Genomic DNA, 72089 nt, shown 5'->3' with positions numbered 1-72089 from the left:
GCCGCTAAATGTGGGACGTTTTTGTAGTGATATTTAGCAAACATAGGAATGAGGTTTAACATTAAAAGGGAACATTGTTAGATTTTTTTTAATTATTATTATACTATTATAACTTATTTTGAGTATTTTTGTTTTTCTCATATAATTTTTAAAATGTAATGTTTTATTAACTTTTGAGTATGTTGCTATGTATTTCTTTTTATCTGTATGAGGATTTGTGAATAGTAATTTAATCACTAGTAATTGAAGCACATGTATATATACTGTTGGTTCAGTTCTGTTTAAACGTAATGGAAAACATGAAAACATACCTGTCACCGCAGACAGTGCAGTGGAGAATCCAGTGAGAGAAGACGACATGGAGTTCGACATCTTTGTCAAGGTGATCTGGTTCCTCCTTAGGGTGCTGACTGATGATGGTGACTAAGAAAAACCGAAAGGGTATCGGCCGTAGGAGAAGGAGGTCGAACGTAATGATGTTATGCTTATGGGGTATCTCTAATTGTGTAACTGTCTAACCCCTTAACCTCCACATAAGTCTCCTTATATAAGCACCCAGGAGAAAACCTAATTAGTTAATAAGGATAATATGGTCCATCAACAATTACCAACTAATTATTTAATAGGTTGTTATATATTTTGATCTATATAATGTAAATAATTATAATGGCTATAGATTAAATATTAATACATAATATATTTAATCTTACATTCTCCCACTTAGCCGAGTAATCATTTACTATGAGTTAGATAAGCCTGATCAGGAGTTAGCACTCATTTTAGCCTTAAACAAGTACTATAGCAGAGAAATACAGCCGTTGAATCATTATGCGACTCAGGACCCCCATTAATCATACTATAGCCTTAATTTAAAACCTAATCGTTATGATCAAAATACGCATAAGCCCTTTGTTTGATTTGTAACTTTATTTGTCTATATGCCATTATACCGGTTGAACATATTCTAAGAGACATACAAAATCAAACTGAGGAAATTTCATTAACATAAAACATAAGCTAGTACAATATGCTCAAATAAGGTCTTTACTAACTCTCATATTCCGAACATGTTCTTCATAAACCTTAGGAGGGAGACCTTTAGTCATCGGATCCGCAAGCATATCTTTAGTACTAATATACTCGATACAAAGATTATTTTCCTCAACTCGTTCACGTACGAACAGATATTTTGTATCGAGATATAAACCAGCTCCAGTCGAACTGTTACTGTTCGAGAAACTAACGGCAGTTGAATTATCATAGTAAAGCTTCAATGGTCTAGAAATGGAATTAACGATTTTGAGTCCAGTGATCAGATTTCTAAGCAACATTCCATGACAGGTTGGGTTATAAACAGCAATGTACTCTGCCATCATTGTGGAAGTTGTGGTCAACTGTTGTTTATGACTCTTCCATGAGATAGGGCCGCCTGCTAACATAAAGATATAGCCCGAAGTGGATTTCTTGTCATCTTTGCATTTGGCAAAGTCAGAATCAGAATAGCCCACCACTTCTAAATGATCACTTCTTCTATAAGTCAGTTTATAGTCTTTCGTCCCTTGCAGATATCGAAGTACCTTCTTAGCTGCTCTCCAGTGATCTAGGCCAGGATTAGTCTGATAACGGCCTAGCATTCTAGCAATATAAGCGATATCTGGGCGAGTACAGACTTGATCATACATCAAGCTCCCGACTACTGACGCATAAGGTATCTGGCTCATTTACTCATTCTCAACCTCTGTGTCGGACACTGGAATGAACCGAAAACATCTCCCTTAACTACTGGAGCGACGGAGGGTTTGCACTGTTGCATGTTGTAACGTGTGAGGACACGATCTATGTAAGCCCTTTGGGACAATCCTAAGATCCCTTTGTTTCTATCTCGGTGGATTTCGATGCCAATGACGTAAGAAGCATCTCCGAGATCCTTCATGTCGAAGTTATGCGAGAGTAACCGCTTCGATTCATGCAACATGTCTAAACTATTACTTGCCAATAGAATATCATCTACGTAAAGGACAAGTATAGTAAAGTTACTCCCACTCATCTTGAGGTAGGTGCATTGATCCACTTGATTCTTCATAAAACCTTGCTTCTTCATGACTTCATTAAACTTAAGGTACCACTGACGTGATGCTTGTTTTAACCCATAAATGGATTTCTTCAACTTACCGACTAGATGCTCCTGACCTTCAGGTTTAAAGCCTTCAGGTTGTTTCATGTAAACATCTTCGTCCAAGTCTCCGTTAAGGAAAGCGGTTTTAACGTCCATCTGATGCAGCTCTAAATCGAAATGGGCTACTAGGGCCATGACGATCCTTAAAGAATCTTTACGAGAGATAGGTGAAAACGTCTCTTGATAATCAATTCCCTCTTTTTGAGTGTAGCCCTTTGCAACCAATCTCGCTTTGTAGCGTTCAACGTTCCCATTCGGATCCAGTTTGGTTTTGAACACCCATTTGCATCCTACGGGTTTGACTCCGTTGGGTAATTCTACCAAATCCCAAACGTCATTTTTCTTCATGGAATCAAGCTCATCAATCATTGCTTTATTCCATTCAGAAGACTGATCACTGCTAATGGCTTCATTGTAAGAGATAGGATCATTGAGCTTTCCGGGATCCATTTCAGTCAGGTAGGTAACATAATCATCCCAATTAGTAGGCCTTCTTTGCCTAGATGACCTCCTGAGTGGATTATCGGGTTCAGCGTTGTCTTGGTTATGAGCGTTTGATGTGCCTTCGTCATGAGGTATAATGGGTTCTGATTGTAGAAGTGAATTTGGAGTTGGTGCAGTAGCTTCAGGTGCAGTAGTTGCATTGGGTACAAGAGGAGTAATCGGAGTAATGGTAAGCGATGAATCTCCCCCCCCCCCGCGTCTTGTACTTCTTGCAATTCTTCGTAAGGGTTGGTACTGCTCCCACTGACCTTGAAATCCTCCAGGAACGCGACACGCTTGGTTTCAACAATACGGGTGACATGGGAAGGACAATAGAAACGATAACCCTTAGAATGATCAGGATACCCGATAAAGAAACAGGTAACTGTTTTAGGGTCAAGTTTCCTTAGGAAAGGATTGTAAAGTTTTGCTTCAGCAATGCAGCCCCATACTTTCATATATTTAAGACTCGGTTTCCTTCCTGTCCAAAGTTCATAAGGAGTTTTAGGGACAGACTTAGAAGGAACTCTATTGAGTATATGAACAGCTGCTTTTAACGCTTCAGTCCAGAGGAATAATGGTAAATTAGTGTTGGCTAACATACTGCGCACCATTTTCATAAGGGTACAGTTTCTTCTTTCAGCGACACCGTTCTGCTGAGGTGTACCAGGCATGGTGTATTGGTTCACAATCCCCTGGTCTTTACAAAACTCATAAAATGGACCAGGAGCTTGACCCACATCAGTATGTCTTCCATAATATTCACCGCCTCTATCTGATCTCACAACTTTAATCTGACGATCTAATTGCTTTTCAACTTCAGCCTTATAATCTTTAAAAGTTGTTAGAGATTCAGATTTCTCCTTAATAAGATACAAGTACATGTAACGAGAATAATCATCAATGAAAGTGATAAATGAAGTATGTCCTGTTATGCCAGCGATTTGATAGGGACCACTAATGTCAGTGTGAATGAGTTCTAATAAATTAGAGCTCCTAGTGGCACCTTTCTTATTCGCTAATGTCATTTTACCTTTAAGACATTTGACACATGTTCCAAAATCAGAGAAATCGAGAGGAGGTAAGACTTCATCCTTTACTAGACGATTTAATCGTTATTTTGAAATGTGGCCTAAACGCTGATGCCACAACATGGATGAAGTCTCTAAGTCTCGTTTCTCTTCCATCTTTGTGAGTGATTTACTAATGTTACATGACAACAAATATTTGGAAAAGCCATCATCTAGTTCTAATCTATAGAGACCACCATCCAGAACACCAGTACCATAAAGAACAGAACCATAGAGGATAGAGAGTTTGCGATGACCATGGGAAACAATAAAACCGTCTATGTCTAACTTTGGTCCTGATACAAGGTTCTGAGTTACCTCAGGAACATATAAGGTATCATAAAGTTTAATACATAAACCAGTTTTCATAACTAATTGTAATGTTCCAATGGCCTTCACTTCTAATTCTCGATCATCCCCAACCTTAAGCGTTCTTTGGTTTCTTTCTAGCTTCTGGATTGAAAGGAATCCCTGAGTTGAATTGGTAACATGAACCATAGAACCAGAATCAAACCACCAAGAATTAGCAGGAACACTTAAATTATAGGACTCAAGTATCATAAAATAATCGTTACCTTTCTTAGCCAGCCACTCCTTAAACTCAGGGCATTCCTTTTGCATGTGTCCTGTCTTTTTACAGAACTTGCAGCGGATACTGCCTAAGAAGTTCTTAGAGCTGGAAGGTGCACTTGTATTAGGATTAGGCCTTTGGACTTTTGAAGCATCCTTCCTCTGATGATTGTTCTTCCTTTTCTTAGAGTTGGAGGTGGTGAAGTTGGCAACATCGGTAGTGCGATCCATCCTCATACGCTCTTCCTCCTGTACGCACATGGCGACCAGCTCACTCATCGTCCATTTTTCCTTCCGAGTGTTGTAATTGATCTTAAATGCTTCAAAAGACGAAGGAAGCGAAGTGATGATAAAATGAACGAGGAAACCATACACTGATTTCCATTTCCAGCCCCTTCAGCTTATTGGCCATGTCATTCATCATGATGTGCTCACGAATGCCGCTCCTCCCATCATACTTAGTTGTCACCAGCTTGAGGATAAGGGTACTAGCGTGTGCTTTAGACGTCCCTTTGAACTGCGCCTCCACATGTTCCAAGTAGGTTTTAGCATCTTCAGAATCAGGAATAGCTCCCCGGATTGCATTGCTTATGGACTGCTTCATAAACATGAGAGACATGCGGTTACACCTAGTCCACTTTTATAACAGCCCTCGGTAAAACAGACATCCTCATAATATTTCCGACGCCCTAATATATCTTTAAATATATCAACTTGTCTTTATATGCACCCCGTATGTGAAAAACCGAGCCCAAAATAGAGTATATTATATAAAATAAATAAAAACAATAAATTTTAAGCTGAGGCGGGCCGCATAGGGCCTCACCTCAAGCTTAAGCGGGCCGCGCGAGGAGATAACCAGACTTAGCCAAATCCATTAGTTTAGGCGGGCCGCGTACATAATCGTTTAAGTCCATGCGGGCCGCGCGCGTCCTGATTTGTGGCATGATACGGAGCCGACACGTGTCAGCACCGTGTCCAGTCTAGTGGTGAGCGGGCCAAGCTACGCCGTTGACCCACTGTGACGCGGGCCGCATAGACCCGGCCCAAACTTCACGCGGGCCGCGTGGGGACTCGAATTCAGCACTATAAATAGAAGGCAACGGCCTTCAGTCCATTTCGTTCATTTTCTTTCTGTCTCTCTACACTTTTAAATAGTGGGCATTATACCCGAGTTCAATATCCCCTAAAATAGCGAGGTTCTGCTACGATGTAAGTATTATAACCCCTGGAGACGTATTAGATACGCTGCCCGATTGATCTAGGGTTCCGTAACGGCTGTCGTGGTTCTGCCCGACGTAGTCGTTGGAATGCCGTCTCGGGGAGGGTATTACTAATGTTAAAATGGGTTATTATACTAACACACGTGCATTTGTGTAAATTATAGATATTCACCAGGAAATCATAAAGGAAAACCCTAAAATAGCAATGTGAGTGATCCTTCTTTTTATATACTCATTTTTGTGAGTTGATCCACCTTTTGTAAACCTTTTGTTTACTGTTTTTACAAAACCTCACTTAACTAAATACATACGAACCAGTTATTGAGTATTTGTAAAGAATACAATTATAGTGGGTATGTTGGGGTTTTGTATACAAAATTGGTTACTGGCGTGGTAACACCCATATGTTGAGTATGACCGTACCACTGATGTTAATTGTGATGTCTTGGATATAAATGTAATTGCGGATGTGCCCTCAATACTGCAAATTGGTTTTTACTTAAACTTGATTAAATTGGGATTCACTCACCAGTATTTCCCACTGACAAAATGTTTTTAAAACGCGTTTCAGGTAACAAAATGTGAAAGCCAAATAGAAGCCAGCTGGACAGCACTGAAGGCTTGGAAAAGTGGCAATAAAGTTACCTAATAATAAAATGGATGTTTTTATTAAATAAATAGGATTTATTCCTATGAAACGTGTGTATTGAAAACTTGGGTTTTTACCCATATGTTTAATATTATAAACATGGTGGTTTACTCTGATTAAATATTTCCTAACTACGATCCTGATGAAAATTTCCGCTGCCAAATTGGATAAATAAACGTGATACCACCGAAACTGGCTCACGGCCGCCCGTTCCCGGGAGATAGGGATCGGGGGCTGTGACAGAAGGTGGTATCAGAGTTATGCCACTGATTCAGCCACAGAAGCGTTCTGCTGACATCAAAATTTAAAGTGTTAGGAAATAAATTATGGAAATACGTGTATAATTGTATTTCTTGCTATGTGTTATCTGACTATTTGTTAGTTTACAGTATGAGTGACCAAGGACCTTCTGACGCCTATCGTCAACTGTCTGGTTCGCCTAGGAGCGAAGGCACCTCCTCTTCTCAGCCTGCCCTATCAGGGTATTCTGCTGACACAAAAGAAGGGATCTTTGTGTTTAAGGCTCAGTCTGAAGAGCCATTTCCTCAGAAAAAGAGGGGATGGTTCAGTAGGGGGGCGCACGAGCGTAGGAAAAGAATGAAAAAGTTGCAGGAACAGCGAGTGTTAGCCGCAGCAAAAAGAGAAACTGATGCTTATAATCAGAATATGCTCAATAGGGGTATCGCTAATATCCATATTTTAGCAACCACTGCTGCTGACCCAAACCTGGAACAAATGCTAGCACCACAACCACAAAATCCTGACCAACCCATGGAAGTAGAAGACCAGATAGAAATGCCTAATTTCAACCCGGAGGAAATACCTAGGGTACCTGCACCGGATCCTCTAGACCCAAACAATTACGACCCCTGGTGGGACGATGTTAGGGACTACGTGCAACAAAACCCAATACAGGAAAATGTGCCAATACCCAACTTAGGAGCTTATCCAGGGTTAGATCCTCAAGATCCCTACAACATTAGTGATGCATACGTTAGGGAAATTTTAGAGAATCCATACCCGTACCAGGCCCCTATGCCTCCATATCAGGAACCCATACCTCAGTTTCCAAACCCAGTCCTAGAACCTGCACCCCCAATGAGTGCAGAAAATGTCCAGGAACTTAGGACTTTTAGGGAGGAAATTTTAGAAAGCAGTGATCGAATGCGACAGGTGGGAGAGCGTCTCGTCTGGAAGTATGACGAGCGCAATATGGATTTTTGGATGAATCCATATCAGTGAACGTGATGACAGTACGGTAGTAGTAATAATAATAAAATAATATATGTGTGTATGTGTTAGAAAAAAAAAACTACGGATGCATACTATTAGTATTGTAGCTTTACATTTCAGTCGGTACTGTAATTTTTATTTCTGTACTGGTGTGTATTGATGCATACTATATAAAAAGAGTAAAAGTCGCAATGCTCGACGTTTTTGGTTAAACGTGTGTGTCATGTGATTTGCTATATATAAATATTATTTGTGATATTAATATTTGGTAAATGTCTAAAATTCAGATGGCCGACGCAGGAAATCAAGAAAATCTGAATAACGATAACCAGAGTAACATTAACGTGGTTAATGAGAATTCGGACAATAATAACAACGGAAACCAAATGGATAATAGTGCCGTTCAGCATATAGTGGCACAAGGAATTATAGATGCAATGCCATTTATTATTCAAACAGTTCAGGAAGCGAATAATAAAAGTAAGCATAGCAGTAAACGACCAAGTGAACCGGAACACAGCGTGAACAATGGACCCATACTTCAAGCACCCGTTCCCAAAAGAAGAAGAACCATGCCACATGGTTGTTCTTACAAGGAATTCTGGTCCTGCAAACCAATAGAATTCTCGGGCAATGAAGGACCCATTGCAGCTTTACGCTGGATAGAGAAAACTGAGGCAGTTCTGAAAATAAGCAAGTGTGTTGAAGAAGATAAAATAATGTTTGCTTCAAATCTATTTAAAAATGCAGCCTTAGAATGGTGGAACACTATCCTCCAGTCAAGAGGAAGTGATAGAATTTATAACATGGAATGGGAGGAATTTAAGAATATGGTAGAAAGGAAATTCTGCCCTCCCAATGAAAAGGAACAGATAGCAAATAAGTTCCTAAATCTAAGAATGACCGGAGTAGACAGTAAGGGTTACACTACCACATTCTTTGAATATGATAGGATAGTACCTACCCTTGCATCACCTGAACCGGTATTAATCTCCCGATATATCTGGGGATTAATTGGAGAGATTAGACATGTAGTCAAGGCAGCTAGACCCCAAACCATAGAGGAAGCTGTAGAACTAGCCAATACCTTGACAGATGAGTTAATCCGTACTAGAGAAGAAGACCAGAGGAGAAACCTAACCCAAAGGCTTACTCAAGAATTCCGTTCTGGGAATTCCAATCGTAGGAATGTAGGTTCTACCTCTGCACCCTACTGCAAAGCATGCAGAAAGAAGCATTCTGGAAAATGCTCTACTTACTGTAATTTTTGCAAGGCCCCAGGACACAAGGAAGAGAATTGCAAGAAGAAATCCAGTAATGGAATGTGCTTCAATTGTGGAGAAAAAGGTCACATTAGGACAAACTGTCCGAAATTAGCTCCAGCTGCAACCAACAAAAATCCTAAAAATGCTAGAGCATTCGTGCTAACTGCAGACGAAGCCAAGATGATCCCAGATGTCATTGCTGGTACGTTTTTAGTTAATGATATTTTTGCTAAAGTATTATTTGACTCTGGTGCCAACCAAAGTTTTATTAATACTTCATTTTGCAAACTCCTAAATCAATCATTAACTAAACTACCACAAGAATGTCTAGTAGAAACAGCAAATGGAGAAACCGTTAGAATTCCTGAAATCTTGCAGGGAGCGAGAATAGAAATTTTTAATCAAAAATTTACTGCAAACCTTTACCCAATGAATCTGGTAGGATTTGATGTCGTATTAGGAATGGATTGGTTAATAGCCAACAAAGCAAATATCTTATGTGATCAAAAGTCAATTCAGATAAAATCACCAAGAGGTGAAAAGATCACAATTAAAGGAGATAAACCCTTTAGATCCACTAAATTCATCTCTGTGATGAAAACTGCAAGTTGTATAAGAAAAGGATCTATAGTGTATTTGATTTCAATAATCACTAACACTAAAGGAAAAGAAGTAAAAGATATCCCAGTAGTATCCCAATTTTCAGATGTCTTTCCAGAAGAATTGCCAGGACTACCGCCAGACAGGGAAGTTGAATTCAAAATTCATCTATTACCAGGAACAACACCAATTGTTAAAGCACCTTACCGTTTGGCACCCGCAGAAATGCAAGAACTAAAGAAACAACTAGACGAGTTGTTAGAGAAGGGATTCATACAGCCAAGCTCATCGCCATGGGGAGCATCGATTTTATTTGTTAAAAAGAAGGACGGATCAATGCGTATGTGCATTGACTACCGGGAATTGAACAAAGTCACGATTAAGAATCGGTACCCATTACCGAGGATCGATGATTTGTTTGATCAACTTCAAGGAGCTCGATTTTTCTCTAAAATCGATTTAAGATCAGGATATCATCAATTAAAGGTACAGGAAGAGGATATTCCTAAAACCGCATTCAGAACAAGGTATGGTCATTATGAATTTACTGTCATGCCATTTGGTTTAACCAATGCCCCAGCCGCATTTATGGACATGATGAACCGAATATGTAAGCCATATTTGGATAAATTCATAATTGTCTTCATAGATGATATTCTAATTTACTCTAAAAGTAAGGAAGAGCATGCAAAGCACTTGCATTTACTTTTAAGTTTATTAAGAAAAGAAAAGCTTTATGCTAAGTTTTCAAAGTGCGAGTTTTGGTTAGAACAGGTACAATTTCTCGGACATTTAGTCAACCATGAAGGAATTCATGTAGATCCAACAAAAATCGAGGCAATTACCAAATGGAAAACCCCAGAGTCACCAACTGAAGTTAGAAGTTTCTTAGGATTGGCAGGTTATTATAGAAGATTTATTCGAGATTTTTCTAGAATAGCCATTCCTTTAACTAAGTTAACCTGTAAATCTGTTAAGTTTGAATGGGGACCAAAACAAGAAGAAGCCTTTAGAATTCTTAAGCAAAGATTAACCCATACACCAATACTAGCATTACCAGAAGGAACTGAAGACTTTGTAGTCTTTTGTGATGCTTCAAAATTAGGTTATGGATGCGTATTAATGCAACGTCAAAAGGTTATAGCTTATGCATCTAGACACCTTAAGAGTCATGAAGGAAATTATTCGACCCATGATTTGGAATTAGGAGCCATAATTTTTGCCCTTAAGATTTGGAGACATTATCTTTATGGTAGTAAGTTTACCATATTCACTGATCATAAGAGTTTAAGATATGTCTTCGGGCAAAAAGAGTTGAATATGAGACAGAGACGCTGGATGGAATTACTTAGTGATTATGATTGTGATATCCAGTATCATGCAGGAAAAGCAAATGTGGTGGCTGATGCTTTAAGTCGAAAATATCACGAAAAGCCAAAAAGGGTACGTTCTCTTAAATTAAATCTACAAGTAGATTTGAACAATCAAATTAGAAAAGCACAAAAATCAGTAATCAAGGAGGATACTGAAAAGTTAAAAGGAATGATTAAGGAATTAGAACAAGGAACAGATGGAATTTGGAGGTTCCATAAAAAGAGAATGTGGATACCTAAATTAGGAAATTTACGTCACCGTATATTAGAAGAAGCCCATAAGTCTAAATATACGATGCATCCAGGAAGTGATAAAATGTACCAGGATTTAAGGAAAAATTTCTGCTGGATAGGAATGAAAAAGGATGTAGCAACTTATGTTTCTAAATGTTTAACTTGCTCACAAGTTAAAGCTGAACATCAGAAACCCTCAGGATTGTTACAACAATTAGAAATACCAGTTTGGAAATGGGAATTGATAACAATGGATTTTGTTACCAAATTGCCTAAAACAAGAAATGGTAATGATACAATCTGGGTGATTGTAGATAGATTAACCAAGTCAGCTCATTTCTTACCAATGAAGGAAACCTTTAGTATGGAAAAATTAGCCAAATTGTATGTAAATAAAATTGTTTCATTACATGGCATTCCTTTATCAATTGTTTCTGATAGGGATAGCCGTTTTACCTCTCATTTTTGGTCAAGTTTCCAAAAAGCAATGGGAACCAGGTTAAATCTAAGCACAGCTTATCATCCTCAAACAGACGGACAAAGTGAAAGGACAATTCAGACAATGGAGGACATGCTTAGAGCTTGTGTAATTGATTTTGGAGGTAATTGGGACGAACACTTACCTTTAATAGAATTTTCTTATAATAACAGTTATCACACAAGTATCAATGCTGCACCATTCGAAGCACTTTATGGACGAAAGTGCAGAACCCCAGTCTGTTGGGCAGAAATTGGGGAAAAACAATTATCTGGACCTGAGATAGTACAAGAAACAACTGATAAAATTATTCAAGTCAAGGAACGACTGAAAACAGCACGTGATCGCCAAAAGAGCTATGCTGATAACAGACGCAAACCATTAGAATTTCAAGTGGGAGATAAAGTGTTATTGAAAGTCTCTCCCTGGAAAGGAGTGGTAAGATTCATCAAAAGAGGAAAGCTTAGTCCCAGATATATTGGACCTTTCAAAATTCTTAAACGAATAGGACCTGTAGCCTATCAGCTACAACTGCCAGAAGAAATGGCAGGAATACATGATGTATTTCATGTATCCAATCTTAAAAAGTGTTTAGCTGATGAATCACTCGTAGTACCTCTTAAGGATATAGAGGTTAATGAGCGACTCAAGTTTGTGGAGAAGCCTCTCCAAATTGAAGATAGGAAAATTAAGAATCTCAAGCACAAAAGACTAGTTCTAGTCAAAGTAAGGTGGAACTCCAAAAGAGGACCTGAATACACGTGGGAACTAGAATCAGAAATGCAAAAGAAATATCCACACTTGTTCCAGTAGATCTCGAGGACGAGCTCTAAAACAAGGTGGGGAGGATATAACAGCCCTCGGTAAAACAGACATCCTCATAATATTTCCGACGCCCTAATATATCTTTAAATATATCAACTTGTCTTTATATGCACCCCGTATGTGAAAAACCGAGCCCAAAATAGAGTATATTATATAAAATAAATAAAAACAATAAATTTTAAGCTGAGGCGGGCCGCATAGGGCCTCACCTCAAGCTTAAGCGGGCCGCGCGAGGAGATAACCAGACTTAGCCAAATCCATTAGTTTAGGCGGGCCGTGTACATAATCGTTTAAGTCCATGCGGGCCGCGCGCGTCCTGATTTGTGGCATGATACGGAGCCGACACGTGTCAGCACCGTGTCCAGTCTAGTGGTGAGCGGGCCAAGCTACGCCGTTGACCCACTGTGACGCGGGCCGCGTAGACCCGGCCCAAACTTCACGCGGGCCGCGTGGGGACTCGAATTCAGCACTATAAATAGAAGGCAACGGCCTTCAGTCCATTTCGTTCATTTTCTTTCTGTCTCTCTACACTTTTAAATAGTGGGCATTATACCCGAGTTCAATATCCCCTAAAATAGCGAGGTTCTGCTACGATGTAAGTATTATAACCCCTGGAGACGTATTAGATACGCTGCCCGATTGATCTAGGGTTCCGTAACGGCTGTCGTGGTTCTGCCCGACGTAGTCGTTGGAATGCCGTCTCGGGGAGGGTATTACTAATGTTAAAATAGGTTATTATACTAACACACGTGCATTTGTGTAAATTATAGATATTCACCAGGAAATCATAAAGGAAAACCCTAAAATAGCAATGTGAGTGATCCTTCTTTTTATATACTCATTTTTGTGAGTTGATCCACCTTTTGTAAACCTTTTGTTTACTGTTTTTACAAAACCTCACTTAACTAAATACATACGAACCAGTTATTGAGTATTTGTAAAGAATACAATTATAGTGGGTATGTTGGGGTTTTGTATACAAAATTGGTTACTGGCGTGGTAACACCCATATGTTGAGTATGACCGTACCACTGATGTTAATTGTGATGTCTTGGATACAAATGTAATTGCAGATGTGCCCTCAATACTGCAAATTGGTTTTTACTTAAACTTGATTAAATTGGGATTCACTCACCAGTATTTCCCACTGACAAAATGTTTTTAAAACGCGTTTCAGGTAACAAAATGTGAAAGCCAAATAGAAGCCAGCTGGACAGCACTGAAGGCTTGGAAAAGTGGCAATAAAGTTACCTAATAATAAAATGGATGTTTTTATTAAATAAATAGGATTTATTCCTATGAAACGTGTGTATTGAAAACTTGGGTTTTTACCCATATGTTTAATATTATAAACATGGTGGTTTACTCTGATTAAATATTTCCTAACTACGATCCTGATGAAAATTTCCGCTGCCAAATTGGATAAATAAACGTGATACCACCGAAACTGGCTCACGGCCGCCCGTTCCCGGGAGATAGGGATCGGGGGCTGTGACAACTTTTCATGAGTTAACTGCTCAGCAGCAGTACTTTGAGTGGTAAGGTCCGCTGGCTTATTCTCTCTTAGAGCATAATCAAAATCCAGCAATCCAAGTGTAAGCATGAGAGCATCCTTCCATGCAGCATAGTTATCACCGGTCAAAGGTGGAATCCCGCAAGTTGGCGCTGATAGTGGAAATGAGATGAGCAAATTATGATACTAAGGAAGAAGTCCTAATGTGATCTAAGGGCACGTTAAACTAAGGCAGGCATAAATAATGACCATTTTACGTTATGAAGCTGTGATATTGTCTATTACTAACATCAAAATAATAGACTTAGTTAAAATTCTACTTAAACGAAGACAAAACAGCTTTGGCCAGAAGTGTAATCATTTAAGCATATGTGCAAAGTGGTTGTAACAAATCAGCTTTGGCCAGAAATTGAGATAATCACTTTAGTTATGCACTTGTTAAGTATGCCATCTATGAAGGAATTAAATCAGCTTTGGCCAGAAATTAAGACATTCATGTTTATGATGCACACTTAACATAGCTTTCGTAATACTTGAATGATTAGTAGATGTATCAAATCAGCTTTGCCCAGAAGTGATACATCAGAAGCTCATTCAAGTTAAGCCATCTTGGTTTTGCAAAACATTATCTGATTCTGATTAATTAACTAAATAATTACAAAACCAATCATTTAATAGCAAACCACCCGTTAGCGCGGATCGAACTGAGTAATGAGATCTCGAGTCAGTTATGAGGTCTCGAGTCGCAACCTTGTTGTCACGAGTCGGAACCATGGTCTCGACTACTATATCTTATGAGATCTCGAGTCATGATGAGGTCTCGTGTCGCAACCACGGTCTCGAGTCGCAACCTTATGGTCTTGAGTTATGACGTTATGGTCTCGAGTCGAGACCTTATGTCTCGAGTCGAGACCTTATGTCTCGAGTCGAGACCTTTGTCTCGAGTTGTAGACTTTTGAGCCCTTATGATTTCGAGTCGAGACCCTATGGTCTCAAGTCGAGATCTGTTGGTCTCGAGTTGTGAAGGTTTAAAGACCTGATGATTTCGAGTCGAGACCTTATGGTCTCGAGTCGAGACTAATGGTCTCGAGTCGTAATCTGATGATCTCGAAGCTTCCTGTTAACAGCTGTGAATGTGAAAAGATAACTGAAAATTCGAATTCTAAGGGATTTTGTGACAGTGTTTCCTGTTTTAAGATGATCTAATTTTATCAAAATATTTCGAAAATTATAGTTGTTTATCTAATAACAGTTTTCGAATAAACTTAAAAGATAAAATTGGATCAAACATGGAAAAAACACTCATTAATCTTAAAACATTCCAAAACATAATAGAATTTTCGAATTTTCCCAAGAACATGAGGAACCCTAAAAACATAAAACATAAATTCTGGAACCCGAAACCTAAATATTAATAGTTTTTCTAAACAGATTTCGGTTAAAACATAACCCAGTTGAATTTGAGTGAACATATAATTAACCTTTTTCCGAAAACAGTGATCTCGAGTGGACATGACCGACTCGAAACCGGCTGTGATATAAATGAGGCTTTCAAAATTCCGTTTTCCAAGTTTCAATCCCAGAATTATGGATACGAAAACAGAACTGACTAATCAACATATGCTTTGATACCACATGTTGGTTCAGTTCTGTTTAAACGTAATGGAAAACATGAAAACATACTTGTCACCGCAGATAGTGCAGTGGAGAATCCAGTGAGAGAAGACGACATGGAGTTCGACATCTTTGTCAAGGTGATCTGGTTCCTCCTTAGGGTGCTGACTGATGATGGTGACTAAGAAAAACCGAAAGGGTATCTGCCGTAGGAGAAGGAGGTCGAATGTAATGATGTTATGCTTATGGGGTATCTCTAATTGTGTAACTGTCTAACCCCTTAACCTCCACATAAGTCTTCTTATATAAGCACCCAGGAGGAAACCTAATTAGTTAATAAGGGTAATATGGTCCATCAACAATTACCAACTAATTATTTAATAGGTTTTTATATATTTTGATCTATATAATATAAATGATTATAATGGCTATAGATTAAATATTAATACATAATATATTTAATCTTACATATACATGTTATTAAAACAACTCATGATTTATTATTATTATTTTTAATTAAGTTTACGATGTTGACTACTTTTGTTATTCTATAAATTCAATATAAGATGTGTTACAAAATTCTGTGAATTATTCACAAAGATGGTTTTAAATATATCTATAAGAAATAAAGATGATAATATATAAAATTAATTTTAATTAATTCATCCATAGAAAAATGATATGAAAGTAATATGGCAACCTAATTTGATTCTCGTTTTGGAATGTTATGATCATCTTGGATTTTGTAGTTGTTGTAAACTTCCATGTCGTCATGTATATGCATTTGGGTGTGCGCACAATGGTTCAAATCAACTAAGTTCTCAAGTTTGCCAACCATTAAACGATAAATATAAAAGAAAATAGGAGCCAATATAATTAAATATTTACACAAATACGTAGCGTTTCTCCATAGTTTTGCATTATAAATAGAGCTCTCGACTTGCACGATTGATGTACTCACATTTTTCATCTCACAAAATGACACAAAACAGCCATGCATCATGGTGGTGGCAATGGGAAGTAATGGGCAGCAACAAAGATGAACTTACTATGTTGGCACTACCGGTGATCACAATCACAGTAGTGCTTTTGGGTGTTTTATGGAACAAGTTGACACTATCGACCTCCTCACGATCGCCACCGTTACCACCGGGTCCTCGTTCATTACCTGTTGTCGGGTACCTTCCATTTCTTGGCCGTGATCTTCACATCAAGCTCACCAACATGGCTCACACCTACGGACCCATCTACAAGTTATATTTGGGAAGCAAGCTTCACGTGGTTATAAACACCCCGGAGCTAGCAAAGGTTGTGGTTCATGACCAAGATGAGACTTTTGCTAACCGAGATATAACAGTTGCGGCCTCAGTTATATCCTACGGAGGCCAAGATGTGGCGTTTTCAGAGAACAATGCAAACTGGCGTAAACTTCGTAAGATCTTTGTCCATGAGATCTTAAGTAACAAGAATCTTAAAGCATGTAGTTCTTTCCGAACGGATGAGGTTAGAAAAACAGTCAACAATGTTTTTAGTAAGATTGGGACCAACGTTAACATTAGTGACATTGCTTTCTTGACTGAAGCCAATGTCGTAAGAAGAATGGTTTGGGATGACACATCGTATAAAGGCGAAAAGGGTGCCCATCTTGGAGCTGAGTTACAAATGGTGGTGTCCAATATCATCAAAATGTTTGGACATCCAAATTTGTCGGATTTCTTCCCTACTCTTGCTCGATTTGATCTACACGGTGTTAAGAAGGACATGAAGAAGCAACTTGCGAAGTTGGAACGAATTTTCGCAAGCATCATCGAAGATCGAATCAAATCTAACTCCAATATGTCACATGATGGAGTTGGAGAAGAAGAAAAGAAAGACTTTTTACAGATCATATTAGATCTTAAGGACCAACAAGATCTTAACATCACCCAAGTAAAATCACTTCTCTTGGTAAGATTTAAGATGAAGTATGTTTAAAGGTGTATATTTGCCTTTGTTTCTATGTTTTAAATAAATCCATAGTTTAGTTCGGTTGCTAGGACAATGGTGGTTAACCTTAATTTGTTGTATCAGGACTTTATGATTGCAGGAACTGAAGCGCCGACTACACTCATAGAATGGGCGATGACAAATATCATGCGAAATCATAAAGTAATGAAAAGGGTTCAAGAAGAATTGGCAGATATTGTTGGACTAAACAATATGGTCGAAGAATCACATCTCCCAAAACTACAATACTTAGAGGCAACGATTAAGGAAACATTTCGGTTGCATCCTCTAGGTCCTATCCTACTCCCATGGGTGCCAAGCAAGGACTCTATGGTAGGTGGATATACAATTCCAAAGGGTTGTGTCATCTTTTTGAATGTTCTATCAATCCATCGGAATCCTAAATACTGGGACAAACCCATGGAGTTTAATCCTGATAGGTTCTTGGCGAATGAAGGCACAAACGAATGGGATTATCATGGAAACAATTTGAAGTTCTTCCCATTTGGATCAGGAAGAAGAATGTGTCCAGGTGTTCCATTGGCCGAGAAAATGCAAATGTTTATATTGGCTTCTCTCTTGCACTCATTTGACTGGAGTTTGCCAAATGGTGAGGAGCATGACATTACTGAAAGTTTTGGTATTTCCTTAAAGAAAAGAAAACCACTCATTGCTATCCCATATCAAGATTGTCTAATGCAAACCAATATATGTAATATTTTAAGACATGCGCATATGGTTAACATTCTCTTAGGAAACATTGGAGACTGTGTGTTTCAATTCTAGTAGTTTCTATGTGTGGTTTACATTGTATAATTATATAGTATTGTGTTTTTAAGAATAATTATTGAAACTACTTATGTTTTTTAGTTTCACATTACTAGGTTACTTTTGTCGTTTATGTGCAATATGAAAAGTGAATTCGGGACCCCGGGTTCACAATGGTGTTACATCTTAGTTAATAGCTGGTTATAAATGTAACTTGGGTCTAACGCCATGTTCTTGACACTAATATTAAAGTGTAATTGGGTCTCCAACCCTTGATTACCAATGAAACCATAATATATGTGCTGTGGTGTAAAAGCTTGTGACTGATAAATTATGGAAAATCTAGGATTGGGGAGCCAGATCAAGCTCAAGGACAGGGAAATTATACTTCTTCTTTGTTTCTCTTTTTCTTTGTTGCTACATTATAATTTTATAGCATTTACGGTTCTATATCATCTAATTATCTATCATACCTAATAAAAAACATACTTAGGGGACACATGGCACTCATCTAGGGCCTCCATTTTGGTTTTTCCTGCCTAAATCACAATCCTCTTTGGTGTTCAGGTTTGAAGGACCCGTTTTGTAAAATGGGTCAAAAAAATGGTGGAACTATATTATAACCCGATAGAACACACAATCATTCGCGTCCTAGGGTTTCTGTTTCTTCCATCACACACCTCCTTCTTATCCATTCCTAAATCTCATCCCTAAATGATAATCAATATTAAGGTATGTTTAAGTTTTCTATGGATTAATCATGTTTATACTTGATTCTTTATTCTTGATTACATCTCTTTTTTTGCATTCATTCGATCTTATCATATCGTATCAATACAATATCTATCTGATTGTTATGATTGTTATTATAGTTAAGATTCACACTTTAATGTTTTTATTGTTTCATTAGATCAGTATGTTATATTGTTGTACTTGTCTGGATATTTCTAACTCTTTGTTTCAACACTTGCAGGCTGAGTTGAATGCGCGTGTTGAGAGCAGGGATATGGATTTGGCCGCGAAGGACGTGGAGATTGTGGAGCTGAAGCGTCGATTGTTTGAGGCTCATGAGAAGAGCGAATCGTTGGAAATAGATCTGGAGGCCGAAAGGGTGAAGGCTGAGACCGCCGAAGAAGCGAAGAATGTGACAACTCGAAATTTAGAACCTTTCGTTGTGTCTCGATGTAACATGCTTGAACATTATGTGATTAGTTGACATGTTTGGTGCAATGATATATGTGAACATTTTATGTGAATTACATGTTATATTATGTGTATGCGAGTATGTATATGAACCGAAACAACAAGGACCCGACTCGAGACCATGTGGTCTCTAGTGAACAGTAATCGGTTGGGCCACTTGGGCCGTAAACCCCCTTTAACCGATTCCTAAGCCCTTTAGGGTGCATTGTGAAACAAGTATATATATTATGCTTGTAACCATCCTTGCCATTTTCTTGGGCAACCAACACACCCACACTCTCACTCCTTCCCTCTCACTAAAACCCTTAAGACACAAACACTTCATCATTCTCGGATCTTTGGACGTTTGGAGCGGCTCACACTCAATCGGTTAGAAGCCACACACACCCCTCACCAACCGGTTAGTATTTATGGCGTTTAGATTGATGTTTGTTGTTGTTAGATGATAAAAGGGATGATAGGATGTTTATTGTGTTTGAATGTTAGTGTTTGCACAATGTTCTTAATGTATATGATGTTCTAATATGTATAATGTTGATAATCGATTAATATGTCTTGATTTCGGATATATATATTGTATGATGGGTTATGGCATCTTGTGTCTAAATGTGATTCAAACCACTTATGATGATGAACATGAAACCGGGTTGCACTTGTTATGTAATCGGATTTGTATAAAAACCGAGTTTGTGTGTTGTGCTAAGTGTTTTGATGCTTGTTCATAATTTGGTAGAATGAGGGTTGTTTATGCTTTGAATAAATGAAGAACTTAATGTTTGTGTTATGAATATATGATGAACATGACTTGAATATATGAAGAACTTGTTGAATATGATATGAATGTGGTTTGAATGTTTGAAATCTGAATTGTTTGATCCGTTTTTGGTAATGGTTAGACAACAAAACATGTTTTAGTGGATAGTACCATATAATGTTGCATGACATTTGAATTCTATTGGATAGTACTACTGTGCAGAATCAGCAACTGTTGGGGAGTCGAGAACCCCTGGTTGCGACTCGAAACCTCAGGTTACGACATCGGTTGCGAGTCAAGAACGCCTGGTTGCGACTCGCAACCACAGCATGATGAACCGAGACCACAGGTTGCGAGTCCTGTTGCGACTTGAGATCATAACATGACCAGCCGAGACCGTGGTTGCGACATAGGTTGCGACTCGCAACCACCAATGACCAGCATAGACGGCACAACTCGAAACCATGATTGCGAGTCCGGTTGCGACTCGAAACCACACTTAGCGGGCTTGCCTGGTTATGGGCCTACGTTATTGGACCGGGCTTATGGACTTCTGTGTTAACTGTTTAATGCGTGTTTTGGACTTAAGTGATTGGGCTGAACATATGGGCTATACTTATACGTGCTACTGTTAACTGATTATGTTGTGCACTGTGGTTGAAACTACTATGATAGAACTGTATGCTAGGATCGTTACTTGTACGTGCACTGCTTGGTTTGAATCTGATTATAAATGGTATCTATGTTAGGACGTAATTGACCACTTGCGACTTGATTGACCCTTCTGTGTTACTACCGAGCAAACCAAGGTGAGTTCACACCCTCTACAAAGCATGGGATTCCCTGGGTTGGGAACGGGGTTAAGGAACGTGGATTCCTCGTCCTCCTTGGGTAGGACGGCAGTGGTTCAGGAATGTGATTCCTCGTCCGGACGGACGGATAACTCGTACTAGACTAAAACTCTATCACGAAGTCCCTCCTTTTTGTATCGACTTAATCGCCGGGCCAATGGCGAGCGGGTCATTAGTTAAATAGCGCTATTTAGGTCTGACAAACCTCACACCGTGCCGCAGAGGACGGGCGTGAACTAATGGATCTGGGGCACGTCAATGATGATAGACATTGATGGTTTTCAGGGCACATAAACATGACTACAGTCAGCAGTCGATATGGTAACGAGTCTAGTGTACGCATGGGGTAGCCCCCACGGCCGAAATGCCTGATAACTAACATGGGGTAGCCCCCACGGCTGGAATGCCAGAGTAACTGGGAATGAACAAGTCACGTTTTTAAACTATGGGGTAATTCCCCACGGCAGGATGCCAGTTAAAGGAAACTGTTTTCGAAATAACTAAAACGAACACCCAACTGTGAACTCACTCAACTAGTTGTTGACTCGTTACTACATGCTTTGCAGGACCATAGGTACTCAGTTGGAGCTTGCATGGAGGAGAGTCGTTGTGGGACACGGATTGCTGCGTGCCATGTTCTATTTGAAAACATTTGAACTTATGTTATAACTTTAAACTTATGCTTCCGCTTGCAACTTAAACTTTGTTTGTTTGAAACACCAATCGTATTGGTTAAACTTTTATAACTGTTTATATGCTTGTTCAGTATGATTGGTGGCTGGATCCTGGTCAGTCACGCCTCCAAGCGGTAGTACTCCGCGGGTGGATTTTGGGGGTGTGACAGATTGGTATCAGAGCCATTGGTTATAGTGAACTTGGTTTTAATAAAGGAGAAACGTTTTTGTTAAAACCAGACTATAACCGGTTTAGTGCTCAACGGTCCACAACGACACTTCACTCCACATGCAAGGCTCGACATTCTAGGTGATATGGTATGTGTATATTGCCTACTTGTTAGTTACATAGTACATTGCCCATGGTATGCTTGATTAGTGTAACTACTATTGCTAGAACACGTGCATGTTTACTCTATCCAGCTATCGTACTTCCGCGAACCTCTCTCACTCGTATTACTCTTATTATGAAGAATCATGTCTGGACGCGTTAACATGACACAAGCCCAGTTAACGGCTTTGATCAACGAACGAGTTGCCGCAGCGCTTGCAGCTGCAAACGCAGGAGGTATATCCTGCAGTCCGAATTTGTTCTAGGATCATTTGGATCCTACTCTCGTGAACCAACCTTTGTGTTAAACTCTGTCTTTCTTTCCACCCACCTTAGGTTATCATGCTCAGGCACCGGTGTGCACATTTAAGACCTTTATGGACTGTCGACCCACTACTTTTAGCGGAACTGAAGGAGCAGTAGGTCTCCTACACTGGTTTGAGAAACTAGAATCTGTGTTCGAAATGTGTGAATGCCCTGAAGCGCGCAGGGTAAAGTATGCTACTGGTACTCTCGAGGGTTTGGCCCTCACGTGGTGGAATGCTCAAGTGCAAATGCTGGGGTTGGTTGCTGCCAACACCACCCCATGGGAAACTTTCAAGGAAATGGTTAAGGAGGAATACTGCAGTCGCGATGACATCCATAAGCTGGAAGATGAGTTCTACAACCTCAAGATGACGGGGTCAGAGATTGAGGCGTATACTAAGAGATCGCATGAGCTTGCCTTGTTGTGTCCTACTATGGTGGACCCTTCGTATAAGCGAATTGAACTTTATCTCAAGGGCTTGGTGCCAGAGATCCAAAGCCATGTGACTTCAGGAAACTTGACTACTATCCAGCAGGTTGTTCAGTTGGCTCACCGTCTCACTGACCAAGCGGTGGAGCAGAACAAGTTACCAAAGCGCATAGGTGCTGCAACTACCTCTGGTACTTCTAGTGAGAATAAACGGAAATGGGATGGAACTTCAAGCAAGGGTTCAACTTCTGTGCAATCTCAGTCTCAGCAGAGAAAGACTGACGACTACAAGAGCCCCAGTCAGCAATCGTCTGGTGGGCAAAGTCATGGTGGGTACAAGGGGAATCACCCCAAATGCAATCGCTGCAACCTACACCACAGTGGGCCATGCACCAGGGGCAACTGTCATCGGTGCAACAAGCCTGGTCATGTTGCAAAGGATTGCAGGAGCGCATATCCCGCCAATCAGAATCGTCAGCAACCTCAGCAGAATCAGCGACAACAACAGGGTAACAACAAAGGATGCTTTCAGTGTGGAGCTGAAGGCCACTTCAAGAAAGATTGTCCCCAACTGAATAAGAACAACAACAACAACAATCAGGGGAATGGTAACAATGGGAACAACAACAACAACAATGGTGCCAGGGGGCGAGTGTTCGTGATTGGCCAAGGTGAAGCAAGGAATGATCCCAACGTGGTGACGGGTAAGTTCCTTCTCGACGACTTTTATGTTACAGTCTTATTTGATTCGGGTGCCGATACTAGCTATGTGTCACTAGAAGTTAGTAAGATGCTTAAACGTATTCCAACACCCCTGAGCGACAAGCACACTGTAGAGCTAGCTAATGGTAAGAGTTTGGAGGCCTCGCACGTAGTCAAAGGTTGCCAACTTATTCTCGCTAACCAGACCTTCTCTATTGACCTTATTCCTATCGTCTTGGGTAGTTTCGACGTTGTCATTGGGATGGATTGGTTATCCCAACACCGAGCAGAGATTCTTTGCAACGAGAAGATCGTTCGTATTCCTGGTTTAGGTAGTGAACCTCTCATGATTCGTGGCGACAAGAAAAGTGCTGTTGAGAACATCATCTCTCTCCTTAAGGCCCAGAAGTGCTTACGAAAGGGCCACACTGCGATTTTGGCTCTAGTTACTGATACCACAGAGAAAGAAAAGAAGCTAGAAGATTTTCCAGTTGTACGTGACTATCCTGAGGTATTCCCTGAGGAATTACCTGGTCTTCCGCCCCATCGCCAAGTCGAGTTTCAGATTGAACTAGCTCCAGGAGCTGCGCCTATAGCTCGCGCACCTTATCGTTTGGCTCCATCAGAGTTGGAAGAACTCTCCACGCAACTACAAGAACTCTTGGATAAGGGTTTCATTCGTCCTAGCTCATCGCCTTGGGGAGCTCCAGTACTATTTGTGAAGAAGAAGGACGGTACCTTCAGAATGTGTATCGACTATCGTGAACTCAACAAGGTGACTGTGAAGAACCGTTATCCTCTACCGCGCATTGACGACTTGTTCGACCAGTTGCAGGGGTCGAGCTACTATTCGAAGATCGATCTGAGATCGGGATATCACCAGCTGAGAGTTCGAGAAGAGGATGTCTCTAAGACAGCCTTTAGAACTCGATATGGGCACTATGAGTTTTTGGTCATGCCGTTTGGGCTGACAAACGCACCCGCAGTTTTCATGGACTTGATGAATCGAGTGTGCAAGCCCTACCTGGACAAGTTCGTTATAGTCTTCATCGACGACATCCTGATCTATTCTAAGAGTAAAGTGGAGCAAGAATAGCATCTACGGCTTATTTTGGAACTCCTTCGAACAGAACAACTTTACGCAAAGTTCTCTAAATGCGACTTCTGGCTTCGTGAAGTCCATTTCCTAGGGCATGTGGTAAACAAGGATGGGATTCACGTTGATCCATCCAAAGTGGACTCTATAAAGAACTGGCCTGTACCTCGTACACCAAAGGAAATTCGCCAATTCTTGGGATTGGCAGGTTACTACAGGAGATTCATTAAGGATTTTTCTAAGATCGCGCAGCCTCTCACCTTACTAACGCAGAAAGGCGTTGTCTATCATTGGGGAAATGCGCAAGAGTTAGCTTTTCAGCATCTAAAGGATAGACTTTGTAGTGCACCTATCCTTTCACTGCCAGAGGGCACAGAAGATTTTGTGGTTTACTGTGATGCATCAATTCAAGGTCTTGGTTGTGTATTGATGCAACGAGATAAAGTCATAGCCTACGCCTCACGACAACTCAAAGTTCACGAGAAGAACTACACTACGCATGATTTAGAGCTGGGAGCTGTTGTTTTCGCACTTAAGTTATGGCGGCATTACCTATACGGAACCAAGTGCGCCATCTACACCGACCACAGGAGCCTAGAACACATATTCAAGCAGAAGGAACTGAATATGCGGCAACGACGATGGGTCGAGCTGCTAAATGACTATGAGTGCTCCATCAGGTATCACCCGGGCAAGACCGATGTTGTGGCTGACGCCCTCAGTCGAAAGGACACTGCGCCTAAGCGCGTAAGAGCTTTACAACTCACGATCCATTCTAGTCTACCTTCGCAAATACGAGCTGCTCAGATAGAAGCACTGAAACCAGAAAACGTAAGGGCCGAAGCCCTACGCGGGTCAAGGCAACGCTTAGAACAGAAGGAAGACGGTGCTTACTACGTAACAGGACGCATTTGGGTCCCACTCTATGGCGACTTACGAGAACTTGTAATGGATGAAGCACACAAATCTCGCTACTCGGTACACCCTGGTTCGGATAAGATGTACCACGATATTAAAACTACGTATTGGTGGCCTAGCATGAAGGCCCACATAGCAACCTACGTCAGCAAGTGTTTGACTTGTGCGCGAGTCAAGACGGAATATCAGAAACCCTCAGGCCTACTCCAACAACCAGAGATACCACAATGGAAATGGGAGCAAATTTCCATGGATTTCGTTACTGGCCTACCTAGATCACAACGCGGAAACGATACTATTTGGGTGATTGTGGATCGACTCACGAAATCCGCACACTTTTTGGCAATTAAGGAGACGGATAAATTCTCCACTTTAGCGGAAATATACCTCAAGGAAGTTGTTTCGAGGCACGGGGTGCCCACCTCTATCATCTCTGATCGAGATGCACGTTTTACTTCGGAACTGTGGCAGGCAATGCACAAGTCTTTTGGCTCACGTCTAGATATGAGCACAGCGTATCACCCACAGACGGACGGGCAGTCCGAGCGCACTATTCAAACCATAGAAGACATGCTACGTGCATGTGTAATCGACTTTGGCAACAGCTGGGAAAGGCATCTGCCACTCGTGGAATTCTCGTATAATAACAGCTACCACACTAGCATTAAAGCTGCTCCGTTTGAGGCATTGTACGGACGTAAATGCCGGTCACCTCTCTGTTGGGCAGAGGTGGGGGATAGTCAAATCACTGGTCCAGAACATGTGGTAGACACTACTGAGCGGATTGCTCAAATACGACAGCGCATGGCGGCCGCTCGAGACCGTCAGAAGGCCTACGCCGATAAGGGCAGGAAACCACTTGAGCTCCAGGTTGGGGAGCGGGTATTACTCAAAGTTTCACCCTGGAAGGGTGTGGTTCGTTTTGGTAAACGAGGCAAACTCAAACCACGATACGTTGGACCTTTCGAAATCATTGAGAAAATAGGCAAGGTGGCCTACAGACTGAACTTACCAGCAGAACTCGGTGCAGTTCACAACGTTTTCCATGTGTCGAATCTGAAGAAGTGTCTGTCAGATGAGACCCACGTAGTTCCTCTGAAGGAACTCACGATCGACGAACAGTTGAAATTCGTCGAGGAACCAGTCGAAATCACGGACCGGGATGTTAAGGTCCTCAAGAGCACTAGAATACCTCTCGTTCGAGTTCGTTGGAACTCACGTCGCGGCCCAGAGTTCACCTGGAAGCGCGAAGATCGGATGAAACAAAAGTATCCCCAACTGTTTGCAAACGGTGCGACCACTACTGAGGCTGAAGCTACGGAATTTCGGGACGAAATTCCAGATCAACGGGGGGTGGATGTGACACCCCAGGATAACCGGGAAAACCATACAACTTGACTAGCTTCCTCAGTGAGTGCCATCAAATTTCGGGACGAAATTTCTTTCAACTTGGGGATGATGTGACAACTCGAAATTTAGAACCTTTCGTTGTGTCTCGATGTAACATGCTTGAACATTATGTGATTAGTTGACATGTTTGGTGCAATGATATATGTGAACATTTTATGTGAATTACATGTTATATTATGTGTATGCGAGTATGTATATGAACCGAAACAACAAGGACCCGACTCGAGACCATGTGGTCTCGAGTGAACAGTAATCGGTTGGGCCACTTGGGCCGTAAACCCCCTTTAACCGATTCCTAAGCCCTTTAGGGTGCATTGTGAAACAAGTATATATATTATGCTTGTAACCATCCTTGCCATTTTCTTGGGCAACCAACACACCCACACTCTCACTCCTTCCCTCTCACTAAAACCCTTAAGACACAAACACTTCATCATTCTCGGATCTTTGGACGTTTGGAGCGGCTCACACTCAATCGGTTAGAAGCCACACACACCCCTCACCAACCGGTTAGTATTTATGGCGTTTAGATTGATGTTTGTTGTTGTTAGATGATAAAAGGGATGATAGGATGTTTATTGTGTTTGAATGTTAGTGTTTGCACAATGTTCTTAATGTATATGATGTTCTAATATGTATAATGTTGATAATCGATTAATATGTCTTGATTTCGGATATATATATTGTATGATGGGTTATGGCATCTTGTGTCTAAATGTGATTCAAACCACTTATGATGATGAACATGAAACCGGGTTGCACTTGTTATGTAATCGGATTTGTATAAAAACCGAGTTTGTGTGTTGTGCTAAGTGTTTTGATGCTTGTTCATAATTTGGTAGAATAAGGGTTGTTTATGCTTTGAATAAATGAAGAACTTAATGTTTGTGTTATGAATATATGATGAACATGACTTGAATATATGAAGAACTTGTTGAATATGATATGAATGTGGTTTGAATGTTTGAAATCTGAATTGTTTGATCCGTTTTTGGTAATGGTTAGACAACAAAACATGTTTTAGTGGATAGTACCATATAATGTTGCATGACATTTGAATTCTATTGGATAGTACTACTGTGCAGAATCAGCAACTGTTGGGGAGTCGAGAACCCCTGGTTGCGACTCGAAACCTCAGGTTACGACATCGGTTGCGAGTCAAGAACGCCTGGTTGCGACTCGCAACCACAGCATGATGAACCGAGACCACAGGTTGCGAGTCCTGTTGCGACTCGAGATCATAACATGACCAGCCGAGACCGTGGTTGCGACATAGGTTGCGACTCGCAACCACCAATGACCAGCATAGACGGCACAACTCGAAACCATGATTGCGAGTCCGGTTGCGACTCGAAACCACACTTAGCGGGCTTGCCTGGTTATGGGCCTACGTTATTGGACCGGGCTTATGGACTTCTGTGTTAACTGTTTAATGCGTGTTTTGGACTTAAGTGATTGGGCTGAACATATGGGCTATACCTATACGTGCTACTGTTAACTGATTATGTTGTGCACTGTGGTTGAAACTACTATGATAGAACTGTATGCTAGGATCGTTACTTGTACGTGCACTGCTTGGTTTGAATCTGATTATAAATGGTATCTATGTTAGGACGTAATTGACCACTTGCGACTTGATTGACCCTTCTGTGTTACTACCGAGCAAACCAAGGTGAGTTCACACCCTCTACAAAGCATGGGATTCCCTGGGTTGGGAACGGGGTTAAGGAACGTGGATTCCTCGTCCTCCTTGGGTAGGACGGCAGTGGTTCAGGAATGTGATTCCTCGTCCGGACGGACGGATAACTCGTACTAGACTAAAACTCTATCACGAAGTCCCTCCTTTTTGTATCGACTTAATCGCCGGGCCAATGGCGAGCGGGTCATTAGTTAGATAACGCTATTTAGGTCTGACAAACCTCACACCGTGCCGCAGAGGACGGGCGTGAACTAATGGATCTGGGGCACGTCAATGATGATAGACATTGATGGTTTTCAGGGCACATAAACATGACTACAGTCAGCAGTCGATATGGTAACGAGTCTAGTGTACGCATGGGGTAGCCCCCACGGCCGAAATGCCTGATAACTAACATGGGGTAGCCCCCACGGCTGGAATGCCAGAGTAACTGGGAATGAACAAGTCACGTTTTTAAACTATGGGGTAATTCCCCACGGCAGGATGCCAGTTAAAGGAAACTGTTTTCGAAATAACTAAAACGAACACCCAACTGTGAACTCACTCAACTAGTTGTTGACTCGTTACTACATGCTTTGCAGGACCATAGGTACTCAGTTGGAGCTTGCATGGAGGAGAGTCGTTGTGGGACACGGATTGCTGCGTGCCATGTTCTATTTGAAAACATTTGAACTTATGTTATAACTTTAAACTTATGCTTCCGCTTGCAACTTAAACTTTGTTTGTTTGAAACACCAATCGTATTGGTTAAACTTTTATAACTGTTTATATGCTTGTTCAGTATGATTGGTGGCTGGATCCTGGTCAGTCACGCCTCCAAGCGGTAGTACTCCGCGGGTGGATTTTGGGGGTGTGACAAAGAAGAAAGCCGAAGAGGCGCGCGATATCAGCACTTCTGCCCTGAATGTGGCTCAGAATAATTACGCTGAGACCCAAACAATTGTTGACACGCTCGTTTCAGAGTCCGAGTAGATGCACAGTATTGGAGTAGCTACGGTGAGTTTCTCCTCTTTTGCCTTAGGTTTTGTTTATTGTTATTTTGTTTTCGTGATTTCCCTCTTTTTGTATAGATTGCCAACTCCATACTGAATGGTACTGAGTTGGATGAGGCTGTTGCCGCACTGATAGATGCCTCGCGTGCCGTTGGGCATCGTGGTGGCTACCTGGAGTGTGCTCAGCATGTGGAAGAAGCGTTTGGCCAACAGTTTGATACTCATCACTGCTCGGTGACTGATCAGGCTGACTCCATGCTTTCTCAAGCCGAAGAGGTTTACAACCATCTTTCATTACCTATTATGGAGTTGGTTACTGATGCGTTGAAGCATGATGACTGGAGTGCGCGACTGAAGTCCATCCTCGATCCTCCAAAGACTGTGGAGTTAACAGATAAAGAGGAGGCAGCTGGCGGTGATGGTGACGGTGGTAATGAAGCTGGCGGTGATGGTGGTGGTAATGAATAGACAGTACTTATAGGCGTTTGCCTTGTAACGGTTTTCCTTTTTATCCTATGTAAACGTTGCGTGGTTGCGCTTTAATGGAATCCCAGATTACTTTTTATTGTCAGGTTACAATTATTGAATTGTTGTTAGAAACTTTGGTTAAATTAGCTCGAATAAATGTAAGTATGGCTCGTGTATGAGTGTTATTGCCCGGTCTCACGCTATGTTCGCAGAGGACCTTGGAGGCTTAACTCAAGAGCTCGTAATTTACTGAAGTGTTTTCGTGCTAATCAAAAGTTTAACATGCATTTGTAACGTAGAAGACATAGGATGATAATCATAAAACACAACTAACATTTGTATTAAGTAGCTGGAAACAGGCGCAAGGCCATCATACATAATCGAAAAAGAAAAGAAAGGGTGCATGGCCAACATAGATAATTAAAAGGCGCGTGGCCAACATAGATAAGTAAAAAGGCGTGTGGCTAACATAACTAATTGAAAAGGCGCGTGGCCAGGGGTAATCACCTGTAACACTTGCGCACTTGTTGCGCGTTCCATGTGCGCGGGATGATATGGCCATCTAAAGTGCGCAGTTTGTAAGCCTCTTTTCCTAGCACTTCATGAACCAAGTATGGGCCTTCCCATTTTGGTGCTAGTTTTCCAGGGCGCTCGGCATTAGAGGCTTCGTTGTCCCTGGACACATATTCTCCTAGGGTATACGTACAGATGCGCACCCTTGCATTGTAGTATCGTTCTAGCTGGGTCTTGTACTTGGCCTCTTTGATTCGTACGATTTCGTGCCTCTTTTCGAGTAGGTCCAAGTCTAAACGGCACTCCGCCTCGTTATCAATCTTGTTGACTACTGATAAGCGCGGCGAGGGGAGGCCTATTTCTGCTGGGATAACCGCCTCCGAGCCGTATACCAGGCTAAAAGGGGTTTCTCCATTGCTTGTTTTTGGCATGGTTCGATGAGCCCACAAAATGCTAGGGAGCTCATCTACCCATCCTCTTCTTTTGGTGCCCAGGCGGGCCTTTATCCCTTCAAGAATGCTTTTGTTGACACTTTCTACTTGGTCGTTGCCTTGAGGGTGCGCAACGGAAGAGAAAGTGTGCTCAATGTTTAGCTCCTTCATCCATTTCTGAAGATCTTTGGATGCAAAATTGGTGCCATTATCAGTCACGATCTTGAGTGGGAGGCCAAATCTGCAAATGATGTGCTCCCATATGAATTTCCGCACCATCATTGCGGAGGTTGAAGCAAGGGCCTTTGCCTCCACCCACTTGGTGAAGTAATCAACAGCAACAATTATAAACTTCACTGTGCCGGGAGCTTCAGGGAATGGTCCTACCATGTCAATCCCCCACTGTTGGAAGGGCCAAGCTATTGATACAGGAATCAGATCATGTTTTGGACGCAGGGTTTTCGGCGCATGCCTCTGACAGGAATCACATTTGCACAACTCCTTCAAAGCGTCGACGTGCATCCCTGGCCAGTAGTAGCCTGCGTTCATTATCTTCGCCACGACTATACGTGGTCCCGCGTAAATACCGCAGATGCCTTCATATATTTCCCTGATCAAATAACTTGCGTCTTGGGGATCTACGCATCGTAGTAGTTGTAACACCACGTAAAAACATGTCCAATTATGTATAGACACGTGTCCTAAACTCTAAATATACGAAAGATTGAGTTTGAAGGACTAAAGTTGACAAATGGTGAAGTTATGTATGTAAGGGACTAAAAGTGTCAACATGCCAAAACCTGAGCCTCTGAATGACAATACACGGATAATATATTCTTAATCAAGTGATTGATGGAATATAACGAGCCGTTTATAAATATAATCGGGAGATTATAAAGGTACAGGGATTAAACATGTCAACATGTTAATTCTACCTCTGAGTGACCTTTTAATATTCCTAAAGCTTTGCAAAATATAAGAATGCACCCTCATACATATCTGATGATGAATCCATAAAAATATGGCTGATTTGGGATAATACATTCAATTTTCATGAGATAAGTTCTCACATGCCAAAGCCGACAATACTTCATTATGGCCATTTCTAAATAAGCCAAGGAAGACATAAATGCATGGCATCATATTCTAGCAAAGCAGACCTGATTATGTGGACTATTCCTACTGAAATTATCTGAAAATTTGGGTTAAAGAAATGCATGGTCAAGTGTATGAAAGTCCTAAAATTTTTGTCCTCTGATCATCGGTTACGAACCGTATGGCCCTAGGCTTACGGTCCGCAAGGAGGTAACTGGGCGATGCAATTCAGGTTCGGTTACGGACCGCATTCATTCAGATTTACGGTCCGTAAGAGTTGAATACGGACCGCAAGGGTTTCAGCTTACGGTCCGTAAGCTTGTCGCTGGGCAGAATTTCTGGACAGATGTATGTTTCAGCTGTGTAACCGCCTTATTCTCATTCTATTCGAAACAAGGGACTATTAGACGGTTTTTATAAACTACTAGGACACCTGGGGTGATCCTAAGAGGTCCCATGACAGCTGCTAATGATCCAAGAGATTGGGATGTACTATATAAGGAGCATTAGTGTTGAGTTCTCAAAACTCACATTTGCAACATCACTCAAAAACCAACTTCTGGAGTTTGCATCAGTAGGAGAAGATTACCAAGTATAGAAAAGACAGCTTGGACCTTTAGTAAGCCTCTAATTACTTGCTTAGTCATTTTAATTAGCTTAATTACCTAAAAGTCAAACTTGTCGTAAATTAGATTTGACTTTCGTATTAATCACATATGGACAAGCCACTGATCAAATTGAAAGTGGTTATGGAACCATATTAAGATAGGTGATTAACCCCTAAAAGGGCACCTCCTAATTATCTCGTTTGACTAGTCAATTGTCGGGTCAAAGTAGTTTGACTTGACAAAAAGTCAAACTGGACAGATTGTTTGAAAATGATTAAAACTAATAAAACAGAAGTTCTAAATTATATTTTAACATTCTAATGACTTGGTAATTAATACTAGAACATGTTTTATCAGTCCTAACCCGACAATTAATAGTCTAAGGTCAGTTTATAACCGAAAGTCACAAAAGCTTGACTTTTGCTTTGACTTTCAGTTCTGACACCCGTTTAAGCTTGATTCTCCCATGTAAGCTTCCATTAAGACCACATTACTTAGTAGTATAACCCTCTGGAGTTATATTGCATGGTGCCTAGTGGTTTGAATTATATGCACTTGATCGTAATTATGCTTAAAAATGCCATAAACGCCCTTTTGACATACAACTGAGATTTTTAGCAATGTGAATGGACAAACACCTTTGCTACTGATATTTAGACTTGTCCCGAAAATTTGGCATTAGTTTGACGTCTAGATTAGGAGTTATGTTCAATAGCGTAATTTGAAAGCTTTTTATCAATTTAATGGCGTAAATAGCATAAAGCCTATCTAAACCCAACTTTTGATACCAAACTTTTTACCTACTGATGTAAAATAATATTTTCGGATTTTTTGAAGATTTTTATTTATTTTTAGGCTGAGCATAACATAGGGTTATAGCTTGATTTCGGTAAATGTCGGTTTTACCCTTTTCATGCATAAAATGAGTTTTACATACATTTTAATGCCAAACCTTTTGCTACTGATTCTATATGATAAATAAAGTATTTTGAACTTTATAAACTGATCAAAAACTCAGATTTCCTATTTTAACCCGAATATCCCTTAAAACCGACTTTTAAGCGTTTTTAGCACTTAGTATGGGTCAAAACTATTTTTGGCATATAAAACTTATTACCTACTGATGTTTTAAGTTAATTCATATAATTAAGCAGTAAGCCAAAGTTTTTAAATTCAGAAGTCTATTTTGACCTATAAAGCTTATGTGAAATTACCAGAATGCCCCTACGGTGCATAGTTTGGTTATATAAGATAAATTTCACATATATAAAATACCCTACTGTTATAACTTATAAAAATACTTATTTTTATTAATTAGATCAGACCTGAAACTCAGTTTAACATTTAAACTCTTTTATGAGAATTAAAATTACCAAAATGCCCTTATGGGACTTAATATGGTTTAAATTACTTTTTGGGCATATATATTAACATCTTACTGATGTGTTAACATATTTTGAGCATGATAATGATTATGACTTGTATATAATTTATTTGGTTACCTGTTACGCGTTTTATGCGTTCGGATCGGTTTACGTGACTAGTTTACGTGAAATTGCCGAAACGCGCTTAACCTTATCATTAAATTCTCATTTTCCAGAATGTGTTTAGTTTACCCATATTAAACAAGTATCCAAGCTTGTCGGGTCTAAACCACATTCTATTCCGGTCTCCGCTTAATCTAGCTTTTAGAACCGCAAGGTTTCCTTCTAGCTAGCCGGTCTAAGTCCTTGACTGAATTAAAGACCCATTAGCATCCTAATAGGTTAATAAACCTTCTATACAGATTAAATAGCTTCTGGTAGAAGGTGCCTTCAAAAAGCTTTAGGATTATACTGCTAGCATCAGGTAAATACTTTTAACTTATTTTCCCTTATACGGGCTTGGGATATGGTATTATAATAATACCACTTGGTCGGGTATGAAATCATTTAATCGGATTGTGATTAATAAATTGCATAACCCGTTTTAATCTGTTTTGTTTGATAACATGAACATTGGGGGTTAATCTGACCGTGTCCTGGATTTCCTCGGCTCATTTCATTTGAAAATGGCCATAACCTATGCATGGGGTGTAGGCATACACCCGACAGATGCAAATGCTAAAATATAAACCCACATGTTGGGGATAACTCCTTTGTGGGTTCTATAAGTGGTGAGTCGGTTAATCACGACCGGCTTCCAACCGGCCCCAATTGTATGACAAACATATAAATTGGTATACAAGATTATCTTTAAATAATTGTCCCAAGTTATAAATGATTTGTGCCATGTGCACTTAAATCAATTTTCATAAATGTTTTCAAAAGAGTCAGTTAATTGTATTTACCAGTGTAAACTGACGTATTTTCTTAAAGACTGAATTGACAGGTACCTCTCGTAATAGGCTGGAGCTATAGGGTGTCTTAAGAGGATCTTGCAAATCCATAGATACCTGAAGTCTGTTATTGTGTTTCTTTGTACTTTTCATGATCCGCCTGTGGATCTTATTACATTCCATCTGTATATTCATAAACTTGAACACTCAGACATTATGGTTTGTAATAGTTTATTCACCAAGCCTTCCGTTGTCCTATATTATTGTGTATATTGACAATGATGATATCAACTACGTCACGATACTCCCCGCCGGGCCCACCGGTAATATGTGGAAATATCGGGGTGTGACAGGTTGGTATCAGAGCCAACTTTGAGTGAATTAAACACTATCCTTTTGTGTTTAATCTCAATGACATAATAAGCACATTCCTTAGACTCTCGAGTCTAGGAAAATGACCTAGGATTTATTCTTAACTTTCCGATGCTATTTATATTTTATTTTTACTTGTTTTGACAGGAGAAATCAGCTACAATGCCTCCAAGAGTTAGGGGAAAGGGAAAGGGTCCCATGGGAGGGGGACCATCAGCAGGACCTTCACACCGACGCACTCCATCTGCGTCATTTTCCAGTTCTGACTCTCACAATCTGTGGGGTCACTCTTACGAGCCAGCGAGACATTCTATCAAGTTAAGCTCCTCACCTTCATTCCATCCATCATTCGGGCCGCCTGTCCCAGACGAGCCCCAGCATTCGCACCATTCTCAACACTCCCATCACTCCCATGAATTTCACCAGTCTTACCATTCGTTGCACTCTCATTCCTTCCATTATTCGGAATCTACCTATTCGTCGGCACAGTTTAATCCGAATGATTATGTTAACGACTTCTTGGGCTACAACCCTTTAGGCCCTGAGGACCACTTTTCTCAGGAAATGGAGATGGACGACGACCCAGACCCGGAGATGCAGACCGGAACACCGGGCCACCTAATTAGCATTTCAAGCGGTTCCCCATTTCAGGGATCACCGTACCGTGGGCCCGATTCATTTCAAGAGAAGATGGCCACTTATGATTGGTACTTTACTCCTTCGTACCATAACTCTCTAGCTCAACCTCCTTTGATTGAGCCCCAGCTTCAAGCAGTTTCACCTCCACCACTTCCTGTGGAGGAGCCGCCTCAACAGCTGCCTCAGCCACCTCCCGAGCCTCCGAGGCGAAGGAGGAACGCACGTATATCCGTGCGAGGAGGACCTCATTTTAGTTCTCCTTAAGGTTCAAGTTCTTACCCACCTATTCCCGAGGACCCCCAAATGGGTGGACCCTCGAATGCGGTGCCAGAGAATGATCCTCCGCCAACTTCTCATGCACTACCACAACCGCCTATGGGTTTCGACAACCCGATCCCGACTTACCCAGGTTCTTCTGGGTACAATCCTTTTGAAAACCCAACGGGTTACCCATCGGATTATGGAACTCATGATCTGTACCTTACAGCTGCAGAATACCATCATCTTTACCCATCTTTTTACCCTCCAGTTTATACAACTGGATACCCGGTGCAGGGTTATCAATACCCGCCTTACCAGCAACCTCCTCCTCCCCAGCAGCAGCAGCAAACTCAGGAGATACTGGAAAAGTTAGATTGGGTTGAGCATGAGGCGAACAAAACCAAGAAGCAACATAGTAGCTTTATGAAGGGCCTTGCAAGCCTTCTTAAAGGAAAGAAGAAGTAGGAAATTGTTTAATTTTCTTGTATTGTCTTTTAATCAAGTCGCTGCGAGGACATTATTTTATTTTCAGAATCAAAGTCCCTGCGTGGACTTATTTCCTATTTTTGTAGCCCCTGCGTGGGCATTGTTATGTTTCAAGTCCCGTTTAGGGTGTCTCTGTATTAGTTTCATGGTTTAATGAAGTTTATCTTTGGTCTTTAAGTATGTATTTTATTACATTATATTATAACATTTCAATTTTAAATTGATCTGCCAATGAAATTCTTAGAGGTATAACCTAGCCAAAATATTAACTGGCTATGATGGTACAACCTTTTTAAGACAGTAAATCCTTGTTAACATCTAAAAATATGTTAACATTCCTGGCTGTGCGGTACAAGAAACCACACAAGCTCCCAAAAATGTACTTGGATTTTTCCAAGTCTCTTATGTATAGCTTGAATGATCAATGCGAATCATAGCTAATAAACATCAATATGATGTGTACACCAAAACATCCATTAGAGATGTATGCTTATAAGCAAAGGTGTGATAATGACAATGATGGTTTTATTTTATAAACTTCTTGTCAAAAAGGCGATGAACTTCGTTCGACCCTTAAAAGATCAATGATCCAAGAGATCGTTGGTTATGTTTTAATTGTCCTAATGATAAGGCCTTTTGGTGCCATCTAAATGTCCTTCGAGACGAGCCTAATGTTAAATAAAATGTCTTTTACGACATTGACAGTTGTGAATTTTAATTCCCCTGTCTAATAAATATAAAGAATATTATATTCTATTGATTATTTAATTATTACTTAAAATGGTCTAAATGGTTTAATAATACCATGACCATCTGATCATCAATGTGATGAATCAATATATAATTTAAATATCATCATTGTTTGATATAGTATTCAAAAATGGCTGGTTCGGATGAAGCAAACAGTCATCCTACAGAAGGCAACAACACTAGGATTAATATCACTGGTGCCAAACTGCAAGCAATGATCACCGCGGCAGTTACTCAAGCGGTAGATGCTAAATTTAAAGAGCCAAGTATTGTTCGATCTCAAACCCATTCGAGATCCCATTCTCAACCTCATACTCATAAGAAAAGTGAGTCTCAGCACTCATCCAATCAGGGTAGTGAGCCCAAGAGGCAGATTGTCCTCGAGCCGACTCCTAGGTACACCAAGGGTTGTACCTATAAGTACTTTGTCTCCTGTAAGCCGAGGGATTTTACAGGAGAAAAGGGAGCAATTGATTGTATGAAATGGTTGGACGAAATGGAGACAGTAATAGACATCAGCGGATGTGCTAAGGAGGATATAGTGAAGTTTGTATCACAATCCTTCAAGGGCGATGCCCTCACTTGGTGGAAAGCATTGGTGCAAGCCACTAGGAAGGTTCCTTTGTACAATCTTTCATGGAACAAATTTGTTGATTTGGTTAAGGACACCTATTGCCCTCAGCACGAAGTCAAGCGAATAGAGACTGATTTCCTCACCTTAGTGATGAAGGATTTGGATTGTAGATCCTATGTGACTAGCTTTAATTCAATGTCAAGGCTTATGCCATATTTAGTCACTCCTGAGCCCAAACGCATTGCATGTTTCATCGGTGGTTTGGCCCCTGAAGTAAAAGGGAATGTTAAGGCCTCTAAGCCAACCACTTATAGATCTGCTGTGGATCTATCTTTGTCCCTCACTCTAGATGTCGTGAGGAGTAGGGCGAAAAAGGTTACCGATGAAGGGAAAAGGAAAAAAGAGGAAGACAAGTCTCCTCAATCGAACAAAAAGGGCAAAGGGAACTCTGGTTCCAAAAAGGGGCAGTCGAATGATAGGCCCAGGTGCAAGACATGTCATAAAAGACACTTTGGAAAGTGCAACCAAGACCCACAGGCCAAACCATGTGGGATTTGTAAAAAGAAAGGGCACAAGTCAGTTGAGTGCCGAAATATCAAAGATGCAACTTGGTATGGTTGCAATGAAAAAGGGCACATCAAAATCAATTGCCCCAAGAATGCAAAGAAGCCCGAGGAGGCAAAGAAAAACAATGCAAGAGTGTTCCAGATGAACGCGAGGGAAGCGGTGAACGACGTGAACGTCATAACAGGCACCTTCCTCATCAATAATAACTATGCTAGAGTCTTATTTGATTCTGGTGCTGATAAGTCTTTTGTAGATTATAAGTTCTGTAAGTTATTGAATTTGCCTATTAAGACTCTAGACTTAAATATGAGGTAGAGCTTGCCGATGGTACCTTAGAAACAGCTTCTAATCTTCTTGATGGATGTTCTATATCCATTAAGAATTATTCTATCTCGCTATCCCTCTTGCCAATGAAATTGGCTGGGTTTGATATAGTTTTAGGCATGGATTGGTTGTCGCATAACCAAGCCCAAATCGCCTGTGATAAAAAGCTAGTTATTATCAAAACCCCTTCTGGCAAATCAGTCACTATTCAGGGAGATACACAATACGGATTGCCCAGCAATGTGTCTATTCTCAAGGTATCACAGCGTTTGAAGAGTGGATGTGTCATTTACATGGCACAAGTGACTGTGAATGATCCTAAGCCTAAGATCGAAGATATTCCAATTATCTCTGAATATCCTGATGTTTTTCCTGATGAATTACCTGGATTACCTCCTGAGAGGCAAGTAGAGTTCAGGATAGACATTCTACCAGGATCTACACCTATTGTACGAGTTCCTTATCGTCTAGCGCCTATGGAAATGAAGGAGCTCAGAACTCAATTAGATGACTTACTGGAAAAAGGTTTTATTCAGCCCAGCTCTTCGCCCTGGGGAGCTCCAATACTATTTGTGAAAAAGAAAGACGGGTCAATGTGCTTATGCATTGACTACCATGAATTGAATAAGGTAACGATCAAGAATTGTTATCCTTTACCCAGGATCGATGATTTATTTGATCAGCTCCAAGGAGCAAGCTATTTCTCAAAGATTGATTTGAGATCTGGGTATCATCAACTTAAAGTAAGAACTGAAGATGTGCCTAAGACAGCATTCAGGACGAGGTATGGACATTTTGAATTCTTAGTGATGCCTTTTGGGCTCACTAATGCGCCAGCAGCATTCATGGACCTCATGAATAGAGTCTGCAAACCATACTTAGATAAGTTTGTCATTGTCTTTATAGACGGCATACTTATTTACTCTCGTAGCCAAGTTGATCACGAAAAGCACCTTCGATGTATCTTATGATTGCTTCGACAGGAGAAGTTGTATGCTAAATTCTCCAAATGCGAGTTCTGGCTTCGCGAGGTCCAATTTCTTAGACATGTTGTTAGTGAGCGTGGCATCCAAGTTGATCCCACCAAGATAGAAGCCATTATGAATTGGGAAGCACCAAAGACGCCTACGGAAATTCGCAGCTTTCTGGGTTTAGCTGGATATTATAGAAGATTCATTGAAAACTTCTCGAGAATAGCTGCACCTTTAACTTCTTTGACCCGTAAAAATGTGAAATTTGATTGGGGTCCAAATCAACAAGAATCCTTTGAGATTCTTAAGCAAAGATTGAGCAATGCTCCAGTGTTGACCTTACCCGAAGGAATTGAAGAGTTTGTCGTATATTGTGATGCTTCACACACCAGCATGGGATATGTACTTATGCAACATGGCAAGGTGATTGCCTATGCATCACAACAACTGAAGGTGCATGAAAAGAATTACACCACCCATGATTTGGAATTGGGTGCCGTTGTATTCGCACTTAAGTTATGGAGACATTATTTGTATGGAACAAAATGTGTAATCTATTCGGATCACAAAAGTCTCCAACACTTGTTCAATCAGAAAGAGCTCAATATGAGACAACGCCGTTGGATGGAAACTTTGAATGACTATGATTGCGAAATTCGCTACCATCCAGGTAAAGGGAACGTAGTCGCTGATGCTCTAAGCCGAAAGGAAAGAGTTAAACTAATCAGGATCAATGCCAAGAGCATTGAGTTGAAGAATAGTCTGAATGAAAGACTATTAGCTGCACAGAAAGATGTTGTTTTGGAAGTTAACCTTCCAAATGAAAAGTTAGGTGTAACTGCTGAACAGTTAACACCTGGCAAGGATGGAATCCTCAGAATGAATGGAAGAATTTGGGTTCCTATTCAGGGAGGACTTCGAGATGTAATCCTCCAGGAAGCCCACAACTCCAAGTACTCAGTTCACCCTGGAGGTGACAAAATGTATCAGGATTTGAAGGCTAATTATTGGTGGATAGGTTTGAAGAAATCTATTGCCACACATGTAGCTAAGTGCCTGACTTGTGTGCAGATTAAAGCTGAACATCAAAAGCCATCAGATCTTCTACAACAGCCAGAACTTCCCACATGGAAGTGGGAAATGGTAACTATGGATTTTATAACCAAGTTACCTAAAACAAGGCATGGAAATGATACCATATGGGTAATAGTCGATAGACTGACAAAGTCAGCACATTTCTTGCCCATCAAGGAGACTCATAGCTCCGACAAGTTAGCCCAGTTGTACGTAGATAAGATTGTGGCTCTACATGGCGTATCGGTGTCTATTATCTCAGATAGAGATACTAGATACACCTCTCATTTTTGGAAAAGTTTCCAACAATCTTTGGGCACGCGTTTGAATTTTAGTACTGCTTACCATCCTCAGACAGATGGACAGAGTGAGCGTACAATTCAAACTTTGGATGACATGCTTCGTGCATGTGTTATTGATTTAGGTGGTAGTTGGGATGACCACCTGCCATTGATCGAGTTCTCCTATAATAATAGCTACCATACAAGCATTCAGGCTGCGCCTTTTGAAGCATTATATGGTACGAAATGCAGAACGCCTGTCTGTTGGGCAGAGGTAGGAGAAGCTCAGTTATCAGGACCTGATATAGTCCTTGAAACGACGGACAAGATTGTTCAGATTCGTGATCGCCTGAAAGCTGCCAGAGATAGGCAGAAAAGTTATGCTGATAAGAGGTGAAAACCTCTAAAGTTTGAGGTAGGCGATAAAGTTTTACTGAAAGTATCACCCAGGAAAGGTGTGATGCGTTTTGGTAAAAAGGGCAAATTAAGCCCTAGGTATATTGGACCATTCGAGATTATTGAATGTGTCGGCAGTGTAGCTTATAAGCTAAACTTGCCTGAGGAGTTGAGTGGAATTCATAATGTATTCCACATTTGTAATCTCAAGAAATGCCTAGCCAATGAATCGCTAGCTATGTCTCATAAAGATGTACAGATTGATGAAAGCTTGAGATTTGCTGAAAGACCTATATCGATCGAGGATCAACAGGTTAAAAGGCTCCGAAGAAAGCATGTGCCTATAGTAAAGGTCAAATGGGATGCCCGTAGAGGTCCTGAGTATATGTGGGAAGTCGAGTCCACTATGAGACAGAAATACCCTCACTTATTCCAGTAAATCTCGGGGTCGAGATTTCTTTTAAGGGGGTGAGGATGTAACACCACATAAAAACATGTCCAATTATGTATAGATACGTGTCCTAAACTCTAAATATATGAAAGATTGAGTTTGAAGGACTAAAGTTGACAAATGGAGAAGTTATGTATGCAAGGGACTAAAAGTGTCAACATGCCAAAACCTGAGCCTCTGAATGACGATACGCGGATAATATATTCTTAATCAAGTGATTGATGGAATATAACGAGCCGTTTATAAATATAATCAGGAGATAATAAAGCTACAGGGATTAAACGTGTCAACATGTTAATTCTACCTCAGAGTGACCTTTTAATATTCCTAAAGCTTTGCAAAATATAAGAATGCACCCTCATACATATCTGATGATGAATCCATAAAAATACGGCTGAATTTGGGATAATACATTCAATTTTCATGAGATAAGTTCTCACATGCCAAAAGCCGACAATACTTCATTATGGCCATTTCTAAAGAATCCAAGGAAGACACAAATGCATGGCATCATATTCTAGCAAAGCAGACCTGATTATGTGGACTATTCCTACTGAAATTATCTGAAAATTCGGGTTAAAGAAATGCATGGTCAAGTGTATGAAAGTCCTAAAATTTTTGTCCTCTGGTCATCGGTTACGGACCGTATGGCCTAGGCTTACGGTCTGCAAGGAGGTAACTGGGCGATGCAATTCAGATTCGGTTATAGACCGCATTCATTCGGACTTACGGCCTGTAAGAGTTGAATACGGACCGCAAGGGTTTCAGCTTACGGTCCGTAAGCTTGTCGCTGGGCAGAATTTCTGGACAAATGTATGTTTCAGCTGTGTAACTGCCTTATTCTCATTCTATTCGAAACAAGGGACTATTGGACGGTTTTTATAAACTACTAGGACACCTGGGGTGACCCTAAGAGGTCCATGACAGCTGCTAATGATCCAAGAGATTGGGATGTACTATATAAGGAGCATTAGTATTGAATTCTCAAAACTCACATTTGCAACATCACTTAAAAACCAACTTATGGAGTTTACATCAGTAGGAGAAGATTACCAAGTGTAGAAAAAACAGCTTGGACCTTTAGTAAGCCTCTAATTACTTGCTTAGTCATTTTAATTAGCTTAATTACCTAAAAAGTCAAACTTGTCAAAAATTAGATTTGACTTTCGTATTAATCACATATGGACCAGCCACTGATCAAATTGAAAGTGGTTATGGAACCATATTAAGGTAGGTGATTAACCCCTAAAAGGGCACCTCCTAATTATCTCGTTTGACTAGTCAATTTTCGGGTCAAAGTAGTTTGACAAAAAGTCAAACTGGACAGATTGTTTGAAAATGATTAAAACTAATAAAACAGAAGTTCTAAATTATATTTTAACATTCTAATGACTTGGTAATTAATAGTAGAACATGTTTTATCAGTCCTAACCTGGCAATTAATAGTCAAAGGTCAGTTTACAACCGAAAGTCGCAAAAGCTTGACTTTTGCTTTGACTTTCAGTTCTGACCCGTTTAAGCTTGATTCTCCCATGTTTTAAGCTTCCATTCAGAACACATTACTTAGTAGTATAACCCTCTAGAGTTATATTGCATGATGCCTAGTGGTTTGAATTATATGCACTTCATCGTAATTATGCTTAAAAATGCCATAAACGCCCTTTTGACATACAACTGAGATTTTTAGCAATGTGAATGGACAAACACCTTTGCTACTGATATTTAGACTTGTCTCGAAAATTTGACATCAGTTTGAGGTCTAGATTAGGAGTTATGCTCAATAGCGTAACTAGAAAGGTTTTTATTAATTTAACGACGTAATTAGCATAAAGCCTATCTAAACCCAACTTTTAATACCAAACTTTTTACCTACTGATGTAAAATAATATTTTTGGATTTTTTGAAGATTTTTATTTATTTTTAGGCTGAGCATAACATAGGGTTATAGCTTGATTTCGGTAAATGTCGGTTTTACCCTTTTCATGCATAAAATGAGTTTTACATAACATTTTAATGCCAAACCTTTTGCTACTGATTCTATATGATAAATAAAGTATTTTGAACTTTATAAACTGATCAAAAACTCAGATTTCCTATTTTAACCCGAATATCCCTTAAAACCGACTTTTAAGCGTTTTTAGCACTTAGTATGGGTCAAAACTATTTTTGGCATATAAAACTTGTTACCTACTGATGTTTTAAGTTAATTTATATAATTAAATAGTAAGCCAAAGTTTTTAAACTCAGAAGTCTATTTTGACCTATAAAGCTTATGTGAAATTACCAAAATGCCCCTACGGTACATAGTTTGGTTATATATGATAAATTTCACATATATAAAATACCCTACTGTTATAACTTATAAAAATACATATTTTTATTAATTAGATCAGACCTGAAACTCAGTTTAACATTTAAACTCTTTTATGAGCATTAAAATTACCAAAATGCCCTTATGGGACTTAATATGGTTTAAATTACTTTTTGGGCATATATGTTAACATCTTACTGATGTATTAACATATTTTGAGCATAATAATGACTAAGACCTATATATAAATTATTTGGTTACCCGTTACGCGTTTTATGCGTTCGGATCGGTTTACTTGACTAGTTTACGTAAAATAGCCGAAACGGGCTTAATCTTATCATTAAATTCTCATTTTCCAGAATGTGTTTAGTTTACCCATATTATACAAGTATCCAAGCTTGTCGGGTCTAAACCACATTCTATTCCGGTCTCCGCTTAATCTAGCATTTAGAACCGTAAGGTTTCCTTCTAGCTAGTCGGTTTAAGTCCTTGACTGAATTAAAGACCCATTAGCATCCTAATAGGTTAATAAACCTTCTATACAGATTAAATAGCTTCCGGCAGAAGATGCCTTCAAAAAGCTTTAGGATTATACTGCTAGCATCAGGTAAATACTGTTAACTTATTTTCCCTTATACGGGCTTGGGATATGGTATTATAATAATACCACTTGGTCGGGTATGAAATCATTTAATCGGATTGTGATTAATAAATTGCATAACCCATTTTAATCTGTTTTGTTTGATAACATGAACATTGGGGGTTAATCTGACCGTGCCCTAGATATCCTCGGCTCGTTTCATTTGAAAATGGCCACGACCTATGCACGGGGTGTAGGCATACACCTAACAGATGCAAATGCTAAAATATAAACCCACATGTTGGGGATAACTCCTTTGTGGGTTCTATAAGTGGTGAGTCGGTTAATCACGACCGGCTTCCATCCGGCCCCAATTGTATGACAAACATATAAATCGGTAACAAGATTATCTTTAAATAATTGTCCCAAGTTATAAATGATTTGTGCCATGTGCACTTAAATCAATTTTCATAAATGTTTTCAAAAGAGTCAGTTAATTGTATTTACCAGTGTAAACTGACGTATTTTCTTAAAGACTAAATTGACAGGTACCTCTCGTAATAGGCTGGAGCTATAGGGTGTCTTAAGAGGATCTTGCAAATCCATAGATACCTGAAGTCTGTTATTTTGTTTCTTTGTACTTTTCTTGATCCGCCTGTGGATCTTATTACATTCCAGTCTGTATATTCATAAACTCAAACACTCAGACATTATGGTTTGTAAAAGTTTATTCACCAAGCCTTCCGCTGTGCTATATTATTGTGTGTATTGACAATGATGATATCAACTACGTCACGATACTCCCCGCTGGGCCCACCGGTAATATGTGGAAATATTGGGGTGTGACAGTAGTGGGCCTAAAAAAGATCTCCTGTAAAGAATACCCCCGTTCATTTCGTAAAACAGCGCTTTGTTCTATATTTTCCTGGCTTCCGCCTTGTTCTCTGGGAGAATTCCCTCTTGATGTACTGGATGATGGGGGTCATCCACGAAGGTGGCCCTATCTGAATGACATTGACCTGGCACAGCAATACTGACGGGTTCTTCAAGACTTCAATTCTTACATCTTTGGCGAGATGCTGAAATGCTGTTGACGCAAGCTTGCTTAGCGTGTCGGCTGGCTTGTTTTCTGACCGGTTGATATGTATAACCTTGTATGATTTGAACTTTTGGAGTAGCTCCTTCGCTTGTTCCAGGTATAAAGCCATAACCTCGCCCTTTGCATCATACAAACCATTGATTTAACTCGCGATCAGAAGATATTCTGTGCTCCGATCTTGATGGCCAGGCACAAGCCTGCCAAGAATGCTTCATACTCTGCCTCATTGTTGGTATTTTTGAAATCTAACTTGATGGCATAGGTGAACTCATGCTTCTCAGGGCTGACAAGGTGCAAACCAGCTCCTGCGCCGTCTTCATTTGAAGCTCCATCGGTGAATAACAGCCATAATTCATCCGATGTGTCTTTGATGGGAGTATCTACTGCTTCGCATTCCTTTATCTTGTCTTCTGGGTCTTCAGTGATGAAGTCTGCTAATACTTGGCCTTTGATAGCTGAGCGTGGCCTATACAGGATGTTATGGCCCCCCAGTTCAATTGCCCATTTCGCCAAACGGCCTTATGTCTCCGGTTTTTGAAAGATGGTGCCAATATGGAAGTTAGTGAGTACAGTGATGATATGCCCAGTGAAATACCTGTGCGGCCTTCTTGAGGCGTGTAGCAGCGCGAGCACTAACTTCTCCATGGTTGAATATCGTCTTTCCAGATCTGTGAGCACCCTACTAACATAGTAGATTGGAGTTTGAACTCTGTCTCTTTCCACTAACAATACCGACCCAATTGCCTTGTCTGAAGAGGACAAGTACAAAATGAGTGGTTCCTTCTCGAATGGCGCGGTTAAGGTAGGGAGCTTGATCAAGCACTCTTTCATCTGTTGGAAGGATGCTTCCGCTTCTAGTATCCATTTAAATTCTTGCTTTTTCACGCAGTTGCGCTACGTACTGATGAAAGGATAAGATTTCGCTGCGTGATTTGACAGAAATCGATTGAGCGCGGCTAAGCGACCAACTAATCTTTGCATTTCTTTGATCGTGCGCGGTGATGGCATTCGCTCAATGGCTTGAACTTTTTCAGGGTTAATTTGGAAACCGCCGTTTGTAACCACGAAGCCTAGGAACTTGCCTTCCGCCATTCCAAAAGACCATTTTGCTGGGTTCAACTTCATGTTCACGCTTCTTAGAGAGTTGAATGTCTTCTCTATGTCTTTAAGCATCTGGTCCTCCTCGGGACTCTTGATCACAAGATCATCAATGTATATTTCGATATGTTTCCCAATGTCATCACCAAATATCTTGTCCACTAATCGCTGGTAAGTTGCGCCAGCATTCTTGAGCCCGAAGGGCATTTTTGTGTAGCAGAAGATTCCGATATCAATGCGGAAGGCTGTTTTATCTTCGTCTTCCAGCTTCATCTGGACTTGGTGATATCCCTTGTAACAATCCAAAAAACATTTCCACCTGAATGGCGCGAGAGAGTCTATCTTCTTATCGATCTCAGGCAATGAATAACAATCTTTGGGACACGCCTTGTTGAGATCTGTGTAGTCAACACACATGCGCCATCCTCCTGTAGACTTCTCGACCATTACGGGGTTCGCAACCCAACTTTGGTAGCGCACCTCCCTCAGTATTCCTGCCTTCAGCAGTTCACAAACTTGCTCATTCATGGCTTTTGTTTTATCCGATCCTAGGTTGCGCTTTCTTTGGACTTTCGGCTCGACGGACGGATAAGTATTTAAACAATGTTTAGTGACGTCGCGCGGGACACCTGTAATGTCAGACGGAGTCCAGGCGAAGATGTCCATGTTTCTGAACAGTAATTGCTTGAGGTGCGTCATAATACTTGGTGAGATTGTGTGGCCGATCGTCACCGTCTGATCTGGGTACTTGCGGTTCAAAACCCATTTTTCTGGCTCGGTTGGTGAGATCTTGGCTGCTTTTACCGGGCGCGCATCTTCTGTTGCCATTACTTCCTTCTTTGAGTAGATAATCGCCACCCCTGTTTCAGTTGGAAAGCCAATGGCTGAGTGGGGCGTGGAGGTTACCATGTTCATTTCTCCTTGAGTTTCTCTTCCAATTAGGACGTCATGCTTTGACTTGACCGGCATTACCATGAAATTAACATTCGTGGTTCTTGAATGCTTCCCATCAGACAGCATGACGGGGAAGCTGATTTGGCCCAATGGGAAGACTGTCTCATTGCAAAATCCGGATAGAGGATAATCAACAGGCTCGAGGCGCGCTTTTTACTCTTCATCAAACTGGTTGAAACATTGTTCATAAATGATGTCAGCAGTGCTTCCTGGATCGATGTGTGACATTTGTGCTTGTAATCATTGTGAACAATTCAGTTATCAATGAAATAAAGTTATTTGATCCCAATGCTTGTTTGTTTATGTTTGATGTTTTTCATGTTTTGACTTTTATTGAATTTCAAACTCCATGTCGCTTTCTGGAGAATTATACGCAAACTAGTGCATGAATGTACTCAGTTTAACGCGACAAATACTCCGGAACATCAACTTATGCTTAACATACCTTAAATAACCTTTACATAACTTAGAAATAAGTTTTGAAGGCTTTGGTATGGCAAAATCAAGTTTATTCGCTAACAGGGACTAAAATTGACAAATTGCGAAAGTATGCCGATTCGAACTGTAACGAACATTCCGGAACATGATCATAAGTTAAACACACCCTAAATATCCTTTACATAGCATAGAAATAGGCTTTGAGGGGTTCGGTGTGCTAAAATAAACTTTATGCTCATTTAGGGACTAAAAGCATCAAAAAGTGCATAAGTTTGCATTTTCGCGCATAACTTACGTTCTGAATACATCCGAACATCCAAAAATTTATGTAATCATTAAAATATTATGTTTTAATGATTTTCTTGATAAAAATCCATTCGTCGCATAATTTGGATCGTTTTTGCGTCCGTTACGACTTCCGTCGTAATTAACCGAACAACGCAACCGTACGACCAAACGAGCCAACATCCGACATATTTTTGAGCACATTTTAAGTTCCCTATGCTTTAACTTCATTTTAGAGCTTTGAAATGGGGTTAACGGGGCTTAAACGTGTCAAAAATGGGCCGAAATGCATGTTTTTCAAGTGCAGGGACCATTTTGCAATTTCTGGAAAGTATCAGACCTGCAAGGTCCTTACGGACCGTATGGGAATGATCTTATGGTCTGTAAGCAGGTCCCAGACATCAGAATGTGTTTTCCAGCTTGTTCCAGCTGTTGCACACCTTTGCACCTGGTTTCTTTGATTCTATGTGCTTGTTTTTTATGCCCATGGTTTCTCAAAAACAGTGGATATGAGGTGTACGGACTAGATCGAAGCTCGTTTCCCGATAAATGATCCTAACGGTTCTAGCATTCCTATAAATACCCAAACCATTCACTTGAAAAAACCCACTTGATTCTGAGATTTTCTCTAAGTTGGAGTGGTTATCACTTCATACCTGAGAAATACTTGGAAATCAATCTTGCGGGGACCTTCTGTAAGTATTCTTTCGCGTTTTTCGTTCATTTTAGCGTTAAAGTCAAGCTGTGTTTGACTTTCTGCATTGACCAGTTTATGGTTAACGCGAAGTTCGTTTGAACTTCGCAACGTGAGCGTAATCACGATGGTTATAGTCCCTAGTGACTATACCTACTGATTAGTGATTATCACGTTATCTAGGCTCAATGACGAGTCGTAGTTTCGGCCAAAATGCGTATTCTTGCGTATTTTGTAACCAAACTACTTTTGGGTATCAAGACCCTTTGTCTTGATACCAAACCTGTTTTTAAACTTTGTTAAACATGTTTTAACATGTTTAACTCGTCACTTTTAGATTTGTGCTTGTCTAGGGTCGTAAAGGTAAGCGATCTAAACAATCACTTATGCTTTCGAACCCGACCCATTTGGTCGATCATTAAGATCCGACCAAACACTTTAGGTGACCATAGTTGTATAGGGAATAACCTTCCGAGGTTATACCTTATGGTCACGTCGTTTAAGTAGTTGTATGATAAGTAGTTCTTATGCCTTAGGAAAATTACCAAAATACCCTTTTTGCGCCAAAATTCATTTTAAGCCTATGTAACATAACTTTTGACATCTAAACTGATTTAGCAACAATATTAAACATGTTAAGGCATATCTTGCTTGTCATAGGACTAGTTAGGCGGTCCATACGCGTTTTACGCGAACGACGCGTTAAAGTAGCATAAGCTACCTAAACGGGTCAAAAGCACTTAGGATAAGTTTCGTTTTAGTATGTAGGCTTTGTCAAACCATATTATATAAGTTCCCACACTTATTTGGTTTACGAACCCTCGTACTACCCGATCCTCCGATAGGTCCGTTTATTAATGTAAATACCTATATTAGGTGCCGTTTGAATCCGTGATCTTCTAGCTTGCTTGGTGGATATCCAAAGTCTATTGAGCAATCTCAAGTGAGTACATAGTCCCCTCTTTTACTGTTTTTCAAACATTTTGGGGTGAAACACATGTGCCTACTTGTTACTTTCGTGCTTTCCATGTTTTACATCATATGCTTGCTATGTTCATTAGTACACTATTAGTACATGATTTCATTATGTTTTGCTATGTATGTTTACTTAACATGCTAGCACATTGATTTACATTACATTACTTTGCTATATATGTTTACATGGCATATTAGCACATTGTTTTACATGACTTTTCTGCTTTGTATGTTAACTTAGCATACTTAGTACATTGTTTTCATATAACATGTTTACATTTGGTAGAACATTTGGTTTGAACATACGGGACTTATATACATTCATTAACATTAGCTACGCCGCTCGGTAGTAAGTAATGGTACCATAGGACTTGACAAATCCCGTTCCTGACATCCTAGGTTTGTTTGGATGAAAGGAATGGCTGAATCCGAAAACATTTCTTTTGATAACCTTTACTTAGGGTTATCCGTCTGTCTCAAGGCTTGAATGTATGCGTTAACTTACCACATAAATGTTTGTATCATTTAAAACATGCTCTTACTTTGCAAAGCATAACTTTTTGATATACTCAAAATACTTTGTTTTATACATTTATACATTTGGTTTAAGTGAACACATTTTACTTAACATACATAACATTTGTTACACATACATGACTACATGACTACATTTTGGACTTTTAAACATATGACAATGATTTAGACAAGAACATTTGATGGTTGGTTTAAACATGGACTTTATACATTGGTGGTTTTTTAAGTGACTTAAGTAACGAGACGTGTGTAGTATGATACAAGCATGGTGGATATGCCGCTGGTACTTCCTATATATAAGTGCTTGTATTGTATTGTATTGTATTACATGTCGTTGCGTTATTTAAATCATTCAATTTAAACTTATACATTTTATACAAATAACATATTTTTCACAAGACTTTGCTTTACAAAACAATTTTGTTTTATACAACTTATTTTTACTTGGTTATTCTTTTAACCATACATTATTCTTTTATTTATACATATCATCTGATTTTATCGCTTTTCAAATGAATTACAAAACAAAACAATTTACAAGGTTCATGACTAAATTTCATTAAACATTTTCTAAAACCTAAGTCATGAATCCTATTTTCACAAAACCTATGTTACTCACAGGCATTTTTTTATGCTGACGTACCTATTTTCACATGTGTTTTCAGTAGCTGTTGCTTAGGATGTTGATCGTGACACTAGAGCGGACCTGTGCCTTAGAGACTTAAAAATGAAGATAGACTTAGTTTAATTTATGTGATATACTCTTGTATCTTTAGTTTAAGACAATGAAACTCGTTTGGTTGCTAAATAAAATATAACTTTGTATGCCATGGTTGTGAAACAATAATTCTGTTACAACACTCCCCGACGTTTCCGCCACGATTTGATGTTTTACGTGGTCGGGGTGTGACATGATGAAGACGTACTCTGTTTCATAGTGGCCTATGATGCCGGTAATGACGACGGGGCGCGTGGCGCGTGGTCCCCGCGCACTACCGGAAAGATGACTTGTTATTCCTGCCACGCTGGCTCAAATGGGCGCTTGCCTTTGCTCCTTGCGTTGTTCCTTGGTCCGTTGACCATGTGAGTTTCCAGGCGCCTAACCTTCTTCTGGCTTCCATCGTCATTCCTTTGAATCTGGCGCGTTTCTTTGCGCACGTTCTTCACCAGGTGGCTTAACTTGCCGCTTTTTAAAGCCTTCTCGATCTCTTGCCTTAGGCTGATACAGTCATCTGTCAAATGACCTATATCCTTGTGAAAATCGCAGTAAAGATTGGGGTCTTGCCCCTTCTTGTTGGTCATTGGCTTAGGCTTTAACACCCTTAAACACGTAATATCTTAAAAACGACGCAGCGGAAATATGAGCTTAAAAATTCTTTTTTTATTAAGGACATTACTTACGAAAAGGCTTAGTTACAAAAATGTCAAACTTTTACTAGAAAGAATTAACAACGTTCATACTTAAATTAATACTTCCAGGCGCGTTACATAATTCAAGCTAGGTGACCGTCCTATCCGTACAATCCTTGTTCTTTGACTTGATCTATGCCCGCTTATCTTCGTTAGTGGTAGAGGAAATCAGTGTGATACCTGTGGACATCATATACGACTTAACCATTAGTCATTATCTCACCATACAACATTATACTATATAATTGAAATTCGCATAGCATTCCATAATGTAAACATGGAATTATCCAAGCATTCTGTTAAATACTCTTAATCCAAGTCCGGTATCAATTCCTCATGAACCCGACGATTTCATACCTGCATTTCATTGCAAACTTAAGGCACATCATTAGTAATCGTCAATACCCAGACATCTTGTAGCCATTCCTATGTACAAACATATCATCTTACATTCATAGCATCTTGCATTCATACATACTTACCGTCATATCTACGTTTATGCAATCATATACACCTATATACATGCTTCATTCATACACACATACACACATTTATACACATAAACTTATACTAACATGTCATATTCACAACTCTTATAAAATAGGTGTTATACATATTAACATACATACATACATACTTACTCGTTCCCAGACACATTTATAATCCAAATACGTTAGTTATGAGGAGTTTATAATGTATCTATTTATGCCCGAAGGCCAAAATAACAAAACAATCAACATTTTGCAAAAGCTGCCCGTAGTAAGCTACGGCTGAGCCGTAGCTTACGATTCAGTTGTTCTGGTCCAATGAGCAGCTACATTCCGTAGCCTACGACTAAGCCGTAGCTTACGATTCGGCTGTTCTGATCGAAACAGCAGCTACGTTCTGTAGCCTACGGCTCAGCCGTAGCTTACGATTTGGCTGCTCTGTAGCTTTTCCAACTTTTTTTTACGAAAATGGCCGTAACTTTCAAACCGTTCACCCGTTTAACCTCCCGTTTCTTCCTACATGACCATATTTTGGTCCTCTATCAAATTGACTTAAAATCTAACATCCAAACTAAAGAAAGTTCTTAACTTATATGCTTTCGGCTTAATATTCATTTACGAATTATTCGACCCGTTCATGTTTTTATCAAACAACTCATACGTTTATACCCAAAACTCACATGAACGTTATAACTATAACACTTTTATATTATTCGGAGTTCCGTACAATGAGTTTATGAACCCGATTCCCAGTAAACGTTAAACTTATTCATTTCAATAAATTTTACGTAATTGAACTTTATTAGCACAATTTCCTTACAGGAAATTGTTCCCATTGGTCATGTCTCAAACCAAGTCCTTTGCCCATTAACCCGCGTCCCCGTCTCTCGGTTAGCGCACTTATGAGAAATTCTACCTGTTAATTACCCGGATTATAATACCGCCGTCTATACTTATGCAACCATTCCGTAATGAAATAAATTCTTAATTTGACCCGTTGGTCTACATAGCGAAAACCTTCACTTCTAAATAACCAAATCCTAATAGGCTTCGATTATCATGCTTAAGTGACTAGCACATAACTTTGCTTAAATAATCTAAGAAGTGATTCGGAAACCACTTACTTAATACTACTTATTTGATATCATCCGCAATAACGCATTTCAACATAACCTCTAACAATTATCATACAATTAATTCCATTACTACTAAAGTGGGAGTCTGGGAGTTTACTTACCTCGTGCGTCCGAATTTACGCATAGTTCCCATGTTTACTGTTGACTCGTTAGCCTTTCCATGCTTGAGCTTTCCTTGACATGTTCCTATTATTTCCTTCCATTACATCCATTCAATGATTAGTATGCATAATCATACGCATCATTAAGCACACCCTCATTCACGTGTAAATTGCTTAACGAGTTCGAAATGTATTGTAATACTATAATGCTAATCAATCTAGCCATTTATCATTCCATCATCACAAAGGTCATACATGAGCTTCTAGCATGCATACTTATGTATTTACGTCATGTTCATTTTGCACACAACATCACAACTAAGCACTTCTCATACACATAATAAACGATCATCTTCATTACTACTTAATTGATATTCCATACAAGTGATAACATATACAAACCAATACTAGGCATTTCATCAAACACTTGGTGTGCGTACCATCTATCGAGCCTAGTGTACAAGTAACTCAAGCACATTCATACCATTTCTTATCAAGGTCATCACATTTAACATTTTTACATAATTTTCTTTCTAATTCAGGTTCATATAACATCAATCTACCCTAATCATCTTCACATACCAAAACTACAACTAACTTAACACATATTCCATCAACATGTCCATGGCATTATAACATACAAGTGGGTTTACATATAACATCAAGATAATCCGAAATTCTAGCATAATTCCAGTTTCATAAGGTGATTCTAACACACATTCATCCTAAATTTCATATATGATCACAACTTTCACAAACCCACATCATCAAACTTTACTTAAACCACATAATTTGACTTACTCGATGTTAGAAACGCTTAAGGGATCATCATTCTTGGTTCATGGATACAATCAGCCCTCGGTTCCCTTTTCAATTTGATGATTTCTTGTGGGTTAGGGTTTACACCCCTTCCCCTTTCTCCTGCTCGATCGCACGTACACACCTAGTGTGTGAGTGTGTGTGTGGTTTTTGTTTCAATTAAGTTTAAACTTTCCCCCTTTTTGACAATATTAGCCCCTTAAGTTAGTTACTTGATCTTAATTGTCACCCTACTCATTCCCTCACTTATTTTGTTAGGAATTTAATCAAGTTTAATAACTTAGTTATTGTCTTTCATTTAATTAAACATGGTAACATACTAACGAATTTAATAATTCGAGTTTTGGGGTGTTACATAGGCGCTTTAAAATCGTGGTTCTCCATCATAAGCACTTCCTTAGGCGTCTTAGTGAGCGGAGTCCAATGTTTCTCTCGGTTCTCATTCTTTATTGCTTTACGGTAGCCGATACGATCAATTGTGTCTCGCGCATCTTCTTTGAAGCGAGGCCTTTCTTCATAACCGATGGATTGGTTTGCCTTCCATCCAGGGTTTCTGTTTCTGTTTTGCTTGCTATTGTCGCGCGAGTTTGCTTTTGAAAAACGGTGTAAGAGCTTTTGGTTCCAGCCAATGATTCTTCGTTCTGCGCTACAATCTTTGCAGCTGCCATGAGTTTGTCATATTCTTTGGGTATACCATCCTTTCCTGTGATAGTCCTGATTAGACTATCGCAATGGATGGCCTTTTTGAAGTGGGTGGGCATTAATTATTCGTTTACATATCCAATCTCTAAACACTCCTTGTTGAAGCGAGTGATAAAATCTTCTAACCCCTCATTTTCTCTAGGCCAGATGTCTGTCACTTCGGACGTATCGCGCTGATAACGTCTCTGCTGGCCAAAATGGGTTACAAATTGGTCTCTGAAGTCGACCCATGACTTGATTTTTCCAGATGGAAGGCTGTCGAACCAGGCGCGAGTAGCCCCTGTAAGAGTTTGAATGAACAGATGGCACCACATTAGCATGGTCCATTGTCCTAAAACACCAACGCTTGTAAATACTCGAACATGATCATCAGGGTCAGTGAGAACGTTGAACTTCCCAACTGTTGGAGGTAGCTTTGCTTTTTCTAGCGGGGCTAGAGCGATGCTTCGGATGAACTTCGAGTGTTCAGCAGCTTCTGCTGGTCTGTAAACAAAACTGAAATCCCGCTCTGCTTCTTCGTTGTAGGCGGCGTGCGGCCTTGGTCTGTAAGATTCATGATTTTTCTGCAAACGGTTGAAGACTGAGGAACCTTCATCATCTTGCCTAGTAGGATCGTCCGGGTCTGTGTCGTCCCATTCATTGTTCATGTTGCGCGGCCCTAGCCGACTATGAACTGGGCGCCTTTGTTGCACATTAGATGGATGGTCATAGTAAATGCCTGTCTCACCGTATGTGTCGCGCGTGTCGTGCACGCTTGGTCTTCTCTGGGGAGGTGGTCTGTTGAATTGCCCTTGTATGTTTTGTTGAGGGGGTGTCTGGCGCGCCCCCTGAGTTGGACCCGGAGGTGTAACCAAGGATGGTTCTGCTTGCAGAATCGCTTGTTGTGCGCTCAAATACTGATACGCAGCATTTATAGTTGCAATCTGCTTGGCATACCAGGAAGCTAAGGTTTCGCCTTCTGGTAGCCCTAGTAACGCCAAAATATTCGGGTTTGGAGCTGAGTTTGACGGACCAGCGATATTGCTTGTTGGGGTACCCGTTTGAGTGATGCGAGTGATACTCACACGGGGTCCCCCAGTGTTCGTTGCTTCGCCTTCGATTAACTCATCAGTAGGTTGGAGTTGGATGTGCGTGTTGTCCTCACCCGTTCCTACGTTAGAGTGTGTTCCGAAACCGAAATCGGGCACTCACTGACCAGCCATAATCGAGAGAGTAGAAAAAACTCAGAAAAATGAAGAAGTGATTGTAAAAAATCGGTGGGCGCCAATGAATAAACACGGAACTAATTTTAAGTTATTAGTTGGGTTTATGTTTCAAACATGAGGGTTAATCTTCTTAATCTTTCCTAAGCTCAAGTGTGATCCTTTTTTCCTACAAAACGGCAACACCCCGTTAGCTCGTTAAGAGGGGAATATGGGGGTTTCCCTCTTAACCGGACTCCGGCGTAAGAATAAGTGACCGTTTTGAGGAGAATAAAGTGTGTGTTAAGAGTGGGAGTGGAGAGAACGGAATGTTTAACATGAGTATGCAGGTCCCTATTTATAGCCGGAGTGGTGTAGGAGGAGATGGGCTGATGGGCCTTGGACCGGAAGGCGATGACAGGGGATATCCTCCTTGTCTTTCTGGTGTCGACAGTTAGTGGCTTCTAGAAGATCCTCGGCGCTGGCACACCTTGATTGGAGCCACGTGTCCAGGTTGTCGTCCCTGTCGCCTTTCTGACATCAACAGGTGAGTGGAGATCATGGGGCAGTTGTCGCCGCCCCCTGATTGGTGCCATGTAGGCGTCCTTGTGTACCTTTTGTCTCCTACATGATCATTAATCGTGGAGCACGATAGAATACAGCCTGCTGGACGCTGATTGGCTCGCTCTTCTGCCACTCGTACCTTTGGTACTTCCTGAAGTTGCCCTGCGCCGTAACTCTTGCGCGACCCTTGTTGTGTGCGCAACTACCCCGCGCGAGGTTGTAGGAGTTGAGGGCTCTTATTCAAGATACTAAGTGTGAAACTGATGTTATCTCTCGTTTGGGCCTCGCACGGGGCTCAGGTTTTACCTAAGTAGCCCACGCAAGGTCTATGGATTAATCAGCTTATTGAGTAAGGAGTATGGTTCAGCGCGCGACCTAAATGGTCTGCGCGGCTTTTTGTGACCATACCCCTTCAGTTGGTGTATCAAAGGTGTTGGTTAGCTAAACCCTGGACAAAACGGATCTGACCTGATCATATGTTATGAATGGTGTAAGTTGCATCATCTTTCTTTGGCTCAAGACCTTTATGCACATGCAGAGATTGATATCGGTTGTACAACATAAGTGTTGCTTCCATTACTACTGACTATCACAGGCACCTCAACCTGTGTTGAGGTCCATTTATCACCACCAATCACAGCTGAATTACCAATTAATTGGTAGGCTCTAAATGGCGCTACACAATCCAGGAGACAGGACTTTTCCAAGCTCAGGGTTCGTTTGTTTCTCTTCTACTTCAAGCCATGTGAAATCTCTCTCAAACACAATCTTTACACCATTAATGCCACCACCAGACGGTAAAGAACCACCATTGCTTTGGCTATGGATATTTTTTTTAGCACCAGTCAAGTCAGCAACTATTATCATGGGCCATGACTCACCATGCTTGCTGATACACTTGAGTGTGATTGTCTTAACCCATCTTTCTCAAACCTACTTGGTAAAATATTCCCCAAAGGATTGATGCCTGCTTTCTGACTTTTCTTTATCAGAATATCGAATAAAACTACTATAAGACTTTAAATGAGATGACCCGTTAATACTTTCTGACTTTTCTTTACCAGAATACTGACCAAAACTCCTATGAGTCTCGACACACATCAATATATAACACAAGATTGCAACCATTTTAAGGTTTGTTTTATATTCCTTTCTTAAAAAGTAGTTTTATAAATTTAAATTATTATGAGATTCATTTTTTTAAATCGTTTCAAAATGAATCTTACAGTCCTTTGGGTTATATATGTCAATTAAGATGTTTGGGTTAAGTTGTGGCAAAAATTTCAAATGTATTGGAGGGCATGTGTATTAATCTGGAATGACTATCGGCTCATCCACTGTTCATTGCGTGTTTATTTTCCAGTGATGTATCCCTGGAACAAGAAAAGAAGGCAATTGTTGCAGAACGGATCAAAATGGTTAATGGGATTCTCACAACAAAGTTTTTAATGGAACCGGGCACAGACTGATGCAAATGAATTCAACGAACTGGAGAAACTTTCAAGGAATCTAAACCGAGCACAAACTGCACTTTTTGACAACAAAAAGACGCTGCAAAACTACACTTTTCACAACAATACAAATGTTGCAAAAATTGCATAAAAACTAACTACAACTGGTTACAGGCGTTTTGCTAAGGTCGACGTAGGTTCAGCTGTGCCTTCAATTATATTTGATTTTGTAGTGTGTTTGTATGAATTTAACTTGCTTTAGTCTGTGAAACTTACGGGTGATAACCTATTATGTAATATGTCAATTTTTTCTATTGTTCTATTACATCTATAATTGCACAAACAATAAATTTGACAATGAGCTCACATAGTAGGTTTCAAAACAGGAGTATATAACATACATAGGAAAAGCATTATACAGCCTTTTATAAGACGTTGTGGAGGATATAACCGGAATTGAAATTCTCAAAATTTGTCTTTCAAGCTTTCGCCCCCTTTCATGTAAGCCATTTAACTATCCAATATTACACTCTTTTGTGTAGATTTTATTTAGTAAAAATGGCATTTCGAACCCATTTATTACTTATAAATTGATTGGTTCGGGTTATGGTTGCATCAAACATATTTAGTAAACATATTTCAAACCCATTAGATATGATTGTTTGGTTTTAGTTATTTATTTGGCTTTTTTCACATAAGATTCCACATAAGTAGTCAATATGTTTATAAGTTTGGTTACAACTTCATAACCCGTGAATAAGTTAATCAAAAGTTTGTAACTCTTCTTATAGTGAAGGCATTAATATGTCATACATTATGTATGATTTTAAGTATATATTAATCATAAATAGTTTTTAATATAAATAACTTTCTCTAACGTGAGAAGCAATCTCGGATGATAACCTGGTATATATAAGAAACAAAGATGATAATATATAAAATTAATTTTAATTCATCTATAGAAAAATAATATGGAAAGTAATATGGCACGGACACATGTATTTGTGAATTACATGACATGTACAGTTTATTGACTACCTTCTGAATTTTTTTTTTTTTTTAAAGTAAACTTCATTAACGCACAACCGACCCAAACCGGGCCGGCCAAAAACTACAACAACGGATACATGAAATCAAAAGAATTCAAAAGAACACCATTCGCTCCATCCTATACCTTTATTTTTCGATCTAGTTGAGTACCAAAGATAACCTAACGACTTAACCTCACTTATAATGTTATCAATCTTGATTGGAGTATTGGAGAAAACCCACATATTCCTCGCACGCCACAAGCACCGGCAAATAATAATGATAATACCATGAATAGCTTCCTTTTTCTTTTCCGACATTGGAGTAACTTTGTGAAATTCGAGAAGATCCTTGATCGAAAAAGCGAAAAAGTTGGGAAGTTTACACCATGCGCTCACTCCGTTCCAAACATTGGACGTAACGAAACAAGAATTAAGCACATGTTCAGCAGACTCCTCGGCTGAGTTACAAACTGGACACGTCGATTCGCCGTGAATAACATTTCTTTTTCTTAAGGCTTCACCCGTAGGGATCCTTTCCATCTCCGAACACCATACGTGAATATTGCATTTGTCGGGGATCCAATTACACCAAACCATGCTGAACCTGTTACTAGTCTTCAGAACCGAATGCAGCGGATTTTTAACATATTTAACAGAGAACATACCTTCTGGGTCATCGGCCCAATTCCAATTGTCAGCATTACTTGAAAGCTGGACCGAGATGAGGGCCTGTTGCAGCCGCTGCAAGTCATCAATGACCGCCTGATCGGACATAGGCGTCTTCCATTTCCAATCAAAAAATAAAACAGCATCTTGACGTTTTATTATGTCCGAAATTTTGCATCTTTTGTCTGTCTCAAGACGGAACAATGTCGGAAACGCCAGCTTTAACGGTTCGCTGGAAACCCATGTATCCAGCCAAAAAGAGATAGAGTTCCCGTTACCCACTTTACCTTTTAAAAAGTTCCGAAGAGTAACACCATTCGCTTTAGTGTTGATAAACACCTTGGTTATGTTATTCCACACACCGCATAGTAATTTCTTAAACGGGGTACATTCCCACCCAACCCGACTGAAATGTAAAGCATTGACAATTCTTTTCCAAAGGTTATTGGCCTCGGTTTTGTATCGCCATCCCCATTTAACCAAGAGAGAAATGTTTATCTCCATAAGCTTGTTCAAACCTAAACCCCCCTCTTTCTTGTCACAAGTGACGCGATCCCAAGCCACCCAATGCATCTTTCTTTCATCTTGCACGCCTCCCCAACGAAACTTTTTTATCATAGCTTCCAAGCCCGATATAACCTTCTTAGGGGCTTTATATAAAGAGAAATAGTAGTTTGGAAGACTTTCCATAACCGATTTTATAATGGTGACTCTACCACCAATCGACAAGAGGTGGGATTTCCATTCAGCAAGACGGGATCGGAAAATATCATACACAGGCTGCCAACTATTAATCATGTTCATATTAGCCCCCACATTTAAACCAAGATATTTAAAAGGGAGAGAACCCGGTTTACAACCAACCTCATTTGCCATCACCCCTGTTTCTTCCAACCCAACCCCAATTCCAAATAAATTGGATTTCTCTAAATTTATTTTAAGACCAAAACAAACATAAAAGCACCTGAGAATTCTCGCAATATTAGACACTTTGGATTTAGACCACTCACCCACAACTAAGGCATCATCAGCATACAAAAGATGAGTGATAATTGGCCCATTATTTGGAGTAGCAACCCCATTGATAACCCCCGCGTCTCTCGCCCTATTGAACATACAGGAAAGAGCTTCCATAACAACCAAAAACAAAAACGGAGATAAAGGGTCCCCCTGCCTCATACCTTTCTCACATCTAAATAGGAAAGTCGTAGCCCCGTTCACCAGAACAGACGAAGATGCCGATTTGAGAATTCCAAGGATCCAATTACACCACAAATTCGGAAATCCCATTTGAAGTAGCACATTAATCACAGACTTCCAGTTGACGTTGTCATATGCTTTTTCAAAGTCAATTTTCAAGAAAAAAGCTTCCGAGTTCCTCTTTTTAATCCAAGAAATAAGTTCGTTGATAATAAAGGGACCGTCCAAGATATATCTACCTTTCAAAAAAGCAGACTGCGTGTCCGAAATAATCCCATCCAAAACCCATCTCATTCGGTTAGCCATAACTTTGGAGATAGCTTTACTAATAACTCCGACCAAATTAATAGGTCTAAAGTTGTTAAGCGAAACCGGATCGGAAACTTTGGGAACAAGAGCAATAAACGATGACCCGCTACCATCACTTATAGAGCCACTGCTGTGAAACAATGCAAAAATATTACAACAATCTTCTTTAAGATATTCCCAGAAATGCTTAATGAATCTGAAATTGAAACCATCCGGACCCGGAGCACGGTCATCTCCACATCCAAAAATAGCGTTTTTGATTTCTTGTTCAAAGAAAGGCTCGGTAAGCATCACACCTTAATCCCCAGAAATCCTTTTAATATTGTGGCAAAAAAGCTCAGGTCTGTTAAAAGCACTTTCTTTGAATTTATCGCGAAAAAAGGAATGCACTTGTTTTTTTATTTTCGCCGGTTTGGTGCACCAGACACCATTTGATTCTTGTTTTGGAATGTTATGATCATCTTGGATTTTGTAATTGTTGTAATTTTCGATGTCATCATGTAATATGCATTTGGATGCGCGCACAATGGTTCAAATCAACCAAGTTCTCAAGTTTGCCAACCACTAAACGATAAAATATATAGCGGTTTGAAAATTTTTAAAATTACAAACTATATATATTGAAGGGTGAAGGGGTATGGTCCCAGATCTCGCGTCAGCATCGACCGCGAGTGACCATTACCCTTATCAAAACCCCCACTGGCTAACAACCCACTTGTGCCCATGCGGGAACGCATCGACACAAGGGTTGAATCCAATCTATCTAGTAACAAAAGAGGACTTACATGGAACAGGAGAACGGTAGAGTGATGCGACATAGCATCACATCTGGTGTACGAAAACGGAAGTATTCACAGCGACGCGGCATCGCACCGCGTCCAGTGAACACTTCTATCAATACAGGAAAGCCTTACCTTAGGCATAGAAGGAGATGAACGTAGTGGTACGGCTGACACCGCACCATACGGACATTTTCGTCACGACAAGGGATGCAGGCAAGACGACGATGCGGCTAGCACCGCATCTCGCGTATTCCTTGATCACAAGTCGGAGACGCGGTAACTTCAGATGTTACCGCATGTAGCGATGCGGCTTGCACCGCATCCTATGTACTCAAGCAAGTGGTACTGACACCACAGTGCAAGTGGCACCAATGACAGTTACCTGTCAGAGCTACGTAAGCAATGGACTGACGTGGCATAACCTCCATAACCGACGAGCCTGACACACCTGAAAAGGGGCAGCACGTCGTCAGTCCATCCATCATCATCCTCCTCCACTCCTCGGCTATAAATACCAACCCCAAACCAGGTTTGAGGTATCTTCTCACAACTCTCTCACTACTACTACTATCTTACTTTGCTTCCCAAGCAAACTACTGATTCTCACGCCGGAGAGTGGTAACAAGGAGCACCCCCCACCCCATCCTCCTTGTTACGAGTCACGGCTTGTTTCCTTGTGCAGGAGATCAACCACCGGTGATCCAGCCAGCGATCCTCGAGAGGAAGGGATTAACCCTTCTTGACGAGACCAGTGAGTTAACCCTGCCCGGTTAACCATTGTTTCATCATTGGCGCCCACCGCTACTCTTAGCATTTTCTAATCCATCCCTTTTTCCTCTCTCACGATCATGACTGATCACCAAAACAATACTACGGATAACCAAAATCCTCCAATCCCAAACCCGGTAGGGGTCAATGCCTCGACATCCCAACCCGGACACATTGGCACGTCCACACAAAGGAGCCCCTCCTTTATGTTCGGACATGACTTATCACAGTTCCCATCTGTGATCCCACCAGGCACGACCATTCATGCCTGGTACGAGCAGCAGGCAGCTACGCTGACTGCAGCATACAACCGCGCTTGTACTGAAGCGAATATACGAGCCGGGCTTCCCCCAGCACCGCACACCCCTGTTGAGCGTATTTTACAATACGACGGCAGGATCCATTCACGCCCGGCTTCAAGAAGCCGGCGTGAAGAAAGGGGATCGTCTTACTGTTCGGTCCACACCCTCAACGAGGATGATTCCTCATACGGGTCCCACACTAGAGGACCAGTACACACCCGCCTTGGCCCCCATGGCGAGGACAGGAGGCGATCAACCTCCAGACGCGGCCCCGGCATTCAGAACCGATTAGGCCCACAACCATACACCGAAGGGTACGGTCATACCGACCCTGACGACCATAGCTACCGCGGTGACTCGCATGACACCAGTAGCAGACCGGGAGGACGCAACTATGTTCCTCCCAGTCACCCCCGCAACACATACCTTAGGGCGGCAAAGCGCCCTGCAAACGAACCATACAGGCCAAAGGCAGCGGCCGAAAATTCCAAGTTCGGCACGCGGATTGCCAACGCCCATGTCACCACGACAAAGTTCCCATACAACGTTGGGAAATACAATGGTTCGACCGACCCGGACGACCACATGAACGTCTTCATCGGCGCGGGCATCAACGGCCAGTGGGATGAACCCACTTGGTGCAATTTTTTCCCCCAGACCCTTACGGGCCTGGCCAGGGCATGGTTCGATTCTTTGCCAGTGGGATCACTGGATTCATTCGAGGACTTGCGCAGCAAGTTCCTCGCACATTTTTGCCAGCAGCGACGCCACGAACGAGACTCGTGTGACGTCATGAACATCTGGCGAAGGAACGACGAATCGCTCGAAGCATTCGTCGTCCGTTATAATAAAGAGTGCCTGGAAATAGGTGACGTGGCAGACCAGATGGCACGAAACCACTTCATCCGGGCCGTCAAAGACAGAGAGATGATCATGACCATCTCTGGCAAGGAGGGCTTGCCCAAAAAATGGGAAGATGTCATGACTGCGGTCAAGAAATACGCCCAGACACAGCGGTCACTCGAACCGCATGTGGCAAAGGCAAAACCCCAAGCCGAAACATCCCAACAAGGGTCCAAGCGTAACAATAAACGCAACCGGGACGTTGGAAATCGCGATATTTCCAAACCATACTTCCCACAAACCAACACGTTCGACCCAAAGAACTACAACCCCGCCCGAGACAATCGGGCGTCCAAGAAAGAATCCCGGGACCGCAACTGGACCGAGATCACCATGTCGCCAAGTGAGGTCCTCCTTGCGGACCCACAGTTCTTGCGACCGGCCCAACCAATGAAGTCCAAGAAAAATCAGGACCTCACACTCTACTGTGAGTACCACAAGGACTCGGGCCACACCACCAACAGCTGCATCAGTCTCCGACTGGAGATTGAGCGCGCCTTGAAGGAGGGGAAACTGCAACATCTTTTGCCAGGTGGGCAAAAACCCACCAAGCGCATTACCCCTCACGGCGAAGGTACCTCCTCCGGGAAGCGAACCATGCATGTGGCTTCCACCCACATGATCCACGGAGGCAAGGGCAGGCCGCGAAAAGCGGCAAGAAGGCCGGAATGTGACTGGAAGGACGAGCAAGTCGTCTTTCCAAAAGTCCGAGGCGGACCGCGCGATAGGCGCGCCGTCGTCATTTCAGGCCAACTGGCGCACTACTGCACCGAGCGTCTATTCATCGACCCGGGCAGTACATCTGATATAATCTACGAACAATGCTTCAACCAGTTCGACCAGGAGGACAAAGATCGGTTGCAAGCAGTAGATTACCCGTTAACCGGGTTCGCAGGGGAAACTGTCTTTCCCCTAGGCCAGATTACTTTTCCTGTGCGTCTTTCCAGCGGAAACCGCACAAGGACAGAAGAGGTAAACTTCATGGTTTTACCTCACACCTCCAAATATGACGTACTCCTCGGGAGAGAATCCCAAGGAGATTTCAATATGATTACGTCGGTCCCCCACTCTGCGGTTGGTTTCCCAACCGAATCAGGGGTCGCGATAATCTATGCCCGCAGGGACGTCATGACGTCGGACGAAGTACGTCCGACCAAGGTCGCAAGGCCCACCCCCAATGACCAGCCAGAAAAATGGGTTCTCAACGCGAGATACCCAGAACAAAAGGTCACATTGGGTCACGCCTTGTCCCCGACCACCAGAGCGCAATTGAAGCAGCTCCTCTTCAGGAACCAAGACATCTTCGCGTGGACACCCGCAGACATGACCGGGGTCCCACGTGATATTGCGCAACATCACTTGAATACCATGCCAGGTATCAAGCCAGTGATCCAAGGCCAACGCCACCTTGGGTCAGCTAAAAATCAGGCGATGCAAGAGCAGATCGAAGAACTGCTCTCCGCAGGCATCCTGCGGGAAGTCAAATACCAGACTTGGTTGTCCAACCCAGTCATGGTAGAAAAACCGTCCGGAGGCTGGCGCATGTGCGTCGATTACAAAGACCTTAACAAAGCCTGCCCCAAGGATTGTTACGCGCTTCCAGAAATCGACGAAAAGGTCGATAATCTCGCACCATTCAGGTGGAAGTGTTTCCTCGATTGCTACAAAGGATACCATCAAGTACAAATGGCAATCGAGGATGAAGACAAAACGGCATTCCGGACTCCCACCGGAAATTACTGCTATACAAAAATGCCGTTTGGGTTGCGCAACGCGGGCTCAACCTACCAAAAGTTGATGAACGACACTTTCCGCGGCCAAATAAGCAAAAGTGTCGAAATCTACATGGACGACCTGGTCGTCATGAGCATGGAAGAAGATACCATGCTCACGGATATCGAAAGAACATTCCAAACTCTGCGAAGCGTTAACATAAAGCTCAATCCAGGGAAATGCTCGTTTGGAATGGAAGAAGGCAAATTCCTTGGGTTCATCGTGACTAAAGATGGATTCAAGGTAAACCCGGAGAAGGTCCAGGCGATCGAGCGCATGCCATCGCCTTCATCGATGAAGGATATGCAACGGCTAGCCGGCAGGCTAGCGGCACTAAACAGATTCTTAGCCAACCACGCAGCTAAGTCCTATCCGTTCATCAAGACACTGCGAAGCTGTTCAAAGAAAGAACAATTCCAGTGGACCGCAGAGGCTGAACAGGCCTTCCGGGAAATGAAGGAGTGTTTGATACAACTCCCAACTTTAACCGCACCACGCAAAGATGAGCCACTCATACTATACCTATCCGCCGCGGACAACGCGGTGGGTGCGGTACTAATTGTGGAGCGAAAGGGGGTTCAAACACCCATCTACTACATCAGCAAGATGCTCAACGACCCAGAGACGAGGTACTCAATAATGGAGAAATTGGTGTTAGCACTAGTGCACGCTTCAAGACGGTTGCGACGCTACTTCGTAAACCACGTCATCACAGTGCTAACCAATTACAGGATCGGCCCGATCCTCTCCAAACCCGACATCTCTGTGCGATTAGCGAAATGGGCCATCGAGCTGGGCGCGCACACGATACATTATAAACCGCGCCCCGCGATTAAAGGCCAGATCTTAGCTGATTTCGCCGCCGAAGTACCGGTGAATCGCATCCAAGAATGCGAAGAAGCACAAACTCCTGCACCAACGCCACCCTCCTCAGAGACATGGGCACTCTTCACAGATGGTGCCTCCAACGACGAAGGGGCGGGTGCGGGTCTGCGACTCGTCAGCCCTGATGGCCAAGAACTTACATATGCAATCCGCCTCGAATTCAAAAGCACAAACAACGAGGCAGAATATGAGGCTCTGTTAGCGGGGCTACGTTTAGCAGTCAAAATCGGCGTGCAACACCTGGAAGCCCACGTCGACTCTTTGTTAGTCGCAGGCCAAGTACGCGGCGACTATGCCGCAAAAGGGGATATCATGATCCTCTACCTCGAGCAAGTCCTGCAACTAAAATCTAAATTCGCTTCATTCAATATTCGCCATATTAATCGAAGCGAAAACAAGTCCGCAGATGCACTATCAAAACTTGCATCTACCAGCTTCCAACACTTGGCAAAGGAGATACGCATCGAAATCCTGCAAAATCCTTCGGTACCCCTGCGCCAGGTCAACGTCATTCAATACGGTTCAACATCATGGATGACACCTATTATCGCATATCTACAATCCGGTGTGACTCCCGAAAGCAAATCAGAAGCACGCAAACTACAATACAAAGCGTGCCATTATCAGATAGGAGACGGTATCTTATACCGCAAGTCATACCTCGGGCCACTACTACGATGCGTCAACCCCCAGGACGCCACATACCTCATTCGAGAGATACACGAGGGCATATGTGGCATACACGCTGGACCACGCATGGTAGTGGCCAAAATCATGAATGCCGGGTATTACTGGCCCGGCATGCACCTGGACGCCGTCAAAGAGTTGCGCAAGTGCATCGACTGTCAACGTCATGCTCCAAAAACCTTGCGGCCAAAAAACAACTTAGTCCCCGTTACAACCGCATGGCCCTTTCAGAAATGGGCAATTGACGTTGTGGGACCATTCCCTGACGCTCCAGGTGCGGTTAAATTTATCATAGTGGCGGTTGATTACTTCACCAAATGGGTAGAAGCAAAACCACTCGCCTCAACCACTGCTATGATAACAAGAAAGTTTATTTGGGAACACATCATCTGCCGTTTCGGATTACCAATGTGCATTGTCACCGATAACGGCACCAACTTCGCTGCCGACGAATTTCAAAAATGGCTAGAGGAACTACACATTGAGCACATATTCTCCTCAGTCGCACACCCGCAAGGGAACGGCCAAGTCGAGAGTATCAATAAAAGCCTAGTCGAAGGGATCAAGGCACGGTTGGGAACGGCCAGGCGTGGCTGGGTCGATGAACTCCCAAGTATCTTATGGGCTCACCGCACAAGCCCAAAAACAAGCAATGGGGAAACACCCTTCAGCCTAGTCTACGGTTCAGAAGCGGTGATCCCCGCCGAAGTAGGTCTCCCCTCTCCTAGAATGTTGGCTATTGAAAAACTAGACAACAACATGGAACGCAGGATCGATTTGGACCTCTTGGAAGAAAGGCGCGAAAACGCTGCCATTAACGAGGCCAAATATAAATCCAAACTTGAAAAGTACTACAACGCGCGCGTCCGCGTTTGTACTTTCAACCCAGGAGACTACGTCCTACGCGACAATGAGGCATCTAATGCCGAGCGCCCAGGCAAACTCGCCCCCAAGTGGGAAGGACCCTACCTCATCAACGAGGTCTTAGGGAAAGGCGCGTACAGATTGCAAACACTAGAAGGCGAACCTATCGCACGCACATGGAATGCACAACAGCTTCGACGCTGTTATATGTAAGCCATGTTCTTACATTTCTCTATGTAACCTATTGGCCCGCAGGCCATTTGCAAATAAATAAGCAATTTTCTACATTATTGTTTGTTATTACTATTACAAATGCGTGTTCCACTTTGCGGTATCCCAAAAACAGATTGGCAAAATCTTCATTCGTGATACCCATACAAAGTGGTAACCACACACAAATATTGTAATAGGCCAGCAAAAGGCAAAAAGACTTGCATGTTTTATCCGGCCGGATACACAAGTTTTTGTTACACACTTAACACAATTCCTGAGCCCAAAAAGGCAAACAATGGAATTGACACGGACTCATACGACAAAGGTATGGAGAGCACTCGACCCCATTCACAAATGGGTAGAGTTCCGGTAATATAAGCTTTTACAAAGCTTAAGCAATTCTAAAACCCTCACACGGTAAATAACAGAATTGATGCATACCCATACAACAAAAGTATGGAGTATACTTGACCCCGTTCATAAATGGGTAAAGATTACGCATACACACGTTCAGACATGCAAGAATTAAAAACACTTGTACAAACTGAACAAAGAAACTTTATATTCAAAAAATTCAAGTATCTACATGATGCTTACTGAATTTACATAAAGTTCCTACTCTATACAAGAGGAATACAAAAAAGGAGGCACACTCGCCAACCTAAACCCTATTTTGTACCGCTGGTCCCCGCGTCTCCTCCGGCACCACCAGCGGGTTCTTCCTCTTCCACATCAGGGTAAAGCATCCGCAAGCGGTCAACATAGTCCGCAACCTCCAAACACTCGTCCAGCTCCCCTACACAGGCAAGGGGCGTGTCATAAAAGGAGGCTACGGCCGTTTTCAGACGACCCTCGGTATCCACATCACGGAACCCGGATGCCTGATCAGTATAACCGCCTGCGGATAATACATTGATATGCCCAATGCAGCGGTTATAACCAGCCTTGAAGCCAGCATCGCGCGCGCGCTCCTTAACCAGGTCCAAACCGGATGAGGTCTCAGGAGCATTCATTATAGCCTCGACAATCTGCAATAAAAGGATCATAAGTCTTGAATGCTAATCCAAGCCAATATAAAGGCAAGGGATACTTACACGCGCGATGCCGTGAGTCCGCAACCACTCACGGTCAGCTTCCAGTTGGTTAAACGAGGACACCAAGGCATCCTTGGCCTCAGCAGCAGCGTCAGCCCGGTTCTCCGCAGCAGATACGCGGGCAGTAAGGTCCGTAACCGCGACCTCCCGGGCCTGAACCTCAGCCTGTTACAAGAACAGCAAACAGTTCACTCGACAAATATTTTCAAAACAATAAAGGAAATATACAACAGAGGTAAAGAAACGTACCTGCAGGCTTTCAACAACTTTGCCTAAACGAATGCGCTCCGCATTCGCCTCTTCAAGAGCCTTGGAAGCACGGCTCTCCTTCTCTGCGGCCTCCTCATGGGCCTTTGAGGCACGAGCCCCGGCTTCCTTGGCCTCTCCAAGCGCCTTCAGGGCGTCGGCCTTCGCCTGCAGTGCCTTCACAGAAATGGCCTCAGCCGCAGCCTTCTCTTGGCTCAAGGTAGCATTCGCTGCCTTGGCATTTGTCAGCTCCTGCCGAGCATGAAACAGAATGTCATTCTGCTTAGCCCATGATGCATTCCACTTCTTGCGCTCATTGGACATTTTTTCATTCCAACTTTTGCGCTCATCAGCAAGAAGTTTAGCAAGGGTACGCACCTGTTTCAGCTGGGCAGCGGCAGCCCATTCAGAAGTCTGTTTCTGCTTTTCAAAAGCAGCCTTGTCTTTCTCGAGCTGCTCCGCACCCACACGAGCAGCCTCGACTAACTTCTCTGCTTCCACCCGCATACGAGTGGCCTCCTCCTCGCGGCGGCCCAGCACCTTATAATCTTCCAAAATGGCATTAGCCACAATGGAAGTCCCCACCAGCATCGATGAAAGCTGGTTAATACGCAGCTCTCGGGGCGCGACACGGGCACGCTCGACTTCAAATGGGGTCCCCAGACCACCCAAAATCTCCCTACATGCCGCAGGGTCGTTAGAAATATCATCCCCCTGCATAACAGTCCAGGGGGTCGGTGATACACCATACTGCGACCCGGGGAATAGGTGCGGTAATAATACTCCAATTCAGACTCCCCAGGCTGAATTGGAGGCCCGTCATAACCCGCACCACCAGCAGACGAGCCGCTACCTTTCTCCACAGCAGGAGACTTCTGCGGCTCAGCATCCTGCTGCCGTACCTCAGCATCAGACTTCTGCTTACCGGCATCTGAAAACCTCAAGTTCAATCCGTCACCCTCATCAGGAGAGATCAGATTGTCCGAGGAGTCCACAGTGTCAAAAATCCGGTCAGCAGTCGCCTCCACCGTCTTCTCCAAAGGGGGATCGCGAACTGGCCCAACAAAAGGGGCCGCAGGCTCCTTGGGCGCGACCGTCTCCTTCGTTACACCCGCACCCGCGGCAGCGGTATGCGGAGGAGATGCAGGGATGTCGAAAAAAGAATACCCCGCATCTAGGGATTCTGCAATACAAAGAGTATTCAATGAGTATTTCCCACCCATGGTACATACAAAACAAAGAAAAGGGGTATACTTACCAGCAGCAACTGCAGGTTTCTTCTGCACCGGAGCAACTCTCCTGGTCTGCAGTCTCCGCCTCTTCGGTTCACCACCACCAGCAGCTTTCTGCTCTGGCCCCCTTTTCTCTCCAACAACGGGAGGAACCACAGCAGTTCCACCCGCGGCCGCACCACTACCTATAACACCCAAACCCTCAAGGGTGTCAGATACTACGACGTAATCGGTATATCCCCGAGAACAAGATTGATAGGTACCTGCGGCTTCAAAAATGGAAGAAGGGGCAGCTGAGCCTTCAACACTC

General features: G+C 41.5%; 2 protein-coding genes and 1 long non-coding RNA gene across 3 annotated transcripts; 2 read left to right on the top strand and 1 right to left on the bottom strand.

The window, feature by feature from the left end:
- The first annotated feature begins 16284 nt into the window (after positions 1 to 16284).
- LOC110931208 (labd-13Z-ene-9,15,16-triol synthase, chloroplastic) lies at positions 16285 to 29894 on the top strand. Its single transcript, XM_022174613.1, has 5 exons — positions 16285 to 17235; positions 17326 to 17932; positions 18497 to 18504; positions 19034 to 19204; positions 29505 to 29894. Exons 1-5 carry the CDS (start codon positions 16285 to 16287, stop codon positions 29892 to 29894), a joined length of 2127 nt encoding a protein of 708 aa, XP_022030305.1.
- Positions 29895 to 36172: 6278 nt separating this feature from the next.
- On the top strand, positions 36173 to 36595 carry LOC110931207 (heterogeneous nuclear ribonucleoprotein U-like protein 1). Its single transcript, XM_022174611.1, has one exon. It carries the CDS (start codon positions 36173 to 36175, stop codon positions 36593 to 36595), a length of 423 nt encoding a protein of 140 aa, XP_022030303.1.
- Positions 36596 to 52333: 15738 nt separating this feature from the next.
- LOC110928629 lies at positions 52334 to 55061 on the bottom strand. Its single transcript, XR_002586518.2, has 3 exons — positions 54909 to 55061; positions 54108 to 54202; positions 52334 to 52562 (listed from the first exon to the last, which is right to left on the bottom strand). It is a non-coding gene; the product is annotated as an uncharacterized LOC110928629 (long non-coding RNA).
- Positions 55062 to 72089: the final 17028 nt, after the last annotated feature.

The sequence above is a fragment of the Helianthus annuus genome, chromosome 3, assembly GCF_002127325.2.
Source record: "Helianthus annuus cultivar XRQ/B chromosome 3, HanXRQr2.0-SUNRISE, whole genome shotgun sequence".
In the NCBI taxonomy this organism is placed as follows: Eukaryota; Viridiplantae; Streptophyta; class Magnoliopsida; order Asterales; family Asteraceae; genus Helianthus; species Helianthus annuus.
Note: the sequence above shows the minus strand (reverse complement) of the source record. Positions and strands in the feature narration are given on the sequence as shown.

Coding starts and splice junctions, on each gene's coding strand:
- LOC110931208 (XM_022174613.1), top strand. CDS start 16,285: ATGACACAAAACAGCCATGCATCATGGTGGTGGCAATGGGAAGTAATG. Junction 17,236..17,325: donor AAGATCTTAACATCACCCAA/GTAAAATCACTT, acceptor ATAAATCCATAG/TTTAGTTCGGTTGCTAGGAC. Junction 19,205..29,504: donor CCGCCGAAGAAGCGAAGAAT/GTGACAACTCGA, acceptor CTTTTTGTATAG/ATTGCCAACTCCATACTGAA.
- LOC110931207 (XM_022174611.1), top strand. CDS start 36,173: ATGGGTGGACCCTCGAATGCGGTGCCAGAGAATGATCCTCCGCCAACT.